The sequence below is a fragment of the Aulonocara sp. 'chitande type north' Nkhata Bay genome, linkage group LG12, assembly GCF_057382095.1.
Source record: "Aulonocara sp. 'chitande type north' Nkhata Bay isolate Kocher_YH1m ecotype deep benthic linkage group LG12, A_spYH_male_GT1.1, whole genome shotgun sequence".
In the NCBI taxonomy this organism is placed as follows: domain Eukaryota; kingdom Metazoa; phylum Chordata; class Actinopteri; order Cichliformes; family Cichlidae; genus Aulonocara; species Aulonocara sp. 'chitande type north' Nkhata Bay.
This window is the reverse complement of record NC_141355.1, coordinates 5,657,426-5,729,514: the sequence shown is the minus strand read 5'-3', so window position 1 is coordinate 5,729,514 and position 72,089 is coordinate 5,657,426. Positions and strand designations below refer to the sequence as shown.

At 42.8% G+C, this 72,089-nt stretch overlaps 1 protein-coding gene, 3 long non-coding RNA genes and 1 pseudogene across 4 annotated transcripts; 3 read left to right on the top strand and 2 right to left on the bottom strand.

Annotated features, from left to right (window-relative positions):
- Nucleotides 1–2,947: 2,947 nt before the first annotated feature.
- LOC147316787 (uncharacterized) lies at nt 2,948–4,913 on the bottom strand. Its single transcript, XR_015131736.1, has 2 exons — nt 4,637–4,913; nt 2,948–3,273 (listed from the first exon to the last, which is right to left on the bottom strand). It is a non-coding gene; the product is annotated as an uncharacterized LOC147316787 (long non-coding RNA).
- Nucleotides 4,914–13,456: 8,543 nt separating this feature from the next.
- Nucleotides 13,457–15,210, top strand: LOC147316786 (ribosomal biogenesis protein LAS1L-like; annotated as a pseudogene).
- Nucleotides 15,211–26,390: 11,180 nt separating this feature from the next.
- Nucleotides 26,391–30,229, top strand: LOC147316785 (fatty acid synthase-like). Its single transcript, XM_086313335.1, has 4 exons — nt 26,391–26,739; nt 26,870–26,968; nt 27,409–27,660; nt 27,788–30,229. The coding sequence occupies exons 1-4, from the start codon at nt 26,650–26,652 to the stop codon at nt 27,923–27,925; spliced, it is 579 nt and encodes a 192-aa protein (XP_086169461.1). The 5' UTR covers nt 26,391–26,649; the 3' UTR covers nt 27,926–30,229.
- Nucleotides 30,069–33,358, bottom strand: LOC147316784 (uncharacterized). Its single transcript, XR_015131735.1, has 2 exons — nt 31,755–33,358; nt 30,069–30,394 (listed from the first exon to the last, which is right to left on the bottom strand). It is a non-coding gene; the product is annotated as an uncharacterized LOC147316784 (long non-coding RNA).
- A 20,309-nt stretch (nt 33,359–53,667) lies between these two features.
- LOC147316783 (uncharacterized) lies at nt 53,668–54,223 on the top strand. Its single transcript, XR_015131734.1, has 2 exons — nt 53,668–53,978; nt 54,061–54,223. It is a non-coding gene; the product is annotated as an uncharacterized LOC147316783 (long non-coding RNA).
- Nucleotides 54,224–72,089: the final 17,866 nt, after the last annotated feature.

The following is a 72,089-nucleotide window of genomic DNA, read 5'->3' as shown; positions in this document are numbered from 1 at the left end:
AAAGTCAATTTTCTTGAAAAGGCCAATCCCGTAAATCCCGTAGAGCCAGTTAGAGAAGAAAAGGAAATACACATGATTAACGACCCAATGAACGCTGTTGTACATTTTACAGGAGAAAGGGGAAACGGGTCGTCATATGCGGTACCAGAGGAACAGGAACCAAAGGATAGACGAGTCCTGGTGGTGGACTATACTAGACTGAAGCCTCAAGATTTAATTGAGCGCGCCACTGGGTTCAGTGACAGTAATCTCTGGCTGGACTGGATGGCTCTAAATGCTAGGGAACAAGAGCTATCTAATTGTGTTGCTTGCGCCTCTGCTAGACCACGTCTGTTCACAAAGCCCGCTCCACTCCATCTGGAGGACAAGTGGGGCTATGATTGCATGTTGCGAATGACTAGGGGAGCGGTGAGTACTGGAGACTGCACTGTCTTGTCCAGTTTGTTTCCTCCAGTTGACAAGCGGACAAAGGCAGGACCATTTTTGCCGAAAAAAGATAATTATACGTGCTTTAAGTTCTCCACAGATAAAGTAATATATAACGTGGGAGAAATCGACCCAAGTTGGTGCGCTGTTACCCAGACGGGAAGAACCACAAACAATGTAAGTGATCCCACCACTTTGATTGGGACTTGGGCTAGAAGTGGACTTTACTATTATTGTGGGCATAAGACTCTTTTGGCTCGTGTTCCTCTGGGAAGTGTGGGGACGTGCGCGATGGTGAGGCTAGGAGCACCTCTTATGCTAATTGGAAATCAGGTAAAAAACATTCCACAGCACAACACATGCACATTGGCAGCTAGGCGGAAGAGACATATCCTGTCCAAAAGGGGGATTGAGGGAACACACGCTTATGACCCTAGGCTGAACTCGCCAACCTGGATTGACTCAATAGGGGTCCCCAGAGGAGTTCCAAGTGAATATAAACTCGTAGACCAAATAGCTGCTGGTTTTGAGAATCTTCCAATAATTTCTGCTCTCTTTCCAGTGACCCCGAACAAGAATGTAGATAGAATCAATTATGTTCACTATAATTTGCTGAGGCTCTCTAACCTTACCAGAGACGGGATGGAAGGGTTAGCGGAGCAGATGGGTCCGACCTCATTAGTGGGAGTCCAAAATAGAATGGCCCTTGATATGTTATTGGCGGAAAAAGGGGGGGTTTGTGCGATGTTCGGTGATCAGTGTTGTACTTTTATCCCGAATAACACTGCTCCAGATGGCTCGGTGACGCGAGCCTTGGAGGGGCTAAAGAGTCTCTCTAGAACCATGCATGACCACTCGGGAATTGACAACCCGCTGGAGAGCTGGATGACCTCAGTGTTCGGAAAGTGGAAGGGGTTTGCTCTGTCAATTATGTTTTCTCTATCTGTATTGGTGGGTATTTTGGTGACCTGTGGTTGTTGTCTCATTCCTTGTGCCCGAAGGTTGGTAGAGAAGGTGATTGTAAAGGCAGTGGACCCTGGGGCGGTGGCCCCTATGTCCATGATGCCGATGATGGATCTGGAAGTAGTCGAGTGGACTGAGGAGTGAACAACAACCTATGTATCGACCTCTGGTGTGCCAGAGGTCGATACATAGGTTGAACAAAAAGTATACATAGGTTGAACAAAAAGTATTTTACCAGCATAATATAATCTGCAGTATGATCATTGCTTTAACAATGTAACAGATAGCTTTAAGATGGCCTTAAGATGTTTATGATGATGTTAACTTTGTATTCCAGGTGCAGTTATAACTATTTTATACATATTGCATATCTGTGCTTATTTGAGTTGATGTTCAGGTTCATTAATGGTTTTGAGCTTCATCTAGTGAGAGTGTCTAGATGATCCATGCTGAGGGAAAACTAGAACATAGAAGGAATTGCAGTACATGCTTACACAACAGTTCATTTTAATATCTTTTATATGTTCATATTCTTGTATTAAGCTTTTAGTAGGGGTTCTTGATTAAAACATTTATTTAGTAGAGGACACATACATAGTCTCAGTTGTTACATATCAGAGTGGCTTCTGTCTCTCTGTCTGGTTAGAGGTTAGGAGCTAGTCGCGAGGTGAAACAGGGTGCAATTGTGGTTAGCACACAGACACGCACACACTTAGTTAGAGAATCATTTATAGGTGAAAGTTTAATCATGTTTTGCTGGGGTTGCAAAAAGAGCAGTTTGTCGCAGAACTGCTGCTGAGGTGTCAGGATGACAAGCGAGCATCCGGCAGTGACAGGAAGCACCTGTTATGAACATAGAAGACAATTGTTCTTTTAAACGGTGTCAAAAGTCATTGTGGTTTTGATTTGATCTATGTATAAAATGTATCTGTGACGTTGAAGGGGCGTCATTAAATTTAAGCCCTGACGGTATAAATATCTGTTTAATGCTTTGATTAAGTTGAAGATCAATTGCTGTTTCTAGTGATCTTCCCACGTGTGAATTAAAATCTTCGTTTGACTTCACCCGGCCGGACCAGTGTGGTTATTCTTCGAGCACCTCTTGTACCCTTCCTCAATTTTTGAACCTTAACAGTTTTCAAGCTGACAAGTAAATTATCCAGCGAGCTAAGTTGAGCTGACCGACGTGCAGTAAGGTTTTCATGCTCTTCACTAACAGCTGATCGCTGAGAATATATCAACAGTAATAATGTCCTGTAATTCCCACGGCTCTGTATGTCACACCTGCGTATGCTTCCCCATCACATTCATCACCTGTTCCTCTGGTGTCTCTGATTGGAGCACGCAGGTGTGTGGAGCAGAGTGCAATCACACACCTAATGCTGTTTTATTCAACCTGGATCTTGGAAGTTTTGATTAACATCAGTGTCAAACATGAACTAACTCTTTGTCCCCTTCAACATTACATGTTGTTTTTTGAAGTAACAGGTTCAGTGATCTTAAAAGGCTGCGGTAACGTGTCGCTGATAAAACACTGAGTCATTTTCAAATTATTCACTTTAGTTCAATTCAGCTTTATTGTTTTATGTGAAAGTCTCCATCCTGTGTCCTTCACTTATCTTTATCCCAGGTGTGAATTGTTCACAGGACTTAAAAGAAGGACGTGTCTGTGGAAAAGGCTCCGGCCAACCTAAACTCCTCCCTCATCAGGACACAGAAGAGCCGCTGAGGCAGCGCCTTGGAGTACGCTGCTGGTCGCGGCACACAGGTGCGCAACAAGATCTCCCGGCCTGCTGGAGGAGGGAAGTCTGGTACTCTGCTGCTTCCCCCAGTTTGCTTCTTGTCAGATCCCAAGTCCTCATCGACGGGCGCCAGAAGGGCAGCCTAAAAGGGCAAAGGTCAAATGTTAGCAAACAGCAACCGATTCTGAAGAAATGTGCTGTGTGATATTCAGAAGTACTGTAACCCCAGTCTCCCACAGAGACCTGATCCAGACTACAGCTCACAAACACAGCTCCTCTACTAACACCTCACTGCAGCTGCACGCTGCTGATCCTGTCTGTGATTAGAAATGATTTCAATAAAGTAAAACAGAGGCTCGTTTTCTATGAGCGTAAACAGGGATCTCTTTTTCAGTCTCAGTGTAACAAACGTGTTTACTGAATAAGTCTTTCAGTAAAAATGTTTTTGTTAATTCAGTAAAATCTGCAAAGATGACTTGTACTGTTGGCAGCAACAAACAGAGACAACAGAGTGTGGGACAGACAGGAAGTCAGGACACGTCTATGTGCTTCACAGTGGGACTAGAACATGAACATTTCTACACACACCACAGGCAGCAACTGTGCAAACCTCCACGTCACCAAAAACACCCTGCAGGTCCCATCAGAGCAACGGCAGAGAAAACAGATGAAAGGTCTGTTAGAGAGAAAAACGCTTCGCTGCTTTCTTACCTGTATGACACCAAAAGGGTTTTGTTTTTTTAATAATAAAGGCTTCATGTTTTACAGTTAAAGGTAAAGCTCATGCAAACATGCAGGCTTATTTGTCTGATCAATGCAAAAGTTCAAACATGTCTCTTTCAAGCCTCATTATCAGCTGAGATCATAGTAAAGACACAGACAGGATCCTGATCCATCTGTTCTTTATATAATTACTGTTTTTACTGTAATGTAGAATATCATGGACATAATACACAGACTGCAGCCTAAATACTGCTAAAAACAGCTCTTTTTATTTTTAAGGTTTCACGTATTAACCTTTTATTATAAAAGTCACCTGATCCTTAGCAGGTGTGTATACAGAAATACACCAGGTCATTATTTAAGCAAAGCGAAGCCAAACTGCTCCTGTGTGACAGATGAAGTCCACCTTTAAACAGCATTTAGATGCTGCTAATGAAACTCGATTAGTGGCAGCACTGGTCTGTGGGCTGGGGACACTGGTGCCACCAGTACAGCGCGCACTTTTCACAGCGCCACCATGTGGACCAAACTGTATTCTGGGTCAAACCTGATGTTTTATCATTTACACTGAACAAAAATATAAACGCAACACTTTTGCTTTTGCTCCTGTTTTCCATGAGCTGAACTCAGAGATATGAAACATTTTCTACAAACACAAAAGACCCGACACTCGCAAGCAATGTTCCCTCTAAGCTGCGCGCGTACACAATTGCGCACTGCTGGCACGGTCTCTGCACAGAAAATCTGCGTTGCGCGCACAAAAAAAAAAAAAAAAAATTCACCTGAATTGAAATTAAAATGAAAACTTTAACAATCCTGTTTTGCAGTGTTAGTCAGTGACTGGCTGCTCCCGTATAGGATTAGAACGAGGCCACCTTATCCCGTAGTCCAGCCAATCACGCGATTCACATTCGTATATACGCAGCTAATCAACGTCGCTGTCAGGCTCTGACGCGTCCTTATGCGCCGACACCGGTGTTTTAGCAAAGCGGCTGATGTGGAGTGAAGCCACGTTAATGACAACGTGTACAACCATTGGAGATGTGAGCAGGACCGACGGCACAACTGACGGGAAAAGTGTGGACTTTATACCAGTTTTTAAATTGTGTTGATCGGCCGCGTACAACCAGAGTTATGATAAAAATATCTGCAATGTTTGGTTTTCTTCCTGAATACTGTCGTTGTTTATATTTACTGCGGGAAGAAACGGTGAAAACGCCGTTTTATAAGGAAAACGCTCGAAAGCCTGTGAGCAAAACCAACACCCCACCACCCTTTCCTATTGGTGGAAAAATGTACCATGTGGACCAATCAAAAATTATATGGCAAGGGTTAGAAACGGGAGGAAGTTTTAGGAGTGACGGCGGTGCTTGGAGATTATGGAACGCCAGGACTGCCATAATGAATTAATTAAATACACCATTAAAAAATTAATTAAATGTGGCAATAATTAATTAAAATTGGAATTAATTAATTAAATAAATAGTTATGACACATGTAATTAATTAATTATTGACACATTTCATTAATTATTGACACATTTAACTAATTATTTAATGATATATTTATTTATTTCATTTTGGCAGTCTTGACGCCTGGCTCTCATCATGAAATAATTTTATCTGTCAGCCTCACCCATCAAACTCAGGGGGTGGGGTTAACGCTGATCGAGTCAAAACCATTGCTTTGGCCTGGTGGCCATTGTTTCTAGCACACAACAACCGGCATGTGGAAGCTAACAGAACTGAGCTTTGAAAAACCCTGTTTGTGTGTTACCAAATACCGTTTTAATATTTTTTTAGCCGAGAATGTAGTGGTTTAATCTTCATGTGTCTGGTCGGTTTGTCAAGATACAGCCTCTTTGCAAAAGTGTTTCGATGATTTCGGAGATGTCTGCCCAGTCTCACGGCAAAGCGTGGGATAGACCCGCTCGCCTCGCAAGCAATCCCACCGACAAAGCGCAGGCCCCGGTACACAGCTGTAGTAACCCCCGCTGACTTCTTTTACTGAGGTTATATTTATCGATGTTTTATTTCCTGATGTTCTTATGTGTCCTACGTGTTTCAGTCGCCAATTCTGAATTATAACTAACATTAAAAACATGTTTAAGGAGGAGAGAGAGCAAATAAATCTGTTTAACATCTGATCTTTGGGTTTTTGTTCAGTAATCAGCGTGACCTGTGTATAAACACATAAAAGAGATAACGTTGGTGTTTCCGTCATGTAGTAACTGCTGGCTTTAACTGTACAAAGGTTGTTCGACACTATGAAACACATACAGACTTCATGATGTTCGGCTAATATTTTTATAGTGAATATTAATCATGCTGACCTCGCTCTGTACACCACGCAGCGAGGTCAGCATATCCACGATATCCTCAGCTCCATGAGTTAACACAAAGTTTCCCAGCTGACTATCTAACTGCCAACTATTCCAGAGACGTGAAAATATACAGCATAAAGAAAAGTGTAAGAGACTCAGCAGCAGATTAGAATAACAGTTATACATTTAATAAATCACCAAATGAATCCAAGAAACGAGCAAACCTGTTCCGACAATTTGAATTTGTATTCCCTCAGCTGCAGACTCGCTGCTGTTTAAATGTTTGAAAAGGAAGATTAGATATAAAAAACGTCAAACATAGACTCAGTCTGCCTTCACATTTGATATGAGGCCAGCACGTATAGTGGCCTCAGCAGGCTATTACTGAAATACACGTGCTATATCATAAACTATGATATAAACAGGGAGGTCCTATTGACATGTTTAGTTTTAAAGGACACCTTCCTGCCTTTAGTCTCATTCATGAGCAGTATTAGTTTTCTTCTAACATCCAGAAGTCTGCACAATGTGTTTCATAGTTTGTAACAAGCCTTTGACAGGTAAACATAACATGACCGAAAAAGCAAAAAAAAAAGAAAAAAAAAAGAGAGAGAGTGTTGACATAAGAAGAGAAAATGCTCTCAATTATGGAGACAGACAAATGGTTCATTTATGTTTGATGTGTGTTTATTCCTCCCTAAATATCGTCGGTGAAGTTTGCCATGCACGTCAGATTTTCCTGCGCATTTTTATACCTCTGCCAACAGAGAGAGAAAAAAAATCACATTCTAACAGACAGCTGGTGCTTAGAATACAGTTGAATAACTATTAAAAAACAGATGATATTTAGATGATAGTTCAGTCTAACACATGTGCCAGTGAACCATTAAACGTCTGTGAAACTATGTAGTTATGAGAAACTTTAACCTCAGCCAAACCGATTTGCTCAGTTGTAAATAAAACAGCGAAGTAAACGTGACCCGACAGACAGAACCTGAGTGAATGAAGTCCAGCGTTTAACCACTGAGAGCTAAAACTCAGCTGAGGTTTCAAAGCTGTGTGCCGGTGATTGGACATCAGCCGCTGATAAAGCTGTTCGCCTATAAAGTGCTCTGTAAGGAAACGAGCTCCAGCAGCTCTGCGCTCGGGGAAAACACTATATTTACTTATCTTGTGCAGAAAAATGCGCTGACATTGCGTTATATCGAGCACCGGCTGCCCAGTTAAACTGTGACTATCACCAGGTAACTAGGCGTGTTTCTTGAATTAGCAGCAGGTGTTAAACAGCTGACAGATGAGGAGGAGGATGCATGCAGGTAAACTGAGGGTCTGTTGAGCTGATCGCTGGTTTCGTGAGAAAAATGTCAGCTCGTTCTTTATGTTACAGAAGCACAGAGACACAAGACCAGGCGGAAAGAGACGATCGTTCGGTGAAAATGAGAATCTGCGAATGCAACATGTGGAACACGGAGAGTGGAATATGTAAACAAACCGGTTAACGTAACCCCCTCGGTGCACTCTGCATGCTAACTGTTAGCAGAGCTAGTGAAATCTCTGAAAACATCTGAGCACTTTTGCAAACATGTTCTATGTTGACAACCTGACCAGACATACGGCGCGACATTCGCGGCTAAAACACTGTTAAAAGTGTAGCTGGTGACAGAAAAACGGGGCATTTTAAAACTACACCACCACCATTGCTGCCTGTGATTTGATCTGCATTCTGGGATACCTGGCTGCCCCAAGTCTACACAAGCAATCGATTATCTAGGATCGACCTGTTTTGACTTACTTTGCACGGCAACCAATCAAATGTTAGAGAAGCTGCATGGGCAGCGTTAACCCCGCCCCCTGAGTTTGATGGGTGAGGCTGACAGATAAAATTATTTCATGACGAGAGCCAGGCGCCGGGACTGCCAAAATGAAATAAATAAATATATCATTAAATAATTAATTAAATGTGTCAATAATTAATGAAATGTGTCAATAATTAATTAAAATGTGAAATACATAAATAATTAATTAAATGTGTCAATAATTAATTAATTACATGTGTCATAACTATTTATTTAATTAATTAATTCCAATTTTAATTAATTATTGCCACATTTAATTAATTATTTAATGGTGTATTTAATTAATTCATTATGGCAGTCCTGGCGTTCCATAGGAGATGTGAGAGATTTGCGACGTTTAGCGCAAATCTTATGTAGTGAGTGTGTAGTGTAGTCAGCAGTTTTGTTGTGTGTGTCAGAACAATGAGGCGACTGCTGAATGTTACAGGTGTTACAGCAGTGATACATCTGCTGTTGTCCTGCAGGTATCAGGCTGTTGTTCTCCTTCATCTCATAGTGGACACAAATTATTTTTTGGAGTGGCAAAAATAATTTGTGTGGCATCAGATTTGATGCAGAACAGCTGATTGTTCTGTAAATAGTTTGAAATGTTTAATTAAAAAACGCCTTGGCTACATTTTTAGGTAAACAGCTGCAAAAAACTTTGTTTGCATAACTCGGTTACTTTTTTGAAGAAGTAACTATATAATTAATTGCCCAACATTGGTCATTATATCCTGTATTTTGCAGACAGAGTTACAGACTCTCTCCCAGACCACAGACTCATAATACAAGTCAGAGCTTTATTAAAAAAAAAAGAAAGAAAGAAAGTTGTGTTTTCAAAATTAGAGTTATTTTTACTTCCAATAGTGTTAACATACTGCACAGGTCAGGAACAAGATTTTTTGTTACATTTTCATTGTAAGTGGGCTGAAGCAGTTAATTAAAAGTAGTCTAACATGCCACACCTGTGAGGTGTGGCATGTCAAGGTGCTGATTAGACAGCATGAATATTGCACAGGTGTGTCTGAGACTGCCCACAATAAAAGGCCACTCTGAAATATGCCGTACATGTGTAGCACAATGACACACATGTCGCAAAACCAGTCAGGATCCGGTTCAGCTCATGGAAACAAAAGTGTTGTGTTTATATTTGTGTTCAGTGTAACAAATACTGAGACGTCTAATAATGTTGTGTGTTGTTCATCTGAGGACGCTGCAGAGAACCAGATTATTTTTATTATCCTGTTTGTCTGTTATGTGAACCTTTAGAGGATGTACCTTATAAAGACTGAGTGTGTTTATCGCACTATGTTAAATGTAACTGTGAGCGACACGAGGCTTACTGCTCATGGTTACCTCATCAGTGGTGAAGTCAGCCAGCTTGATGCAAGAAAGAGGAAGAACAAAAGGATGAAAGAGCAACACACAGATGAAAAACAAAAACAGACTTTCTAACCGACAGAGCTGAAATCTGAACATGTCACCAGCTGCAGGAGGCAACGCTCTGAACCACGTCGTTCCTCCTCCAGATGGAGCTTTTACTGCCTATAGTCTCTTGACATACAATGGTTGGATTGTCCTATGATACTGTATCAGCTGAGCCTCAAATTCTTATGATCTCGAGCTTCTTCAGTCTCAGTGAATCCTTAGTTGGCTCAGATGCATCATCTGGTGTTTGAGTGTAACAAGGTGGTTGTAACACAAAAGGTGTGTATGTGTTTGTGTAAACAGGTGAGTGTGGTTTGTAGTGTCCAACTAAAGCAGCGTGTCTAACCAACCACATCTCCAGGGCTGAATCAGGTGACCACGAGCCATCGCTCCACAGCTGCTGAGGGAGCTACAACCCTCATTCAGCCTTTCATAGACATACGGCAATGAACTGTATGAACAATAAACTTTATTCATACACACAAATCCCTTTAGGGTTGTGTCAGCGAGGGCAAACGTGCCACATCAAATACATGGAGCTACAAGCTGTGGTGACCCACTGTCAGTAAGGGAGCTTTATTACACACACACAGCATCAAATCATAACAACAGTTACCTCAAGCTACTTCTATGTTATAAGGCAAAGACCCTGCAGTTACACAGGGAAACATTAGGTGACCGTCTGTGAGCGACAGTGGGAACCAAAGCCTCTAACAAACATCCATCGATAGATGAGGGGCAGACGGGCTGAATGCAGAGAGGTCTACTAACACATGTTGAGTGAAGAAGAAACACCCAGTGCATTATGGGGAACTTAGACCTATAACTTAGACCTGTGTGCGCCTTAGCATATGCTACTTCCGGCGCATAGCGCTTAGTTTCCGGTGTGATATTCGCTCCTTGTTCACGGTCGGGTTTTTCAACCAAATGGACGAATCAAGTGGCAATTTACATTTTTCGAGATGTCGAATGTATCTGTAGATGATGTTGATCGACTTGTCGATATTTCCCCCCCGCGCCTCAGAGCAAACGAGAGAAAGGATTCAGATTTTATACTTCTCAGTATCTGTAAACAGCGCTCCCTCGTTTATCGCGGGAGTTACGTTCTAAAAATAACCTGCGATTGGTGAAATCTGAAGTAGCCAACTTTATTTTTCACAGTTATTATCAATGTTTTAAGGCTGTAAAACCCGTCACTACACACTTTATACACTCAGACCGACATGAACATTTTCACACGTTTCTCTCCTGTTTAAGCTCTCAAAGCTCAAACCTTCGTAGACAAATAAGTCCAGTATTACAGAAACCAAAGATCAAACCGTGTTTTCAGGTCCATCACATGAGAACAGAGCAGCTGAGAGATAATTCAACATCAATGAATCATTAATGAATCAATGAATCAGCGATTCTGTACTGCACAGGAGAGACGGCACAGAGGAGATCAACAATAGTCTGAAGCCAATCAGGACGCAGAACACAAAGCGCTGTGCGCAAAAAAAAAAAAAGCATGCAAACTTGCACAAAAAAAATGTGCGAAACAGCGAGGCCGCGTTATAGCGACAGACCAGACCAGCTGCACAACACAGACACTTCAAACCTGAGGACAAATCTAAGAGAACAGAAAAAGGAAAGGAAACTTAGCTTAGAACCATGCAGCGCTACAGGAGACGGCAGCACTGCAGAGGTGAGGACCAGCACCTGTTTGAAAGAGACAAATGCACACAAACACACACAACAACGAACGAGAAACAAACACAGAGAGAGGAAAAAGTGGTTATACAGAACTTGAGGACATTACCTACATGTAACTATCTAAATAATTATAAGTTTGTTGTGTTTTCTTTAACAATGTCAGAAGGAGAGAGGCACTGAGGCACATATGTTTTGGGCAAAAACATTTTTGAATATTAAAATACGAACATTTGTAGCAAACAATTGACAAATTAGCCATTCCAATGCAAAACTTTCTCTGCCTGTTAAAAAAAGAAGATAATCTTCTCACAAACTGGTGTTTGATTTTGAAACAGGAAAAAAGTGGAGAAACAACTGAAAAGACTAATATTTGAATAAAACCTGAAAGCAAGTAAATACTTTCTATGCTGCCTTATGGTAAACTTTGGTAATATTGATAAAGAACAACACTGGCTGATGATGAAATACATTCAGCTGGCATGGTGACACTGCCAGTATAACCTGCAGGGCTGGACTGGGACAGAAAATCGGGCATTTTGACTACAGACCGACCCACCAGGTATTAAAGCCATAAAGCCTTTGAATGAAAACAAACCCTGTTGTGACAGTGATGTACAGTCTTTTTGGTATATGTATGATTTCTATACATTTTACGTCAGATAAAAACTTTGGTTGTAAGATTTAGATAATTATTTAATAAAAGCTAGATATTTTAAATGAGAATAGGAAAGAAAAGTATTTCTTTGTGCCCCCTTTCCCTGTTAATGCCCTACCTGGCCCCCTGGCAAAACTTTGCTAGACCCGCCCCTGCACAGTTACCAGCTGTCAGCTACATAAAAAAGGATCCTGGTGGGTGGTCTTCACGTTTCCCTCTCACCAGATATCCAAACCGACATCATGACCAGCAGCTTTACAGCTGTGGCTCCAGCAAACATCAGCTGATACTAGAAATTAATATTAAATAAATTCTAACAACAGCCGATCAAGCTTAAACGTGCTGCTGTTGTTTAGCGCGACATCTGCTGGTTTCGTCTTTCTGGCGCAAAGTGGGCGATAAACAAACAAGAGAGAAAAGCCGATCAGCTGATCATCGATCAGTTTCATGATTGAAGTAGCAACAGGAGAGGGAGGATGAGAGAAGAGGCAGCTGTGCAGCGTAAAGACAGAATAAATCCAGCTTTGTGTCTTTTTCCATTCTAGCTGAAGTTCGGGACAAACTGCGTCTCTTCTCAGCTCAATACGAAACGTGTAATATTTTCTCTGATTGAGGGACCATTCCATTTTTTTAAGGAGCCGTTGGCAACTCTACTAACTAACCTTATGAATAAAATAAAGTTCACTATCAGTAACATCATAGCAACCGAACAGCTGTATAAAAACTCCAAGCTGGCTAGAACGCAGTATGAGTTATTGCAACTGACAGTAAAAAGTCAGCACAACGAAAATAAACTCCACCTAAACTTAGTTCATATCTGACCCAGATAGACTGCAGGTCATAACTTCTTACCTGAAGTTCAGTTCACCTGACACTCGGACTGGCGGCTGCCTCGGGGCTCTCCTCCTGCCTCCCCTTCCCTCATCCACCTGCTGCCTCTGTGGAAGCCCCGCCATAGCCACCACCAAACAACGGAGTTATTTCTACACATCGACCTGCATCTGGCCAATCCACCACCTCTCATTGTTCATGCCGTTACAAAAAAAATAAAAAATAAGTCAAATAAGCCCGATGGCCAGTCCAGCTATGTTAACCTGCAACCAAATCTGCAGCTCCATACAGCAATGTTACGACTTAGATTACATCTTATAACTCATAACTCTTATGTTAGCTCCCCTCTGTAGCATACTGTCTGAAATATTCCACGGCTGCAATAATTCTTTAAGTGTTATTTTTTCCTTGGTATTCTAATTTCGCCGAAGTTTACTAAACTCAACAAACTTAATATTACTTACCGGGACATTTATTCTGTCCTCATTTTCTTTCACCGAAAAATTGTTTCCTGCAGTGACGTCTTTCGTGCTTGGCTCTCCTACCTTTGCTAACGTGATGCACATAGCGCAGAAGCCGATGCTGCATTCACTTACACTCGGATATCTGAGCGTCACCGTGAAAACATAATCGGACATTTGATATTTGATTGAATTTTATTGTTTTGCCTTTGGGGTGGCACCTGGGGTGGCCTGTGCCCCCCCAGGCCACCCCGCTGGACACGCCATTGACCATAGCCAAAGAAAGCTCGTTTATGACCAGCATCATGTAAATAAGCGCTCTGTAGAACCATCGCTCCATCCTCCAATCCAGCAGGTGGCGTCAGCGTGCCCGCAGGGTGAACGTCAGCCACAAACGAAGCCGAAGAAAACGTTAGCGTCATTTCCTGGTTGCTGTGCGACAAGCAACTGTAAAACTCGAAGCTCTGAACGCGGTCCTCTGTCATATAAATCTGCGAGTGGTCTCTGCGTGAGGCGAGCGGCTTTTCCCGGTGAGTGAGAGATTGAGCGTGAGGTCCGGAGCGCGCACAATGAATAAAAAGGGCTCTGAGAAAACACGCCATGTGGTAGCCTGGCTTAACAAAGCGGAGTGGGATCAGGTTCGGGACTACCTTTACTCGATGGACTCCTCTCTGCAGAGGTTTGCGTTAGAGAGGATATCGGCTTGGAGGGCCAGGTGCGCTGATAGTTTTCCCGTGGCCGTGGACTGCACAGCAGACCTCGTGCGCTGCCAGGTGCGGGACCGGTCCGGACAGCTTACCGGAGATGACTTGACCCTGATGTACGGGACGGCCCTGGTAAGATTTGTTAATCTTATCACGGATCGCCAGCAGGGGAGAAAGGCCCAGCCGCTGAGGCAACTGGCTGGAAACTTGAACATCCCCGAGTGGGTGGTGGATCTGAGGCACGAAATCATGCGTGGGACTCTTCCTTCTTTGAAATGGTGCCGAAAGGGATGTAAGGTGGCCCTGGAGTGGCTCCAGCAGGAGTTTTGGTCCAGACAGCTGGGAGGAGGCCCCGATGAGCAGCTCGTTGCCAGGCAGAAAGAAGTGGATGCCTGCAGAAACGCTCGGGAGCTGCTGATCTCTTTTCAGAAGGACCAGTACCAAGCTTTTGATGATGGGTCTCCTGAAGACAAGGGGAAGAGCTTGTGGCAGGCCCCCTTAGCAGACATGAGTTCGTTGCTGGGTGAGATCAAGCAGTTTGCACTGGGGTCCAGGGAGCTGTTGATTGATGTGCTGCTGGAAGACGGTTTTCTTGTTCCTACCATGGAGCAGCTGGAAGCATTAGGCTGTGCAACATCTGACAGTGCCAGTCCCACTGAGCCCAGAGTCCCACAAACCTTCCTGCGCTTTTGGCTGCCCCTGCTAAAGATGCTTAACTCTTCGTCTTTCATTCACCTCTTCCTGGAGAAGCTCTTTGTGGAACTGAAGCTGCTCAGCAAAGAGCCCAACGGTCACAGGTGTTTCTATATTTCTGCATGGATTTCAGAAGTCTTCCTCTGCAACAACAACAAATTTGAATATCATTTTGAGACAAGGTTGCAGAAGAAAGCCAGAATGAAGGACAGGATTTTCATCGACCGCATCAAGCTGAGGTGGCAGCAGCTTCTCTCTGCATGTCTGGATGCCCCCTGCATCAGCACACCTCACCTGATCCAGCTAGTCCTGGATGACATGGAGCATCCCCCCCCTCAGGAAACCAGAGAGAAGCTGTTCCAGCTCTGCTCCATCTACACACAGACAGAGCGCTCAGAGGCCAGCACACCTCTGCAGCAGCAGCAGCCCATATATACTGTGAGTATGCTGCTGGACCAGATGCAACACTCCTCACCGATGGACTCGGAGAGAAGTGAGGACCGCAAATGGGCAGACGTGCAGGCTGAAAGAGCACTTGCCCTCAGACACGTAGCAGCATCCCCGGGGCCTCGGCTCCAGCCCGGCCAGCTGAGGGCCTCCTCTGGAGCAACAGCGAGCTCAACAAACTGAAATGTGGACTGAAGCTTTTTTAAGTTACTTGTGTTATTTTTGTTACTTGTGTTATTTTTTGTTTTATGTTAAATGGTAAATGTTTTATGTTAAGCACAAGATTGTTGTTGTTGTTGTCATTCCAGCCTCCGCTGACTCTTGTTGTGCTAGAAGCAGTTTTGAAGCAAAAATACAATATTCAGAAGACAAAATGTTGTGGAATTTTAACCATGAGCACAGTGCAGGTTCAGCAGTTGTGATTGTTTCTGTCCAGTCGAGCTCGTTAACTAAACATGTTGGCAGAAGCAGAAATAAAACTTTCAGAAGACAAAATGTTCTGATTTAAAGAAGGACCAAAGGAAGGAAAGCATAGGTTTTGATTAAGTCTGATAAACTAGAATTATAAGGTATTGTTACATTAAAAGGAGCAAAATGAAATAAAAAGGCTATATCAAAAACAGGTTATAACATAGGAAATGTGAGGTTTTAAAATGAAGTTAGTGTCAGCGTTTTAAGAGAGTGGTAAAATGATGAGTAACGTTGAAGAATATATATAAATACAAGTCTATAAGTCAAGAACATAATTAGGATAAGGCTTTTGATTAAAGAGTCCCAACTATGATAAGTTAGGGAGATGCAGGAAAAGGTGTTTTGTTTCCTTTGCAGAAGATCTCGGCGACCACAGGGGGTGAGGATCCTGGAGGCCCGAGGCCGGATGGACCACAAGAGAGGGTCAGAGCGAGGACACAATGTATTGCGACCTCTGGTGTACCAATCGTCGTCATCGTCACCATTGCATTAATAATATAATCTGCAGCATTGATATTGCATTCAGAGGTTTAAACAGTGTGTGTCTTTCAGAAAGACTAAGTTGCAGAAAGTTTGCATTAATGAAAGCAGAGTCTAAGTTATTCTGAGGAGCAGGTTAGACGAGGCTATTTGATGAGCCTCTGGTCTGGTGGAAGGTCAGAAGTGCAACGGGTGAGATGAGAGAGCATTTGAGGACGACATATACACACACACTTAGTTAGAGAGAATCATTTATAGGTGAGAGGTTAGTTATGTTTACTCGCAACTGTGAAAGAGGAACAGTTTCTTGTTGTCTCGGCAAGAAAGAGGAAATACCTGGTGTGAATACGTATGAATGGACGGTGACTGGACGGACGAACTGAACTAAGGTTGGACCAACTGGACACTGAGGTAAAGACTGGACTAAGGCTAAGCACATGACTGATGACTGTTCTGTTTTAAGTTCATTTTCATGACATAGATTGGATCATGAGTGGGGAAAACTGAGCATTTTTAGTTTTGTACATTATTTTGACACATGAAATGTGTCAAAATAAAGGGGGGATTTAAGGTTTAAGTTGAAATGGGTTTAGGATCATTTTAGGACTTTTGGGGTGTTTGATGATTTAGATATGGTAAAACTGAGGCAGACATTGTTATTTTCATGTTTAAGTTGAAGGATTAAAATGAACTGAATCCTGGTTAGAAGATAAACTCTTTACACACATAAAGAGCATTTAGATTAAGTAAAGTTAATATAAAGGATAGAGCCCAGAACATGATATCTTGAACCAACTTTGAATAATTAAGGGAACATTAGATGAACACAGTAGATTAGTGAGGTGTACCAGAGAGAGGCTTTTTGTTTTCTATCCTTTACAGGAGAACATTCCAGTAACACAGCCACCACAGGGGTGGCAAGAATCTCCAGTTTCGCAAACAGGTCACATCTGGATTACACGCTGTGGACAGGGCGACCCCGGAGGCAAAGGTGGTGTGGCTGAAGGTGCTCAAACGCAAGTGGAAGGAGCCACGCTGGACTGGTCCATACGAGGTCGTTGCCAGGACAACTACAGCAGTCCAACTGAAAGGGAAGGGCGACACCTGGTATCACTGGTCGCAGTGTGCACCAGCACATGAGAGCTTGGTTGAGGAAGAGGCTTCAACCAACACAGGTGTCAACAAACAGAGGCAGAATAAACCCTCTCACCTGTGCAACAGGCCATTCAGTAGTCCACCTGGAAGGCTGAAGAAAGAAGAGCAGCAGCGGAGAAGGTCGTCACGCCATCAGAAAGGGGCAGTGATAAGTTAAAGGCTCCACAAAGAGGGGAGTTTCAGTCCAGAATCTAAAATCTATATAACAAGTCTAGAATACAAAGTTTATATAACATGATGCAAACAACCGAATCAGAGACACGTAATGGGAAGAAACGTATTAAAATGTTCCTTACAACTACATGTGTATTATATGCGATAATAGTAACCATGGCTCTGTTGTCTTTTGTCTGTATTTTGCAAGGCACTCCGGACCCCTTGTCTGAACACGGAGGCCAGTCCAGCCCAGCAGTTCCTGAGACTGTAGGTCCTAAAACAGGATCGCTAGAAAGACAAAAGCGCGAGGGGTCAGGTAAAGGTGATGAATGTCTCAGCAGAAATAATGGCATAGAGTTGAACTATGTTAAAGGGTCTACCAGCTCATTCATGTTAGATTTGTGTGACGTCATTAAATGTACAGGAGCCAGTAGTAGATGGAAAGTGTCAGACAACAGTGGGACCATTTATGCCAAAACAAGATAACTATGCATGTTTTAAGTTCTCTACTGATAATGAAAAGTACAAGGTGGGAGAGATCGATCCAACTTGGTGTGCCGTCACACTTCAGGGACGAACCACCAACAATGTAAGCGGCCCTAGCACGGTAATTGGAACCTGGGCAGGAAGTGGGCTCTATTATTATTGTGGGGAAAATACTCTGTTGGTTCATGTTCCTATAGGAAGCGTAGGGACATGTGCGATGGTGCGATTAGGAGCTCCACTCATGCTGATTGGGAATCAGGTAAAGGCTATTCCACAACGCAACACACGTACTCTAGCCGCCAGACGTCTTTTTTTTTTATTTTTTTTTTTATTTTTATTTTTTCATAAATGACATCAGAAACAGCAGTATGCGACATTACGTGATGGCAGAGCTTCAGTTCATCCTTTGTCATTTTTTTTTTTTTTTTTTTAATAAATAGGACAGGGAGAATGAATGAGAGAAAGAGGGGGAGAGAAAGAAAGAAAACCAAAGGGGAGAAGAGACGGTGAGAGGGGGGGGGAAGAGAGAGAAAAAAAAAAAAAAAAAGAACTCCTGGGTCACCTGTATGGAGAAAAAAAAAACAAACAAACAAAAAAAACAAACAGAGGAGACAGCAAACAACAAAGAGCAACATAATAATAGAGAAAACAAAGCACCATCACAATAAACTAGCTAGTCATAGATATCAATATTTACTAAATAATAAACGATATTGTGCAGCACGCAAGATAGACAGCGCACAGTGTGCTTTGAGGCAGCAGCCAAGAAAGCTTTAGTCCGCGTCTGTGAATACCCATGTGTGCATACCTGTGTGGATCAGCATGCTTGCATTCCAAAGGTTTCTCCATGTAATGATCTGCTAGGGAGTGTGGGGGGGCCACAGCCCCGTCCTCCAGGGTGTGAAGCGGGTATGGAGGAGATCAAAACTCCAGACATCCAGAGGCCCCCAGAACACAAGAGACCATGGAAGACCAACAGAGGGGCAGCCGCGCCACTGTTCCAGTAAGAGCTGAGGAGAGTCCCAGATGAGGGCTCGCCCAGCAGCCGCGGAGCAGAAGTCAGGGGGAGTTGCAGTGACGCGCCCGTGAGCTCCGCCGGCCGCCAGCTGTGCCTGAGTGACCGAGCCCCAGGCCGAGAGGCCGGGGGCACCCCACCTCCAAAGGGGCCCGAGCGAGCCCCAGGCCCCGACAAGCGGCCGCCAAGGAGTGAGCCGGTGTGTACCCGGACGCCCACCCCCAGACACAAAGAACCACCAACACACCGACACCTGAGGGAGTCCGCCACCGGCAGGGGAAGTGGTGGTGGGTGGAGATAGGCCTCCAAACCTTGGAGGGCCTGAGGTGTCCCCAGAGAGGTGGCGTCTGATACCCAACCTGACATATAGACACAGACATACAGGCACCCACAGACACAAACATCCATTCCCACCCTCATGCTCTCATATGCACTTACTCCACACTCAACCAACGTGGAGACAGACATAAAGAGACGCTGTATACACAATCACACTCCCCAAGCGTACTCTACAAACCGGGTCTAGGTACCCTTGCCCCTGGAGGGGGGAATTGCACCCAGACCCAGGTGGTGTTACCCTTTTCCCTGCGGTGGGGAGAGGCAGACCACCCCGACTCCGCAGCAGCAGGGAGGCCCCACACCCCAGACCGCAGTCGGACGGCCAACTCCTCCTACTAGCCCTCCCGCTCCAGCAGGCCGCAGAGAATGGGGGTGGGAGAAGACTCCAAACCTCCCTCCACCCGCTCATTGTAGTGTTGATGCATGTGTGTTCTAAGGTGTAATTAAAACCCAGGAGGGCATGGAGCTACCTGCCAGAGAGCAGCAGGTAAGCGCATAGTCCCTCCTGCTAGCCCTCAATGACTAAGTGTATTTAAAATTGAGAGGTGGGCAACGACGTCAGGGGTGAGGTATACACCCTGATGGTAATTTGGACTCCGTGATTGTGCCCACCCCCAAGATCCTATATGTATGTGTAATGAGAGTGTGAATAATGTGAATGTCTAAGTTGTGGGATAAAATTGAGGCAGAGGCAGCCAGAAGGGGACGGGGGGGGGTAGCCTCCTCTGCACCCTGGTGACATACCCCCACTCCAAGGCCCTGCATGTGTGGGTGGTTGTGGAGGAGCGGGAAGAGGGAGGCAGCTGGAGATGGGGAGGGAAGGAAGGGAGGGGCAGGTAACCCCTCCCTGGGGCCAGCTCCCCCGCTGACCCCAGTAGGCACTCCCACCCTCCGCGACCCGCCAGGGAAGGGGGGCCCAGGCCCATCAGACCGGGGCCCAGTGCAGTAGCGCCCTCCGGCTCCACAGAGCCCTGGACAGTCCACCCAACCCCACCACAGAGAAAACTGCACCCACCCCACCATCCACACATCTTCCAGACTACATAAGACGGTAAACGCCCAGGCTGAGATCTTCCTCCACCTCTCCTGTATCTCCCCCTCCTGCAGAGAGTTCCTGAAGAGAAGAAAGCTCCTGCAAGATGTGACCATCCCCCCCACCAGTTGAAGAGCCCCCCAGGCGGCTCGACGCACCGGCGGCACCCTGCTCCAGGGCCGGGCCCCCATGCACCCACCCGCCCACAACCCCGGCAGCACACCAACCAGGACCCAAGCCCCCGAGGCCCGGCCCGGGCCCCAGCCCAGAGACGGGGCCGCCAGACGTCTGAGACATGTTTTGGTCAAAAGAGGGACCCAAGGTACACATGCTTATGATCCTCGCCTGAACTCGCCTAGGGGAGTTCCAGACGAATATAAGCTGGTGAATCCGATAGCTGCAGGATTTGAGAGTATATTCCTTTGGGTAACACCTAATAAGAATGTTGACCGCATTAACTATGTTCATTACAATCTGCTGAGACTTTCTAACCTAACCAGGGACGCCATGATGGGGTTCGCAGAACAATTGGGTCCAAGTTCTCTGATGGGAGTTCAAAATAGGATGGCGCTTGACATGTTATTGGCAGAGAGGGGAGGTGTGTGCTCGATGTTTGGAGATATGTGCTGCACGTATATCCCCAATAATACTGCCCCAGGTGGCTCAGTAACCCGAGCTCTGCAGGGCCTGAAAACTTTGTCTAAAACCATGCATGAGCACTCAGGGGCCTGTTCTTCGTACCGCGCTAAGTGAGTTAGCTGGATGAGATTGTTGACGATTTCGCGTGATCCTGGATCGTTCGGTTCCCCGAAGCCCATCCGGGACTTGCTGTCATAGCAACAGAGCCGTAAGCGTAAACCTGCTGGGGAGCAGGTTTACTTTATGTAAACCTGCTCCCCAGCAGGTTTACATAAAGTAAACCTGCTGGGGAGCAGGTTTACTTTATGTAAACAGGATTAGATCGCGGCCACGCAGGTATGTCCGCGTCATTCATACGAAAGCAACAGCGATATTCCACCACTGTTTCACCATAAATAAATAACATCAATGTAACTAAAGATAATGCAGCACTTGATCCTTTTATTGATTTCACACAGATACATACAGGTCATTCCCTAAAAAAGGGAAATGTACTATTAACATTCTATTACATGTATGTGATTATTACAGATGTAATTCATATTTCAGAGTAGTAATTGTAAATTACTTCGTGTAATCAAGATGAGAGACCACGGCTATAAAAGCGAAGGTGGATTTGGGAAGTCTGTCGCAGTCATATCCTGTCCGTTTACGCGAGCAACCCATTGCGGAAGGTGCAAGATTGATAAGGAGAGTCCTCAGAATTCAGCGTATATTGCGGGACAGACAGGATCCTTTAGCTCAGCGCGACAGTGTGCTCATAGAGAGATATCGATTTTCCCGTGAGGGTATTATTCACTTAACCAACTTGTTGACGAGGGGGTGCAGGACCACCACCTGTCTTTTTTTGCTCTGCCCTTTTCTTGGTTGCTGTTATGAACAAACAAACAGAGTATTCCAGGGTCTCTTTCCAAGAGACGACAAGCAATATAAGTGATAAATATTACCATTCTGTAGAATATTCTTATATTTCACTTTTACTTGTTCCCATGTTCTAGTGGGTCCTGTTGTGGCTCTAATGTGAAAGGGGATATAATATAACATATTATAATATAATATAATGTGATGTACCCTTGTTTGCACGAATTGAACTTTTGTCCATCTGTCACCCTGTATTTTTGAACTGTATTGACGTAGGTGTGATATGTTATCCTATAAAACCAGAACCCAGTGTATTTTTGTCAGAGCAACCCATTCTGTATGCTGACGGTTGGTTGTTCTCCTGTGATAATAAAACTCATCGTTTGATTGCACTTTTCCGGAGCCTCCGTTGTTTTTTGTCTGGTCTGAAGTTGATCGATTTCGCAACAGTATGCACAAATATGACCCAAGATGGGACTTGCCAACCTGGATTGACTCAATAGGAGTTCCCAGGGGAGTTCCAGATGAGTATAAGTTAGTTAATCAGATAGCGGCCGGCTTTGAAAGTGTGTTTCTATGGATAACTCCGAATAAAAATGTCGATCGCATTAACTATGTCCATTATAATGTGTTGAGACTCTCTAATCTCACTAGGGACGCGGTAGAAGGCCTTGCGGAACAATTAGGCCCGACGTCGTTAATGGGAATCCAGAATCGAATGGCCCTGGACATGTTGTTGGCTGAGAAAGGTGGTGTCTGTGCCATGTTTGGGGACATGTGTTGCACGTTCATACCCAACAATACTGCACCAGACGGTACGGTTACTAGGGCGCTTGAGAGTCTGAAAATGTTATCTAAAACCATGCATGAGCAATCAGGTGTGAACACTGGACCGGGAGACTGGTTCACGTCTGTCTTTGGGCAATGGAAGAGTGTTGTTATGTCTGCCATGTTTTCTTTTGTTGTTTTTCTTGTCATATTGATGATTGGATGTTGTCTCATCCCTCTGGTCCGGCGGCTTTTAGTAAAGATGCTGGAGAGAGCCCTGAGCTCAGGCTCAGCAGGTTCAGCTGCGCCGGAGTCCATGATGCCTTTGAGGGAGATTGTAGGCTGGACGGAGGAGTGAGACAAATCCTGGTGTAAGTTGGGCTCGCAAGCGAGCCCAAGAGGAGGAGTTGTCAAGAAAAACATGTAATTTCACTGCCATTATTTCATTATTATTTCATTAGTCTGCATCACTTAGTATCAGTTGATCATCACCATTATCATGTATCATTTATCATTTAGTAAATCTGCTTAATCTTGTATTCCAGAGCACGCAGAATAAGACACATTCCTCTGTAATATTCTATTATGCAAAAACCACCAGCATCTCTGTGGCTCCAGGCGGCCCAAAGTAAAGTCAGATGAGGACAGCGACCTTTTGTTGGCCTGGACAGACAATCTCACAAACTGCACACTCGGACACACAATTGTTTAGACCAGATGTTTTCCCTCATCCATATCTGGGAACATAAAGCCTGAGAAAGTGTTAGGTTTCTGAGAAGCTGAGTTCTAGGAAATGTTCTGACGTCATATTAGGCTATAAAGCTTTCTGTAACGAGCAGAGAAGATCGAAGACCGGCTTCCCACACTGTATAACTGTGTGTGTTTAATAAATCACTTTTTGGACACTTCTGGGGACTCTGTCTGTGCTTATTTTTCCTTCCAAATAAAAAGAACCTTTACAAAAGAACTGTGCATTTCGTGTTGTTAAGACTGTTTCATCTGGGACCATTTTGCAATCTAACACAAGCTTAATTAAGGATTCTGTTTGTTTTATTCCTTCTAAGCCCAAATGAATTTCTTGTGAATCTGTCTACTGTGAGCCTGGTGATTTTGTTACTGATGCCTGACTGCCAACTGTATAAAACAAAAAACTACACACAATATTCGAAGCACATAGCGCACAGTCGTAAATTCACCCTAATTTTGGTATGATCTGAGCTCAGGCACTGGGTGACTGAGCATAGCACTTACGCATGTGAGCGAGGGGGGAGAAACTGCTGCAGGAGAAGCGTAGACAGGCAGACAGAGGAGAGCTTAAGTTTGACCAGGTACCAAAGCAAATCATTCATACTGTACAAATAATGTAAATATGACGGTGTATCACAAAAGATTGATATCAAACTGATCACTTGACCCATATTACGTTACTTGCTCTTGGAGTGAATCAACAAATGGGGAAATGAAAATCCGAACAACAACAATGATGTTTTTTTAGAGAGTCTTAGCTTACATGTGTGTTTATTTCATATTTTCAGTTGTTTCCCTCCACGGCTAAACAAAGCACTGTAATCGGTTTCAGTTATGTACTGATGAACACAACAATTGACATAAGTGGCTTCTTTCAAAGAAAAAACTCAGGTAGATTTTATTTTATATATTATGCTTTGTATGTTGTTCAGTATATTTCTATGCAAAACAAGAGGAATTTCAATACACAGCAGTATATTCACAGCTGAAACCAGATATTTACATACACTTTAGGGAAAAAACATAAAAACATTTTTTTTTTCTGTTAAACATCAATTTACAGTGAACTTGCAACTAGAAGATCACTGGCTGCTCTCTGCCCAGCATGGAGGTCACTGCAAACTCTCGGTACCTCAGCAGAGCTGGCAATATCATCAAGGACTACTCTCACCCCAGCAACCAACTGTTTGAACTATTACCGTCAGGCCGACGGTACAGGTCACATGAAACCAGGACAAACAGATTCAGGGATAGCTTCTTTCCCAGAGCTATCACCGTAGTAAATAAGAACAAAAACAATTGAACCTATTCCATACCGTCACTGTCATTATATTATGCTGCTATTCATACTGTCATTATATTAATGCTGCTATTCTGTATATATTGTACAAACTATTGTTTGAGTACTTACGATTGTTTTTTTGTACTTTTTATATTTTACATTTATATTTATTATTGAAACTTGCACCAAGGGAGTGGCACTCCAATTTCGTTGTACTCTGTACAATGACAATAAAGGCTATTCTAACTTGTTTTGTTTTAGATAAATAAATATTGAAATATCTTTTGAATTAGTTAAATGTCAGAATATATATAGAGAGAGAGCTGTCTATTATTTATCACTTTCATCAAATTTAGGAGTACATATACACTAAGTTTATTGTTAATTAAGAAGAAAACTGCAGATGATTGCATTCTGATCTTAAGCAGCCTCTGATAGGTTAGTAGAGTCGGATTTTTTAGTAGAGTCCTCTGTCCTCTGCTGGATGTGTTGGAGAACACTTTCAGCCCTCTGAGGACTGCATACCACTGCCTGAGCCAAGCCAATGTGCCACTAAGCTCCAGCCAGTGTCCACACTGCCAGAGGTCTCCACACATGCTGGTTCGGTGTCTGTCTCCGCTGAAGGGTCAGAGGAACCCGTTTGAGCTGTCTGTCTCGGCTGGAGGGCCCAAGGGGCCCATTCAGCCACCTGTCTATGCTGAAGGGTCAGAGACCTGTTCGGCCTCCTGTCTCCTTTATAGTCGAAAAAGATGTGCTCCTGGTGCACTGGCCATTGCTGCTACTCAAATCGAGCGTGGACCTGGACCTCCAGCAGGCCCCGGGGACCTACGTCACACCTTGCTCTTGTCTCCCTTACAGCTGAAAAAGGTCCATGCTTGTGCCCTGGCCCTTCTGAAATTCCCTCTCCATTTAGCCGAGGCAGTGAGTCGGCCTCCTGTCTCCCTTACGGTCGAAAAAGATGTGCTCCTGGGCGCACTGGCCCTGCTGCTACTCACATCGGGCATGGCCCTTGCCCTCCAGCAGGCCCCGGGGACCCACATCCTCCCCTGCTCTACTCCCCCACTAGCTTCTTCTCCTGCAGTTACCCTCCACCACATATCCAGCACATATCCAGCTAACCCTAACCCACTACAATTCGTCCTGATTGTAGCACAAGTGGAACCAATAAGCAGGATTCATTGGCAAGCAGACAACCAGTTCCAACTACTGGGAAGAACCAGTGCGATGCATTTTGTGGTACGCGTCGTGGTAGCTCCTGCTAGGATTTAGGACAGACCTGAGGCTGATGAGAAGGATCTGGGTGTTGCAGGGCCGTCCTGGCTGACACGGCGCTGCGTGAAGCTCTGGGATGCTGCCTCTGGACTGGCACACTGGGGTGGTGGTTCCCCTGTTTAAAGACCTAGACCTGAGCGTGTGCTCCAACTGTCACACTCCTCAGCCTCCTCTATGCCAGGGTGTGTCTGTCAGTCAGGCCTCTGATTCAGGAGGAAGCAGTTTGTGTCCTGGTCATGATCACTGGAGCAGCTTGTTATCCTCTCGACTGCAGGGTCTGTGGGAGTTTGCACAACCAGTCTACATGTGGTTTGTGAGGCTTCTACTTTTGTAGGATCTTCATCTTACAGTACAAAGAGCATTTGCTGCAGCTGTTGTTGTGTTTTGGCGCCTCATGGATAACTTTTCATGTCATTTGAGTTTCAGGCTTGTTGGTGTTGCTGAGCTGTGTGCATCGTCTGCGTGGGTTTGTCAGCATAATGGGGCTCATATTAAAATGACTTTACAGTCACAGAGAAAAACTTTAAAACACAAAATCAACACTTTGAACCATCGTGGAAACTACGTGTCCTTACTTGTCATCAAATGATGAGTGTGCGTCCTCACCAGGTGTCACAATCATGTGTATCAAAACGTGTGTAACTGTTAAACAGCAAAATGTGTTAAAGCTGAAAGTCTGACTGTTCAAAGGTGAAACTACAAACACTTGTACATATACAGCTCCCTCCATAATGGCCTGAGGAAAACCAAAGACCTGATGTGATTTCATGTTTTCTTTGTTTCACAGTTTAAAAGTTTGTGGTTCTGTTCTCAGACCTTTGTCACTCACATGTTGTGCATCAGCTGTTTATGTCACTGTGCAGCCAAACTAACTCCCCTCATGTGTTTCCTTTGCAGCTGCTCCTCTGGATAGCATTGAGTCCCTGGCTGCCTACTACGTGAGCTGCGTCAGGCAGGTGCAGCCGGACGGCCCGTACAGAGTCGCTGGATATTCTTCTGGTGCCTGTGTAGCATTTGAAATGTGCTCTCAGCTGCAGACCCAGAATCAGCCTGTGGAGTTCCTGTTTCTCTTTGATGGCTCACATTCATATGTGGCAGCGTACACACAGGTCAGAGAAACACTCGCGCATCTTTATTTCATGTATATGCTGTATAGCGTGTGTGATGTTGGTTTTGAAGGATGAGCTCTGGTCACATGATCTGCATGTGAACAGGTTTAACTGTGTTTTTGATTTGCAGAGCTACAGAGCCAAGCTAACACCCGGCAACGAGTCTGAGGCTGAGACTGAAGCCTTGTGTGCCTTCATCCAGCAGTTCACTGGCATTGAATACAACAAGGTATACTGTCTCTGACCCACAGGTTCACACACAAGTATTCCTTTATGTGGCATCAGCGTTAAAGGCCACACAACCTGAGCTTTTGCCTCACGGCGCCTGTAAGGTAAAGATGGTGACTGTAACACAGTCTGGAGCTGCTGTTCCAGCACAGTCTGTGTGTGGTGCAGGTTTGACTCAACAATGATGTGATGTTTGGAGCTGTTATGGAGACTAAAGTAAAACATGCGGTTAAATCAAACCTTCGTACAGTTTCTCACTGAAAGCTGACATTTGTAACTCCTGAATATCAAAACATCTTCATTTTGCATTTTCATATACATAAGATCTGTGATGTTCATTAATTATGTGTCACTTACTTTTCTGAAAACAACAATATCTCCGCGAGCACGCGGTAACGTTTGCTATGAACTTACAGTCGTCTCCATGGTTACATCCTACAGCTTTTGGAGACTCTGCTCCCGCTGTCAGACCTGAATGCACGCGTCAGTGTGGCCGTGGACCTAATCACCTCCGCTCACAAGGACATCGACCGAGACTCACTGCACTTTGCAGCCTCCGCCTTCTACTACAAGCTAAAGGCTGCTGATGCATATGTACCTACTGCAAAATACCACGGCAGCGTGAAGCTGCTGCGCGCCGAAACCAGCAGCGAATATGAGCAAAACCTGGGAGCTGACTATAAGCTCAGCGAGGTACCGATGCACATTTACATCAGTCTGTAGTACTTATCTTCACTGTGCGTGTGTGCGCTTGTGTGTGTTTCTATAAACTCTGTCTGAGCCTTCCAATGTTCAAACTGTGTACTGCGTCTTTCTTCAGGTCTGTGATGGCGAGGTGTCGGTCCACGTCATCAAGGGAGATCACCACACTTTCCTAGAAGGCGCGGGGGCGGAGTCTATCAAGAACATCATTCATAACTCGCTGGCTGAGCGAGCTGTCAAACCAAGGGAGGGTTAAACATCCACCGTCTCTTCACCCTAATTCCTCAGCTTTCCCCAAACTAGACTGTAAATGTGTCGTTATAGGAAGTGTTTGCACTGCTTATGTTTACACGCTACTGTTATCCTAATATCCCAAATGTTAATGGTTAGTGAACCAGTCGACATCCCATCATCTCACAGCTCCATCGATTCCAACTGCAAGTTTTGTTTTTTGTTGCCATATGTTGTTGTTTGCAGAAGTTCATCCCACAACAAAATAACGTGGTTAAAAAATTAATGTAACAAAGTAACAAACACTGACACATTGATTGAATCCTGAATTACATAACATCACTCAAATTGGTGTTTCTGCTCATGCAGACATCAGTAGACAGGCAAACGCGCTGCGACCAGCCTGATGAGCGACTGTGGAGGGAGGGCTGACCCTGCAGCCGTGTTTCTGCACACTAACTACTCGTAACACAAGTTGGAGGCATTTCTTTATTTTGTGATATTTGTTTACTTTTCAGTCATGTGACCACACAGTCATCAGTTACAGTGGCAACCAGCAAATGTTTACGTTGTCAATAAGTTAACAACAAATTAAGTGTTTCATAAACTGTGTTTTAACAATGACACTCGTGTTACTGTAATTTACAGACCAGTTATTTCACTAATTCAGAAGAAAAACTGCTTCTCTTCATGATGGACTGTGTCAAACACACGCTGTTGTTCTGACAGACGCCTGTGACAGAGGCGTCGCTAAGGACCAAATGTGTCTCTTCAGAGGTTAATCAGAGATGTGAATGATCACTGTAACAGTGAGATCATATTTACTGATGTAACCTCTGAGAAACTGTTTCCTTTTAAAGGCTTTGGTCCAGAGATCTAAAACCTCAGCAAATAATCCAAACCTGAGTACAACAGCTGGCCTGAGACCTGTGATTGGGTCAGTGAAGGAAGCTGCTGATTGGAGATGAATGTGCTGAGGAGTCACAGTACGATGGACGTGACAATAAAGGCCTCTGTGTTTTATTGTAACATTTCTGTTATGTTTTGTAGGACTAATAAGGGCCTCAACAGTCGCTCAGTGTTTTCCTTCATTGTAACGAGCCTGTCCCGTTGGATCTATGATTCCTGTGCTTTTGTTGTCGTTACTATTTCTGATCATTTATCTTGTAAATATAGTTTTTGGGTTTTGTTTTTTAGAGGATGGGTCAGTTTATCAGGGACTGAAACACAAATCCTGTTGGCCCAGAAAATTCTTAGTCGCTGTTGGCGCCACCCGACCGTTTAGTTCAGACCATTAAAGTAACGACTGGTTCTATATGACACTTTTCTACATGCAACAAAGGTGGTGATGGAAGGAGGAGAACAAACTTTTTTGTCTGTATTTAATAGCACAATGAAGACCAGACAGCAAAGCAGGGAGGGAGAAATAAAGGGCCTCAGGTCAGAGTTGAACCCGGCCGCAGCATTTACCCCATGACCAGGTGACGTGGTCACCCGCCCGACCCTTACGCACAGCAGTATTTCACTTCAGCTACCAGGAGTATGTGGGTCGAGCATGCAGACTGAACTTTAGCTGCATGTTAGAAAGCCGAGTTTATGAATGAAGGCTAGAACAAATGTCCCGGCTGAAGGAGGAGGGGCTGCAGAGGTGTATAAACACAGGTGGGCGGGGCAGGGCTAGTGTGCAGGATGACTCAGTGACCTACACTGACCCGTGTTGGTGAACATTTTGTTAAAGTTAAATGTTTTCAAGCTGACAAGTAAATTATCCAGCGAGCTAAGTTGAGCTGACCGACGTGCAGTAAGGTTTTCATGCTCTTCACTAACAGCTGATCGCTGAGAATATATCAACAGTAATAATGTCCTGTAATTCCCACGGCTCTGTATGTCACACCTGCGTATGCTTCCCCATCACATTCATCACCTGTTCCTCTGGTGTCTCTGATTGGAGCACGCAGGTGTGTGGAGCAGAGTGAAATCACACACCTAATGCTGTTTTATTCAACCTGGATCTTGGAAGTTTTGATTAACATCAGTGTCAAACATGAACTAACTCTTTGTCCCCTTCAACATTACATGTTGTTTTTTGAAGTAACAGGTTCAGTGATCTTAAAAGGCTGCGGTAACGTGTCGCTGATAAAACACTGAGTCATTTTCAAATTATTCACTTTAGTTCAATTCAGCTTTATTGTTTTATGTGAAAGTCTCCATCCTGTGTCCTTCACTTATCTTTATCCCAGGTGTGAATTGTTCACAGGACTTAAAAGAAGGACGTGTCTGTGGAAAAGGCTCCGGCCAACCTAAACTCCTCCCTCATCAGGACACAGAAGAGCCGCTGAGGCAGCGCCTTGGAGTACGCTGCTGGTCGCGGCACACAGGTGCGCAACAAGATCTCTCGGCCTGCTGGAGGAGGGAAGTCTGGTACTCTGCTGCTTCCCCCAGTTTGCTTCTTGTCAGATCCCAAGTCCTCATCGACGGGCGCCAGAAGGGCAGCCTAAAAGGGCAAAGGTCAAATGTTAGCAAACAGCAACCGATTCTGAAGAAATGTGCTGTGTGATATTCAGAAGTACTGTAACCCGAGTCTCCCACAGAGACCTGATCCAGACTACAGCTCACAAACACAGCTCCTCTACTAACACCTCACTGCAGCTGCACGCTGCTGATCCTGTCTGTGATTAGAAATGATTTCAATAAAGTAAAACAGAGGCTCGTTTTCTATGAGCGTAAACAGGGATCTCTTTTTCAGTCTCAGTGTAACAAACGTGTTTACTGAATAAGTCTTTCAGTAAAAATGTTTTTGTTAATTCAGTAAAATCTGCAAAGATGACTTGTACTGTTGGCAGCAACAAACAGAGACAACAGAGTGTGGGACAGACAGGAAGTCAGGACACGTCTATGTGCTTCACAGTGGGACTAGAACATGAACATTTCTACACACACCACAGGCAGCAACTGTGCAAACCTCCACGTCACCAAAAACACCCTGCAGGTCCCATCAGAGCAACGGCAGAGAAAACAGATGAAAGGTCTGTTAGAGAGAAAAACGCTTCGCTGCTTTCTTACCTGTATGACACCAAAAGGGTTTTGTTTTTTTAATAATAAAGGCTTCATGTTTTACAGTTAAAGGTAAAGCTCATGCAAACATGCAGGCTTATTTGTCTGATCAATGCAAAAGTTCAAACATGTCTCTTTCAAGCCTCATTATCAGCTGAGATCATAGTAAAGACACAGACAGGATCCTGATCCATCTGTTCTTTATATAATTACTGTTTTTACTGTAATGTAGAATATCATGGACATAATACACAGACTGCAGCCTAAATACTGCTAAAAACAGCTCTTTTTATTTTTAAGGTTTCACGTATTAACCTTTTATTATAAAAGTCACCTGATCCTTAGCAGGTGTGTATACAGAAATACACCAGGTCATTATTTAAGCAAAGCGAAGCCAAACTGCTCCTGTGTGACAGATGAAGTCCACCTTTAAACAGCATTTAGATGCTGCTAATGAAACTCGATTAGTGGCAGCACTGGTCTGTGGGCTGGGGACACTGGTGCCACCAGTACAGCGCGCACTTTTCACAGCGCCACCATGTGGACCAAACTGTATTCTGGGTCAAACCTGATGTTTTATCATTTACACTGAACAAAAATATAAACGCAACACTTTTGCTTTTGCTCCTGTTTTCCATGAGCTGAACTCAGAGATATGAAACATTTTCTACAAACACAAAAGACTCGACACTCGCAAGCAATGTTCCCTCTAAGCTGCGCGCGTACACAATTGCGCACTGCTGGCACGGTCTCTGCACAGAAAATCTGCGTTGCGCGCACAAAAAAAAAAAAAAATTCACCTGAATTGAAATTAAAATGAAAACTTTAACAATCCTGTTTTGCAGTGTTAGTCAGTGACTGGCTGCTCCCGTATAGGATTAGAACGAGGCCACCTTATCCCGTAGTCCAGCCAATCACGCGATTCACATTCGTATATACGCAGCTAATCAACGTCGCTGTCAGGCTCTGACGCGTCCTTATGCGCCGACACCGGTGTTTTAGCAAAGCGGCTGATGTGGAGTGAAGCCACGTTAATGACAACGTGTACAACCATTGGAGATGTGAGCAGGACCGACGGAACAACTGACGGGAAAAGTGTGGACTTTATACCAGTTTTTAAATTGTGTTGATCGGCCGCGTACAACCAGAGTTATGATAAAAATATCTGCAATGTTTGGTTTTCTTCCTGAATACTGTCGTTGTTTATATTTACTGCGGGAAGAAACGGTGAAAACGCCGTTTTATAAGGAAAACGCTCGAAAGCCTGTGAGCAAAAACAACACCCCACCACCCTTTCCTATTGGTGGAAAAATGTACCATGTGGACCAATCAAAAATTATATGGCAAGGGTTAGAAACGGGAGGAAGTTTTAGGAGTGACGGCGGTGCTTGGAGATGTGAGAGATTTGCGACGTTTAGCGCAAATCTTATGTAGTGAGTGTGTAGTGTAGTCAGCAGTTTTGTTGTGTGTGTCAGAACAATGAGGCGACTGCTGAATGTTACAGGTGTTACAGCAGTGATACATCTGCTGTTGTCCTGCAGGTATCAGGCTGTTGTTCTCCTTCATCTCATAGTGGACACAAATTATTTTTTGGAGTGGCACAAATAATTTGTGTGGCATCAGATTTGATGCAGAACAGCTGATTGTTCTGTAAATAGTTTGAAATGTTTAATTAAAAAACGCCTTGGCTACATTTTTAGGTAAACAGCTGCAAAAAACTTTGTTTGCATAACTCGGTTACTTTTTTGAAGAAGTAACTATATAATTAATTGCCCAACATTGGTCATTATATCCTGTATTTTGCAGACAGAGTTACAGACTCTCTCCCAGACCACAGACTCATAATACAAGTCAGAGCTTTATTAAAAAAAAAAGAAAGAAAGAAAGTTGTGTTTTCAAAATTAGAGTTATTTTTACTTCCAATAGTGTTAACATACTGCACAGGTCAGGAACAAGATTTTTTGTTACATTTTCATTGTAAGTGGGCTGAAGCAGTTAATTAAAAGTAGTCTAACATGCCACACCTGTGAGGTGTGGCATGTCAAGGTGCTGATTAGACAGCATGAATATTGCACAGGTGTGTCTGAGACTGCCCACAATAAAAGGCCACTCTGAAATATGCCGTACATGTGTAGCACAATGACACACATGTCGCAAAACCAGTCAGGATCCGGTTCAGCTCATGGAAACAAAAGTGTTGTGTTTATATTTGTGTTCAGTGTAACAAATACTGAGACGTCTAATAATGTTGTGTGTTGTTCATCTGAGGACGCTGCAGAGAACCAGATTATTTTTATTATCCTGTTTGTCTGTTATGTGAACCTTTAGAGGATGTACCTTATAAAGACTGAGTGTGTTTATCGCACTATGTTAAATGTAACTGTGAGCGACACGAGGCTTACTGCTCATGGTTACCTCATCAGTGGTGAAGTCAGCCAGCTTGATGCAAGAAAGAGGAAGAACAAAAGGATGAAAGAGCAACACACAGATGAAAAACAAAAACAGACTTTCTAACCGACAGAGCTGAAATCTGAACATGTCACCAGCTGCAGGAGGCAACGCTCTGAACCACGTCGTTCCTCCTCCAGATGGAGCTTTTACTGCCTATAGTCTCTTGACATACAATGGTTGGATTGTCCTATGATACTGTATCAGCTGAGCCTCAAATTCTTATGATCTCGAGCTTCAGTCTCAGTGAATCCTTAGTTGGCTCAGATGCATCATCTGGTGTTTGAGTGTAACAAGGTGGTTGTAACACAAAAGGTGTGTATGTGTTTGTGTAAACAGGTGAGTGTGGTTTGTAGTGTCCAACTAAAGCAGCGTGTCTAACCAACCACATCTCCAGGGCTGAATCAGGTGACCACGAGCCATCGCTCCACAGCTGCTGAGGGAGCTACAACCCTCATTCAGCCTTTCATAGACATACGGCAATGAACTGTATGAACAATAAACTTTATTCATACACACAAATCCCTTTAGGGTTGTGTCAGCGAGGGCAAACGTGCCACATCAAATACATGGAGCTACAAGCTGTGGTGACCCACTGTCAGTAAGGGAGCTTTATTACACACACACAGCATCAAATCATAACAACAGTTACCTCAAGCTACTTCTATGTTATAAGGCAAAGACCCTGCAGTTACACAGGGAAACATTAGGTGACCGTCTGTGAGCGACAGTGGGAACCAAAGCCTCTAACAAACATCCATCGATAGATGAGGGGCAGACGGGCTGAATGCAGAGAGGTCTACTAACACATGTTGAGTGAAGAAGAAACACCCAGTGCATTATGGGGAACTTAGACCTATAACTTAGACCTGTGTGCGCCTTAGCATATGCTACTTCCGGCGCATAGCGCTTAGTTTCCGGTGTGATATTCGCTCCTTGTTCACGGTCGGGTTTTTCAACCAAATGGACGAATCAAGTGGCAATTTACATTTTTCGAGATGTCAAATGTATCTGTAGATGATGTTGATCGACTTGTCGATATTGCCCCCCCGCGCCTCAGAGCAAACGAGAGAAAGGATTCAGATTTTATACTTCTCAGTATCTGTAAACAGCGCTCCCTCGTTTATGTTATAAATAATTATAAATTTGTTGTGTTTTCTTTAACAATGTCAGAAGGAGAGAGGCACTGAGGCACCGTCTTCCGCCCCCCGATGCTTCTGCTGCGCCTCCTCCTTCTGACAGGAACTGCCTACAGAACAAGCATGAATGATGCCTGAGTGGACACACACAACTCACAAGTTCCTGGCTCTGTCAGCTCCTCTGCAGAGGGTTTCCCTAAGAAGGTGGACCTAGCAGGGTCACCGGGGGACGGGGAGCTGTGCCTCACGGCCCTCACTTCGTCGGAGAAACCCTCATGCAGAGTTCAGAAACTTGTGTGTTGAGTATGTCGCTGTGAGCCTCCACCATTTAACTAGTGGGTGCAGCCTGAACTGTCTAGAGACAGACCAGACCAGCTGCACAACACAGACACTTCCAACCTGAGGACAAATCTAAGAGAACAGAAAAAGGAAAGGAAACTTAGCTTAGAACCATGCAGCGCTACAGGAGACGGCAGCACTGCAGAGGTGAGGACCGGCACCTGTTTGAAAGAGACAAATGCACACAAAATAAGTGTTTGTTGTAGAATGTGCAGCATGAAAGTAGCATGCATGTTTTGCATAGAACTGTTTTATGCATCTGCATTTCACAAAGAATGACAAATTGGTATACGGGACAACAAATAAAATCTAATGTATAGAAAAAAGATAATAGGATATGCCCATGACAATAAGAATGATAAAGGACTTCACAAAGTCAATTTATTGCTAAAGTGTGATCTTAGAAAATTGCTATTGTGCACCACACTAAACAGAACAAATTCTGTCAAAACTTACTTTTGCAAGATCCCACAAATGTTTTGCAAGATCTTGAGAGTTTTTTTCTTTGCATTTATCATGCTTCCATCAATACCTGTAAAGCTGTACAGAGTACTGCAGCTGGTTGTTAATGAATGCAACAAAGACCACCAGATCAAAGTACACCTAGCCACGAGTGTTTCCCCTTCCACTGAGCACTATCTTCATCTCGCAAAATACATGTTCAAATTTTTTTTCTTCAATGTGCCTTGCGAGGCTCCATAACATACCTATCAATCTGTGAGTATTTCTCAGAGGCTGCAGCAACTGCAGCTTTTGAGGAAGTTGCAACAGCACATTTGTGAATTCTCACGCGTAGCCCTACAGGAACACCCACAGTTACAAATACCATAGCGACCAACATCAGTGCTACTACTGCCCACAGTTCATGTAAAGGAAACATAACGGTGTCATACAATAAACTACAGAATCAGCATTGTTGTCTGTGAAGGTTCTCAGTCATTCAGGTCATCGTAGTCAAAGGAGCTTGTAAAGAAAAGCGTCTGGACTTCTTTAAGTTGCTTGAAGACGTTTCACCTCTCATCCGAGAAGCTTCTTCACTTCATCAGCATTGTTGCACAATTCAATCTTGTTACCCTTCTTTAAAGTCCACCACCTGTGCTGCAAGTGAAGTTGATGCATTAACACATTGAAAGTTGTGGCACTTCTCATTATTTGACGTGCACAGCTGCTCTGTGTGAGGGTCAAACATTTGTTTATTCAACACCTGTGAAGGTATCAGAAAAAATGCATAGATAGCAAGAGAAGCAAATTAAAGCACTGCACGTGCTTTACGTGCTATGACATGCTGCACGTCATAAAACCCAGTTTCTTGATTAACATTTTTAAGAGTTAAGTTGTAATACTTTTGTGCATTATTAAAACAAATCCTAAAATTCTGTATCACTGTGCTGTTACGAGAAGGTAGCTTGAATGTAGGTATCTGGCCCTGTGTAAATCTTGAGCATGAGTGATGTTGTGGGACAGTGCACCAACTACACAGGTACAACAGCCGGAGAACCAAGAACCAGGAACAGCTACTTGGCGATCCCGACACAGACTCCAGCTTTCCATATCTGCATCTGCAATGAATATTAATAGAGATAAAATACAATCTTTTATCCTGTCTTCCTTCTCTCAGCCCAACCGGTCGCAGCAGATTTGGTGCTATATAAATAAAATTGAATTGAATTGAATACAATTTGCGCTCTCAGAGTGCTTCTTGTTTGTTTTTGTTGTAATCTGACTGTGGATTTTGATGTTTTTAAAAGCATAATACAGCAAAAAAACAAACAAACAAACAAACAAAACCCAGAAGGCCTTTTAAATTTCTTTAAATATTGTTCTGCTTTAGTCAAATCAAAAGATTGTATATTATTAACTTGAAATTGAATTGTGATTTTAATTTTAGGAATAGAATTTTAAGAATATTAGTTTTTACTGTCTCCAAATGGACAGGTAAAAAGCAGCTTTGAATTGACAGACCTCAAATAATAATATATTTCTTGGATTCGAGGGGGCACCCAAACTCCACCTACACTACTGTGCTAGACAGCAATATCACAGAACAGTGAACTCTTGGCACACACAAAAAATCCCCAGTGTAATCAATCCTCCACAGCAATGAAACACTGGATTATTGGGTACAGACACTCTCTTGTAGCCAAAAGGTCAGAGGGTTAGTCCTTTCCAAAGCTATCAAAACATCATTTAGCAGGGCAGCGGCAAACAGTGTCTGAAAAGTGACTTTTCATAACCACTGTCATACTTATTAGATATTAAATTTACAATTGTTTTCTTCTCTGTATTGTTATCCATTCAGAACCAATACAATTATCCTGATAGATGCAGAAGGGAATGTGATCTTCACAGAGCGCACCATGCTTGACTGTGACACAACCAAATGGAGCACCAGTTCTTTCCAGTTCAAACTGCAGGAGTGAAGACACAATGGAGGAAACCTACTCTGTGCCTTTCTGCATCATCTCTCCTTCCGTTACCTTTTCCTCACCATCTCCTTCAGCTGAGCCTCATGTGACCGCAAAGACTCATCAGCACTTTTTTTATTCAGCTAGTCACTAGCTGCCTCGTTAACATCAGTTTCATATATTTCTTACTTTTGATTTAATTTAAAGATGTATGCTAATTTTTAAAAAAAAGTAAAGATGCCAAAGGACATTTAGAGTTTTGTAGAGGAAAATATTTTACCTACATGTCATGAACCTTCTCAAAAATTATAGCTTGAATGTAATTTGGTAAATATAAGATTGGTGTGATGCCATTTTCTGTCATGAACGCTAGACATTGTGGCCCTTTCACACACATGGCAAAAGACAGGAGATGATCTGTGTTAGGCACATTACATGCAGTACGTTATGACTGGTTCTGACATTAGTGGTTTTAAATACAGCTTGTCTGGGTGAAGTGTAGAAAAGCTCGTCTGCGGTGCATGAATACATGCTTTTTGGTGTCCGATGTAACCTTCCATCCATGATTTACATTTTATGCTCTATTTTCAGGCTGCAGGCTAAATTGGCATCCTATGACAAGTCCTAGGGTCACATATATTTTTCTAGAAGATTTAAGTTCACACGAGTCATCACCAGGATTACTGGCTACTTTGTAAGTTTCTGATTACCCTTTCATTGGTGTTTAGGTAATTTTGCGTCACAGCATCAAATGTTTCAATGCACTGTTAAATGCACTGGATCTTGAAAAAACAGCCTGAAAATAAATAAGTTTATCCAAACACCTCTCTTTTTGATTGTTGCATTATGATTACGGATACAAAATAACTGTCAGGAACCATGTGCTCACACACATATCAGTATAGGCCTAGGCAATGGCGTGTCCAGCGGGGTGGCCTGGGGGGGCACAGGCCACCCCCCCAACCAGACTGGCCACCCCAGGTGCCACCCCAAAGGCAAAACAATAAAATTCAATCAAATATCAAATGTCCGATTATGTTTTCACGGTGACGCTCAGATATCCGAGTGTAAGTGAATGCAGCATCGGCTTCTGAGCTATGTGCATCACGTTAGCAAAGGTAGGAGAGCCAAGCACGAAAGACGTCACTGCAGGAAACAATTTTTCGGTGAAAGAAAATGAGGACAGAATAAATGTCCCGGTAAGTAATATTAAGTTTGTTGAGTTTAGTAAACTTCGGCGAAATTAGAATACCAAGGAAAAAATAACACTTAAAGAATTATTGCAGCCGTGGAATATTTCAGACAGTATGCTACAGAGGGGAGCTAACATAAGAGTTATGAGTTATAAGATGTAATCTAAGTCGTAACATTGCTGTATGGAGCTGCAGATTTGGTTGCAGGTTAACATAGCTGGACTGGCCATCGGGCTTATTTGACTTATTTTTTATTTTTTTTGTAACGGCATGAACAATGAGAGGTGGTGGATTGGCCAGATGCAGGTCGATGTGTAGAAATAACTCCGTTGTTTGGTGGTGGCTATGGCGGGGCTTCCACAGAGGCAGCAGGTGGATGAGGGAAGGGGAGGCAGGAGGAGAGCCCCGAGGCAGCCGCCAGTCCGAGTGTCAGGTGAACTGAACTTCAGGTAAGAAGTTATGACCTGCAGTCTATCTGGGTCAGATATGAACTAAGTTTAGGTGGAGTTTATTTTCGTTGTGCTGACTTTTTACTGTCAGTTGCAATAACTCATACTGCGTTCTAGCCAGCTTGGAGTTTTTATACAGCTGTTCGGTTGCTATGATGTTACTGATAGTGAACTTTATTTTATTCATAAGGTTAGTTAGTAGAGTTGCCAACGGCTCCTTAAAAAAATGGAATGGTCCCTCAATCAGAGAAAATATTACACGTTTCGTATTGAGCTGAGAAGAGACGCAGTTTGTCCCGAACTTCAGCTAGAATGGAAAAAGACACAAAGCTGGATTTATTCTGTCTTTACGCTGCACAGCTGCCTCTTCTCTCATCCTCCCTCTCCTGTTGCTACTTCAATCATGAAACTGATCGATGATCAGCTGATCGGCTTTTCTCTCTTGTTTGTTTATCGCCCACTTTGCGCCAGAAAGACGAAACCAGCAGATGTCGCGCTAAACAACAGCAGCACGTTTAAGCTTGATCGGCTGTTGTTAGAATTTATTTAATATTAATTTCTAGTATCAGCTGATGTTTGCTGGAGCCACAGCTGTAAAGCTGCTGGTCATGATGTCGGTTTGGATATCTGGTGAGAGGGAAACGTGAAGACCACCCACCAGGATCCTTTTTTATGTAGCTGACAGCTGGTAACTGTGCAGGGGCGGGTCTAGCAAAGTTTTGCCAGGGGGCCAGGTAGGGCATTAACAGGGAAAGGGGGCACAAAGAAATACTTTTCTTTCCTATTCTCATTTAAAATATCTAGCTTTTATTAAATAATTATCTAAATCTTACAACCAAAGTTTTTATCTGACGTAAAATGTATAGAAATCATACATATACCAAAAAGACTGTACATCACTGTCACAACAGGGTTTGTTTTCATTCAAAGGCTTTATGGCTTTAATACCTGGTGGGTCGGTCTGTAGTCAAAATGCCCGATTTTCTGTCCCAGTCCAGCCCTGCAGGTTATACTGGCAGTGTCACCATGCCAGCTGAATGTATTTCATCATCAGCCAGTGTTGTTCTTTATCAATATTACCAAAGTTTACCATAAGGCAGCATAGAAAGTATTTACTTGCTTTCAGGTTTTATTCAAATATTAGTCTTTTCAGTTGTTTCTCCACTTTTTTCCTGTTTCAAAATCAAACACCAGTTTGTGAGAAGATTATCTTCTTTTTTTAACAGGCAGAGAAAGTTTTGCATTGGAATGGCTAATTTGTCAATTGTTTGCTACAAATGTTCGTATTTTAATATTCAAAAATGTTTTTGCCCAAAACATATGTGCAGTATATGTCAGTAAAAATACTATGCAAATATTGCTGTCCTTGAATGCTGAGTAAACACTGACAAAGCACTGATTGTATCTCTTGTACTTTATCAACGCAGTATCTAAAAACTTTGCACCGTAGTGGTTAAAATCTCATTCTAATAAGAGTTAAAAGTGCATTTGGTTATTAGGTTTATAGGATTATTGAATTATGGTTAAGGGTTGGTAGAATTTTTTTTTAAAAACATTATCTGCCAATTAAATCTGCCACCCTTCTCCAAATCTGTGCCCCTACCTGGCCCCCCCAACAAAAATTTTCTAGACACGCCACTGGGCCTAGGAAGCTGGCTCCGCTGCTTCCTGTATGACTCTAGGATTTACCCACATGCAGGTGACGTATGAGTAATGTATTTATTAATGTGAAGAAAGCTTTTTGTAACCAGATTGAACCCATGGTTAATTTGACTTCTGTTCCCTAAAAAAAGAGTTCAAACTTGATATGATTTGTGAGTAATATGTACATACGTATTTTGATCTTTTGTTAGTTTTTTCCATTTAAAATCTCCCTATGGTCATTTAACCAGTATCCCTGGTTTGCAGTGTTATGCCATTGTATGTACTTTAGCTGACCTGCAACTGTTTTCAAACAGTGACCCCTCCTGCCTGTGTGGAATATTGCACCCTTCAGGATGTACCTGAACATTTGGTGTATTTAAAGATTACCTTCTTATTTTTTTAACCAGCAGAATGGGCACTGGTATCTTCACATCAATGTTTTAAAGCAATACAGCATCTAAAGAGGTGTAGAGGAGTATAAATCTAGACAAGTACAAATAGAATACCAGTGGCACAGCATTAAAAAATAATGGGTTTTTTTTTATCTGATTAATTTCAGCTGTGAAACAAATTTGTGGTTGTAGTACCATCACTCCATGTTTATAGGCTGTATGTAAACATCTTTATAGTTTTCTTCATATACTGTGTGCTGTAAGCATCCACCAGTCCCAGAATTAGCACTCTCTGCTAAAGGCAGCAAGAGTCCACTCGACAAAGCCAAAGCATGTTTTGTAAGATTTTGCATCACTGATTAAATATATCTGAATTTATTGATTCATGCAGGAGGTGTGTAGCACATGCTCACTTTAATGTTATGTTATAATTTGGTTGCTCTTCCCATTTTTAAAAACATTATCCTTTTTTAATGCTTGTCGGCTACCCCTTGTAGTCAAAGTGTGCATAAAGGGATTTCACGCAATATCAGGAGTTTCAAAAATGTGAACCATCCCACTGGATGGCTTCACATTATGTGAAAATGGGGGAGGGGGGATTCCAGTTATTCAATGGGACGCCGTTTGTAAACTGAATGATGCTGGAATTAGTAGCAACATTTTTCCACATTTAGCTCAAAGCCTTATTAAAAACATGTTTTTTCAAGTCATTTTTCACAATATTCAAATTTCCAAAGAGGAACTGGAAAATGTTCTTTCCCTGAAAATGTCTTTTACTGAAGCTGCATCTATCCTCTCCATCTCAAGGCCTACTCTGTAAGACTATTATAACAAGTAAGTTATACAGTCGCTTACATTTAATGCTTCATTGAGCTGTATGTTTAAGTGTAGAAGAAAACCAAAGATCAAAGACGACACAGTTCAGTGCCAGTTAGCAAAGATGATGCATTTTGTCCTTTGGATGTATCATATTGCTGGTCTCTGTCAGCCTCTGTGGACCTTCACCACCATCTGCACCACACACGAGGGTTTGAGCCCATATTCAGATAGAGATGCAGAGTCGTTCACCAATAGCTTCCCAGCGACAGTCAGCCGGACTTCAGCCATAAGATATCCTACACACACAACAGAGGACAGAGATGAACCTCACAAAATATTTAAACATGTCAAAAACTATTATGTCAGGTTCCCTGAACACCACTGAAGATGCACACATTTTAAACACACTCCTGTGTCCAAAACTCCTTAGCAGTGACAACAAAGTTAATATTTCAAAATCATCCTCAGTGCACACCTTTTCCCCCACTGTGGTCAAGATGCTCTCAGCTGTTTGGTTCCTCCTGCTCAGGATTTCTTCAAAGGAAAAAAGGAAACAAAAAGCAGTTTTAAAAGTTTTTTGTTGGTGGTGTTTTTGACTTTCAAGCTCAATCAAAGCAGAAAAAGACTTCAAAACAAATTCAATTGAATGGATGGGTATAATCTTCCATTGAAAGCCAGCAAGAAATAACAGTTTTTTAGAGAGTTTTGGTCATCATACACATAACAGCAATCACTGCGTTTGCAATATAATCTGTGACTATTATGAAAGTAACATACATAACTTGAAAAGCTAAAATCAATCATAACATTAAGCTCACCTTGTTTTTGTGGAGAAGGTGATCAGGCTTTTTCTTCACGTCCTGAGACCAGGTGCACTGGATCATCACCAGCTTGTATCTTCATCCTTTTTCACTCAGTGAAGTCTTTCTCTTTGTTCCCTTTGCAACAGAAAACTACCGTGTGATCACAGGTGAAGTTAGGGATATTTTTCCTGTGCAGTTTTTATAGTGCTTCATTTGGTGAAGCTGTTGATCCACTTTGATCTCAAAGGATCTCGACGGTGGAAAAAAGTAATATTTCTCCTTACCATTAGGCTAAATATAGATATAACAATTTATAATATGTCAGCAGCATCCCCATAAGGGAGGTCTCCCTGTAGTGTCCCGAATGCAGATCCATTGTGATAAGAGAGAATGGATCAGATTTGAATGTCCTCTGTAAAGTGTGCACAGCAGTAAATGGACAGCCGTTTGAATTCTGCTTGCAGTGTTTGAGGGAATGGGAGAGTCCACGGCCTTGGAAAGACTGCTGTGAAAATCACTAAAAACACTACAAACCTGCCCAGATAACCTTTGGTTCATTGGAGGAAGTCCACGGATGTCCTTCTATCCGTCCCTGTCTCACCTCCTGGTTGAGTACAGCAAGTGGAATTGTAAATTTGTTGTTTGTCCTCGATGTAAGGTAAAGTTATGTTTTCTATGCCTGAAGAGCTATACTAAATGTATTTTTTTAAAGCGACTTCTGTGTACCATGCTCCAGCGGTGTAGCTGTATGGCAGAAGAAATAATGACAGAGACACAAAGCTTCCAAGTTTTACTTTTGATGTGGGAGTGCCTTATTTGTAATAATGTACCATGCTGTGTTTTTTAATTCCCTTTTTATAATTCTCTATCTCTCTAATTCTCTCCAAATCAAATATAATTAGTGTTGGGTTCTATTGATGAGAAATTTGCTACTAAATGTGATCTTTACAGCTGCATTATGTCTGAATCATAATGATAATAAACCTGAAAAATGTAATTCATTCATAAATGTGAAATATAGTTAATCATACATTATGTTATTACTCATTCCTTAAGATTTAGTTATTTTATGTTGACCTGTCATTGTCTGCTGCTTCTTTAGCATTAGCTTGATGGCATTAATCACTTGTGCTATTCAGGCATTTTTTCCGTGTTTTTTTTTGTTAGCTTTATGATGACTGCTATTTTTTCTTCTAAATTGTTTAAGGAAATCAATGTCTATTTTATTAAAACCTTGTTATGCTTAATAAACAGTTAGGGTGTAAAGCATGCATGTTACAAGCACGTAGATGCTTTTATTTACAGTTTGTCGTTGGTTTCTTCTGCTTGTGCAGTTTTCCAGCCACCTTCTTCCCGTGCAGCACACAGTCCCAACATGATCAGATGATGCAGAACAGCCGTGTGGGTCAGCATCCCCTGACACCACACCCTGAACCCACCAGCCAAAGCCCTCCCTGCAGCTGAGCCACAAACCACATATTATCTCATTTAGAAAAATGTTTTGAGTAACTGACAAAACACGTAGTTAAGATTAATTTTTAGGGGTTTTGTTGGTTTTATAAACAGTTTAGTTTGAAACACACTGAATAATTCATTAACTACATTTTAAAAATCTGAAAAGCACTGTGGCGGGGCAGGGCCGTGCAGAGAGGTTTAAAGGGACGGGTGCTCAAAGTTAAAAAGGGGCACATTGAACCAGGTTGAATAACAACAACACACATTCATCAAGAATCTAATATGGGAAGAGAAGGGCTGTGTTGATCTGAGACTGTAGACATTAAAAAGTCCATAGGAGAGATGGTAGCTGATTAAACAAGTGTCATGAGATAATAACAAAATGCAAAGATTGGTGACAGCGCTTGGAACCATAAGGCAACAAAAAACTGTGAGAAATAAATTAGGCTCTGCCTGTGAATCACTCTTTGCTTCTCTTCTTCCTTCCATCCCATCATTTCATATATCACTCTCCACTTGCTATGTGAGAACAAGGCACAACTTGTCTGTGAAGGTTCTCAGTCATCCCGGTCATCGTAGTCTTTGCAAGCTCCTTTGAAGGCACAACTTGCTATTGCAATAAACTATAATCTAATTATCCACACCTAACAACTCTTGCACTTAATCTATAATAAAATGATGACAGAAAAATGTTATAGCACTGCCTTTAGTAGCCTCACACAGCTCCTGCTGTTTCCTCCTCATGTCCTTACCAGGCATGTCTGGACAATGTTATATCATGAGTAATATTTTTAAAAAAAATCCATCTAAATAAAACACACACATGCACGCACACACAGTGACATTTTAGACCTTCTTCAGAATACTGTATATACTATGGGCATCACGGTGCTGATCCATAATCCTTACATTATTATTTATTACTAGAGCTACAATAATAACGCAATGAGGAGGGGGAAGTAATAAATATGAAATAATGTATTTATGATGATTCCATTTGTTTCACTATCCACTCTGTGCAGGGGCAAAGCTTATTACATTTTTAAACTGCAGAGATACAATCATTTTACTGCTGTAAAATCCAACTTTTGTCTTATTTAAAATATAAATCTAATATAATCTGCTTCTTAATGTATGTTCTTTAAAATACAGCGTGTGTTTTTAATATATTATAATTATAATAATTATTATGTGGACATGCATATTAGATCGTTTTTTAGTGAAATATAATCCCTCCAGAAAGGCAGGAAAAGCCCGGAAACTTACTTTAAAACTAAATATGTTCCCTAAAACGGTGACAGAGCTACAGATCCATGACAGCCTTACACAGGTAGCCAGCAGCTGTGACCAGCACTGCTTGTGCAGTTAATAAAAGGACAGGTAATGTTTGTCGCGCTGTTGCACACACAGCACGCTCGTTTGTTTCAGTTCGTCAGTTGCCACAAGACAACTTACCAACGTGTACGTAATAAGCTAATACTCCTGGGTGCTATACACTACAGTGCACGCTGTGCACCTACTTACTGGGTTTGTCGCATCAGTCTGTGTCTCTGAGTTAACTTGTGTTTCTCCTACAGCTACGGACCGCAACAAATGCGCGTGCTCTTTGTGAGCTCGTTCCCGGCTCGTAACCAGCGCGTTCTGCCGTCAAGGGCGATCATTGGTTAAATGTGATCATGTGACTGATGCAAGCCAGATCCTTTTATTTAGCAAAACTGTGATTAATAGTTAAATATTATTGTTGATGGGCACAGACAAGACTCCGCACGCACACACACACACATAAAAAAAATAATAATTTTTTTTTAAAAAGTTGCCTCAACAAAAGGGCACTTTGGGCACCCATCAGGAAAGGGGCGGGTGCTCAAGCCCCTCTAGCCCCCCCTCTGCACGTGCCTGTGGCGGGGTGTGGTTTGTGGCTGAGCAGCATCAGGGGAGGGGTGGAGCAGTGGGTGTGTGTGTGTGTGTGTGTGTGTGTCCATCCATCCCTAGGTGAAGCTGCACCCGATGAAGGAGAGGAAGAGCGCAAATAAGTGGGGCTAAAAACCACAGCACTTCTCAACGGTTTTTCAGATAGAATCAGATAGAAGCGCATTCTCCTTTATAAATATGTGTATCCCTTCGTTACCATGGGAACGAAGATAAAGGAAGTTGTAGAGTCAATGCGGACTTTGTGGACATTTGAAAAGGTCAGGAGTTAAGAGTGGGACACTTGGGGTTTTTTCTTCTTTTTTTCTTTTTCTTTTTGCCACAAGACCGGAAAAACGGCATGTGTCCCTAAGTTGCGGCTTCGGTACGTTGGGATCTACCTATCCGAAGAGGAAGACGCATAAAGGGAGTGACTTTTTTTTTTTTTAATTGGCAGATAATTTCAAATGCAGCGTTTCTATCAGCTCAACAAATGTCAGCACACACAAACTGTGTGTAGTGTGTAGCACAGTGCGTTGGTAGCCAAATCGCCGGCTGCGGTGTTTGACACGAAGAAACAAGAAATCAAGCTGAGACAAGAAGAAGGTTTAGAAAGACAAGACAGGAGAGGAAGAAGAGACGTTACATTTAAAGGTAAGGACTCCTCATTTAAAGATCACGTGTAAGTCCTCGTGTTTTTAAATCACATACTGGGTCTGTACAGGTAACATTATGTTTTTTACATAGTGTGAAACGTGCTACAAATCAAACTTAGGTAGACTGTGTTACTTAAAGGCTGCAGGAAAATACTCGGTTGTGTTTAAAAAGGTTAGTTTGCTGTACTGTGATGGATTTAAAGCAAATAAGGATCCTAACTGCAAAAGAAAATAATTTTCAAAAAGGTTGAAATATCTAAAGCAATGGCAGATTTAAAAAAAAACACACACACAATAAAAACAACAGACTGCAGGGAGGTTCTGTTCTGTGATGTCACAATCAAGCTGGTCTGAATAGAGATACAGTCCCGATCAAAAGTTTAAGACCTCTTGAAAAATTGCAACAAAAAAATAAAAAAGTCATATTTTGCATGGTTGGATCTTAACAAGGTTCCAAGTAGAGCTTCAACATGCAACAAGCAGAAATTGGACAAAAGCATTTTTTGAGCATCCAATTTATTGAAAACAAACAGAAAAATAAACAGAAATCAAAGTTCCAAACATGAACTCAGTAATGAATAGCTTCACAGCTATTGCTGATCACTTCAAAAAATTTGTTGCGGCTCTGTTATAGCATCACACAAACATCTCACATAAGCTCTATCTCTACAGTTTTATGTCGCACTCATAGCACACTATGCCCACATTTGTGGAGAGCAACCTTTGCATCATTTGTGGTAATGGGAAACAGTAAGGCATTTTGTACCAGGAGCTCGTTTTGCTTGTCGACCCCTAACAGTCAGCAGATAACATGTTAATCAGGTTATGTTATGACAATCCCTGCAGCACATCCATTTAAATGTCTTGGAGACGTGAGTGAAGTTGGCGGGGGGGCCAACTTCACTCACTCTTCAAATCCAACAAAAGTGGTATCAAACGTTTGTGCTGCGTTTGTGCTGCAAAAATTTTCGTTTGTGCTGCTATCATTTTAAAGATATTAATAAAAATTTCTAGAGGTCATCAGAGGTCAACCAGCCCCCTCATATTAATGGAATCAAACAAAATTGGTGTCAATCAGTTGTGCTATGTTTGTGCTGGTTTGTGCTGCTAAAGTTGTCGTTTGTGCTGCTTCTGTTTTCAAAGACATTAATGAAAATGTAAAGGTCAAATGTACTGTTTATAAGATTGGGGAAAACTGCAGTCAGCTGAGACTGAAGAAGTCACTTGGATGAGTGACGAAACGTTTCTCCCACTGAAAGTGTCCGGATGAACAGAATCAACCTTTTGGAATTTACTTACCCGGATGATTAAGCACGCATCAAGACGTTGTTTTATTAATATTTTTAAAATGATAGCGGCACAAACAACAATTTTAGGAGCACAAACCAGCACAAACATAGCACAACTGATTGACACCAATTTTGTTTGATTCCATTAATATGAGGGGGCTGGTTGACCTCTGATGACCTCTAGAAATTTTTATTAATATCTTTAAAATGATAGCAGCACAAACGAAGATTTTTGCAGCACAAACGTAGCACAAACGTTTGATACCACTTTTGTTGGATTTGAAGAAGGTGGGGGGGCCAACTTCACTCACATTTTGGAGACCGTTGATCAAACGTAAATATGTCCAGTCACTTTTGATTCAACCTGCTTAGCTTGATCTCACATTTGCCGTTTCCTCTATCTCTATCCCCTGTGTGTGTCTGTTTGTGTGCTTGTGTGTTTGTGAGTGTGTGTGTGTGTGCGTGCGATGATCTCACATTTGTCATTTCTTCTTTCTCTCTCCCCTTGTCTTGTGTGTGTGAGTGAGAGAGAGATTATCATCTAACATTTGCCATTTCCTCTAGCTCTTTCCCCTGTGTGTGGGTGCATGTGTAAAGGTAAGAAGCTTAGTAATGAAGTAAATGAATTCATTGACAGGTGAACAAACAAGGGCAACACGGTGGCACAGTGGTTAATATAGTTGCCCGCACAGCAAGAAGGTCCTGAGTTCAACTCCACTATCAGGCTGAGGTCTTTCTGTATGGATTTCTCATGTTCTCAAAGTGTTTGTGGGGGTTCACTCCACGTGCTCCGGCCTCTTTCCAAAATCCTAGTTTGTGGAGAAACTCTGAAATGCTCTTAAGTGTCTAGGGTTGTCTGTATCTGTGTTAGCCCTGTAACAGACTGGTGACCTGTCGAGGGTGCACCCTGCTTCTCGCCCTAAGATAGCTGGGATAGGCTCGAGCTGCCCTGTGACACTGGAAAAGAAACACAGCAGAGAATGGATGGGTGGCTGATCTAACGTAAACATTTCCAGTCACTTTCAGTTCAAGCTGCTTAGCATGATCTCACATTTGCCAATTTCTCTATCTCTTCCCCCTCTGTTGTGTGTGTGTGAGATATTCTCACTTTTGCCATTTCTTCTGTCCCTTTCAACTGATCTGTGAGTGTGTGTGTGTGTGTGTGTGTGTGTGTGTGTGTGTGTGTGTGTCCCACATATTGCATACTCTGCTTTTGTCCTCAAATCAGGTAGGAAGTGTCTGTGTGGTTGAGCTGGTCTGGTCTGTCTAGACTTTCACTAGATAGATCAGGCTGCACCCACCTGTGAAACAGGTGGAGGGTCACCAGGACATGCAGAACTCGCTGACAGACTCCTGGCCACCTCTTGCCTCCTTAGTAGAAAGGGGCCACTCCCAGAGGCAGAGGGCTGTGAGGCACCGCCCGCCGGGCCCTCTCCTTTGGGAAAACCCTCAACACTGGGCCGAACCTTGGAGTTCTGTATGTCCATTCAGGCACACTCCATGCTTGATCTGTGGGCAATTCCTCTCAGAAGTGGAGGTCACGGTGGAGGCGTCGGAGGGCGGAAGGCGTTCCCTCAGTGGCTCTCCTCTTCTGAGATTGTGTAAAAACAAAAGTTAATGTAGTGTAAGCAGCTTGAAAGAAAGTAACTGAACTTTTTTAAATTTCTGGGAGACGGTTGCTCACACGCGGGCGGCACAGTGGTTAGCACCGTTACCGCACAGGAAGAAGGTCTTGAGTTCAGCTCTACCGTCGCTCTGTGTGGAGTTTGCATGTTCTTCCTGTTTTTGCGTGGGTTCTTTCCTTGTAGTGCGGCTTCCTGCCACAGTCCAACGACCTGCAGTTAGTGGCAATAGGTAATCGAAGAGTGTAAATTGGCGATAGGTGCGAATGGTTTTCTGCGTCTATGTGTTAGCCCTGTAACAGACTGGTGACCTGTCGAGGGTGCACCCTGCTTCTCGCCCTAAGATAGCTGGGATAGGCTCGAGCTGCCCTGTGACACTGGAAAAGAAACACAGCAGAGAATGGATGGGTGGCTGATCTAACGTAAACATTTCCAGTCACTTTCAGTTCAAGCTGCTTAGCATGATCTCACATTTGCCAATTTCTCTATCTCTTCCCCCTCTGTTGTGTGTGTGTGAGATATTCTCACTTTTGCCATTTCTTCTGTCCCTTTCAACTGATGTGTGTGTGTGTGTGTGTGTGTGTGTGTGTGTGTGTGTGTGTGTGTGTGTGTGTGTGTGTCCCACATATTGCATACTCTGCTTTTGTCCTCAAATCAGGTAGGAAGTGTCTGTGTGGTTGAGCTGGTCTGGTCTGTCTAGACTTTCACTAGATAGATCAGGCTGCACCCACCTGTGAAACAGGTGGAGGGTCACCAGGACATGCAGAACTTGCTGACAGACTCCTGGCCACCTCTTGCCTCCTTAGTAGAAAGGGGCCACTCCCAGAGGCAGAGGGCTGTGAGGCACCGCCCGCCGGGCCCTCTCCTTTGGGAAAACCCTCAACACTGGGCCGAACCTTGGAGTTCTGTATGTCCATTCAGGCACACTCCATGCTTGATCTGTGGGCAATTCCTCTCAGAAGTGGAGGTCACGGTGGAGGCGTCGGAGGGCGGAAGGCGTTCCCTCAGTGGCTCTCCTCTTCTGAGATTGTGTAAAAACAAAAGTCAATGTAGTGTAAGCAGCTTGAAAGAAAGTAACTGAACTTTTTTAAATTTCTGGGAGACGGTTGCTCACACGCGGGCGGCACAGTGGTTAGCACCGTTACCGCACAGGAAGAAGGTCTTGAGTTCAGCTCTACCGTCGCTCTGTGTGGAGTTTGCATGTTCTTCCTGTTTTTGCGTGGGTTCTTTCCTAGTACTTCGGCTTCCTGCCACAGTCCAACGACCTGCAGTTAGTGGCAATAGGTAATCGAAGAGTGTAAATTGGCGATAGGTGCGAATGGTTTTCTGCGTCTATGTGTTAGCCCTGTAACAGACTGGTGACCTGTCGAGAGTGCACCCTGCTTCTCGCCCTAAGATAGCTGGGATAGGCTCGAGCTGCCCTGTGACACTGGAAAAGAAACACAGCAGAGAATGGATGGGTGGCTGATCTAACGTAAACATTTCCAGTCACTTTCAGTTCAAGCTGCTTAGCATGATCTCACATTTGCCAATTTCTCTATCTCTTCCCCCTCTGTTGTGTGTGTGTGATATATTCTCACTTTTGCCATTTCTTCTGTCCCTTTCAACTGATCTGTGTGTGTGTGTGTGTGTGTGTGTGTGTGTGTGTGTGTGTTTGTCCCACATATTGCATACTCTGCTTTTGTCCTCAAATCAGGTAGGAAGTGTCTGTGTGGTTGAGCTGGTCTGGTCTGTCTAGACTTTCACTAGATAGATCAGGCTGCACCCACCTGTGAAACAGGTGGAGGGTCACCAGGACATGCAGAACTCGCTGACAGACTCCTGGCCACCTCTTGCCTCCTTAGTAGAAAGGGGCCACTCCCAGAGGCAGAGGGCTGTGAGGCACCGCCCGCCGGGCCCTCTCCTTTGGGAAAACCCTCAACACTGGGCCGAACCTTGGAGTTCTGTATGTCCATTCAGGCACACTCCATGCTTGATCTGTGGGCAATTCCTCTCAGAAGTGGAGGTCACGGTGGAGGCGTCGGAGGGCGGAAGGCGTTCCCTCAGTGGCTCTCCTCTTCTGAGATTGTGTAAAAACATAAGTCAATGTAGTGTAAGCAGCTTGAAAGAAAGTAACTGAACTCATTTTAAATTTCTGGGAGACGGTTGCTCACACGCGGGCGGCACAGTGGTTAGCACCGTTACCGCACAGGAAGAAGGTCTTGAGTTCAGCTCTACCGTCGCTCTGTGTGGAGTTTGCATGTTCTTCCTGTTTTTGCGTGGGTTCTTTCCTTGTAGTGCGGCTTCCTGCCACAGTCCAACGACCTGCAGTTAGTGGCAATAGGTAATCGAAGAGTGTAAATTGGCGATAGGTGCGAATGGTTTTCTGCGTCTATGTGTTAGCCCTGTAACAGACTGGTGACCTGTCGAGGGTGCACCCTGCTTCTCGCCCTAAGATAGCTGGGATAGGCTCGAGCTGCCCTGTGACACTGGAAAAGAAACACAGCAGAGAATGGATGGGTGGCTGATCAAACGTAAACATTTCCAGTCACTTTCAGTTCAAGCTGCTTAGCATGATCTCACATTTGCCAATTTCTCTATCTCTTCCCCCTCTGTTGTGTGTGTGTGAGATATTCTCACTTTTGCCATTTCTTCTGTCCCTTTCAACTGATGTGTGTGTGTGTGTGTGTGTGTGTGTGTGTGTGTGTGTGTGTGTGTGTGTGTGTGTGTCCCACATATTGCATACTCTGCTTTTGTCCTCAAATCAGGTAGGAAGTGTCTGTGTGGTTGAGCTGGTCTGGTCTGTCTAGACTTTCACTAGATAGATCAGGCTGCACCCACCTGTGAAACAGGTGGAGGGTCACCAGGACATGCAGAACTTGCTGACAGACTCCTGGCCACCTCTTGCCTCCTTAGTAGAAAGGGGCCACTCCCAGAGGCAGAGGGCTGTGAGGCACCGCCCGCCGGGCCCTCTCCTTTGGGAAAACCCTCAACACTGGGCCGAACCTTGGAGTTCTGTATGTCCATTCAGGCACACTCCATGCTTGATCTGTGGGCAATTCCTCTCAGAAGTGGAGGTCACGGTGGAGGCGTCGGAGGGCGGAAGGCGTTCCCTCAGTGGCTCTCCTCTTCTGAGATTGTGTAAAAACAAAAGTCAATGTAGTGTAAGCAGCTTGAAAGAAAGTAACTGAACTTTTTTAAATTTCTGGGAGACGGTTGCTCACACGCGGGCGGCACAGTGGTTAGCACCGTTACCGCACAGGAAGAAGGTCTTGAGTTCAGCTCTACCGTCGCTCTGTGTGGAGTTTGCATGTTCTTCCTGATTTTGCGTGGGTTCTTTCCTTGTACTTCGGCTTCCTGCCACAGTCCAACGACCTGCAGTTAGTGGCAATAGGTAATCGAAGAGTGTAAATTGGCGATAGGTGCGAATGGTTTTCTGCGTCTATGTGTTAGCCCTGTAACAGACTGGTGACCTGTCGAGGGTGCACCCTGCTTCTCGCCCTAAGATAGCTGGGATAGGCTCGAGCTGCCCTGTGACACTGGAAAAGAAACACAGCAGAGAATGGATGGGTGGCTGATCTAACGTAAACATTTCCAGTCACTTTCAGTTCAAGCTGCTTAGCATGATCTCACATTTGCCAATTTCTCTATCTCTTCCCCCTCTGTTGTGTGTGTGTGATATATTCTCACTTTTGCCATTTCTTCTGTCCCTTTCAACTGATCTGTGTGTGTGTGTGTGTGTGTGTGTGTGTTTGTCCCACATATTGCATACTCTGCTTTTGTCCTCAAATCAGGTAGGAAGTGTCTGTGTGGTTGAGCTGGTCTGGTCTGTCTAGACTTTCACTAGATAGATCAGGCTGCACCCACCTGTGAAACAGGTGGAGGGTCACCAGGACATGCAGAACTCGCTGACAGACTCCTGGCCACCTCTTGCCTCCTTAGTAGAAAGGGGCCACTCCCAGAGGCAGAGGGCTGTGAGGCACCGCCCGCCGGGCCCTCTCCTTTGGGAAAACCCTCAACACTGGGCCGAACCTTGGAGTTCTGTATGTCCATTCAGGCACACTCCATGCTTGATCTGTGGGCAATTCCTCTCAGAAGTGGAGGTCACGGTGGAGGCGTTGGAGGGCGGAAGGCGTTCCCTCAGTGGCTCTCCTCTTCTGAGATTCTGTAAAAACAAAAGTCAATGTAGTGTAAGCAGCTTGAAAAGAAAGTAATTGAACTTGTTGAGATGGTTGATCAAACTGAAATATTACTGTCATGGTCCAGTTACGCTACATGTATATGTATTTGTTTTTGTTTCTCTCACTTTCTTTCTTGCTTCCCTGCTCACAACGCGATGCCTGGGTGGACCTAATCATGGGCTCCCGGTTGCTGTCCTCACACCTGCAAGCAATTTCTCACCTGAGGTTCATCATCCTGTTTACCAGCCACTTCTGAAGGCAGTTGCTTGGAGCCCTTTGTCGCTGGACTACTGTGTAACATTCGTTAGTGCAATTCTAGCTTTGGAAATATTTTGATTTCTCTTTGTGCTTTGCTTGGCATTTAACATTTTGTCCTTGTATATAGATTTTCCGTGCCCCGCCTTGAGACCCTGTTCGTGAGTGTGGCAGTTGCAGTGAGCCTGTGGAGCCCCCCACCCTCCATGGACCTCTGGATTCGCTGGACCCCTTCTCCCCACTTGTATATAGTGCACTCTGTGTCATGTAAATAAAAAAAATGTTTATTGTGATTCGTAGTCTGCGCTTGAGTCCTGCTCAGCCTTGACAATTTTTAGTCACTTTCGGTTCAAGCTGCTTAGATTCCCATGATCTCACATTTGCCATTTGTGTGTGTGTGTGTTTGTTTGTCCCACATATTGCATACTCTGCTTTTGTCCTCAAATCGGGTAGGAAGTGTCTGTGTGGTTGAGGTGGTCTGGTCTGTCTAGACTTTCACTAGATAGATCAGGCTGCACCCACCTGTGAAACAGGTGGAGGGTCACCAGGACATGCAGAACTCTTGCCTCCTTAGTAGAAAGGGCCACTGCCAGAGGCGGAGGGCAGTGAGGCATCCAACCCCCATCTCATCAATAGGGGGGTATGATCTGAAATAACAATAGATTGATAATTGCAAGTTTCAATAAGTGGAAGAGGACATTTATCAGTGACAAATGAATTTATCCAATAGAACATTTTGTGGACAGGAATATAGTCGGAGCATGCCCTGGATGAGAATCCTTATTAGAGCTTCTTTCTAGGTTAGAGAGCACACAGCTTGTACCTCCAGCTAAAATGAGATTGTGTGTTGTCATATCCAGAATTCACGAGAATTAATAGACAATTAAGGTTTCATCATCCCATTTGGGGGCGTAAATGTTGGCTTAAATCAGTTCATAAAGTTGTCCATAAAGTCCATAATGTTGGCCAACCACAGTAATACGGACCCATAATAAGGACCCATAGGATCAGATAAAATGGTTGATACAGGAAATGGGATGTTTTTACCCATAAGGATGGCCACCCCTCTGTCTTAGAGTTAAAGTTGGAATGGACTATTTGGCCAACCCAACCAGTCTTCAATCTATATCGGTCTGCTATACAAAGGTGAGTCCCCTGTGGAAAAGACATAGCAGATTTTTTCAGTTGTGTAAGCACCTTTTTGTGCTTAACAGGGTGATTCATAGACTTAATGATCCAACTTACAAAGTTGGCTGCATAACCCGTAAGCTTCGCCTGTATATTGACAGCAGCCATAGAGTTATCTAATCAAAGAGCAACAGTATGAACGTGTGTGTGTGTGTGATAGCCACTAACGTCTAATCACACTTATGTGAATTAACTTATATTTCAGCTATTTTACTTTAAATGTAAGTGATATTTTCTTTTGAAAATCCTCTAAATTAACTATAGACCTGGTAACTAGTCTGGGATATTTGTAGCTGATGCTCCATTTTTGTACCAGTAGGTGGCAGTGTGAGACCATGGTTTGGAATGTTGTTAGTAGTCAGAAGCATGCTCAGCACTGTTTTCTCATAATGTTACATGTACTCCCTGCCTTATCATTTCTTTCCTGCTTGCAGGCTAGTATTGTACCAGAAATAGAAAATAAAAGCAGTCACACCCGATATATTGCATAGATTAGTTATTAAGGTCAGAAACTGAAAGCACAGAAACATTGTTTAGTCTAGTAAATTCAACGTTCTGTAATGTTACTGATCGGCTCCACCTTTATAGTGTGTTGTTTTAGTTGTTTGTTTTCTGCCATAAAGTATTTACTTAAATTCAGTGCACATATCAAGATGGTAGTGATTACACCATTCTTTCGGAATCTTTCGAAATTCATGGATTATCTTTTTAGCATTCATTTTGAAGCGAGTTTCATAAGAAAATCGGCTTTGTCTATGACAGTGGAATATGTTCATTCTCTTTGTCTATCTGATAACGGAACACGTATTGAGAATATGTGAAATCCTATCTCGCTCTTGACGGAAGCAGTTGCATCTTTTCCCTCTCCCTTCCCTTATCTTTCCTGCTTGGCTTCTCATGTCCTTGTGTATTCTCGTGTAACTTTCTAACCCTCAGAGAGTCTCTCAGTCTTGTTCTCTAAGACCTAAAGAATTATGAATTTGATCAACTGGTCCCTTAACGAAATTGACACCCTATTTTTGATGAGAAGCCTGGGCTCGGGAGAGCCTGATTGTCCTGCAGAGCCCCTTGCTGCCGGATACTTGATGGTCGGTTGCGTCGTGTGTCTGGCGACACTCTCAATAGAGGACGTTGAACGAGATCTACCCATTTGGAACCATGATAACAGAGTTCTGGCTGATCGGAGCTGGCTTGAACCTGGCTTATCGAAAACAAAGAAAGCGGTCCCACAAGGCTGGCCGACGTGATTGACGATGGGCAGTCTCTGAGTACTCACACTGCGTTTATTGAACGCAATATGGATAAGATCTTAGAGAAGCTCACGGCTCTGCAATGGGAAATTGACAGATCAAGTGACCAGTGATGGACATTAGACCAACTGTGAAATTGCATGCAGTTGTTCACATTAACCCAAACAATCATCTCCTTCACTCATTTGGCTCCTGAACAAGAAATTCTCTCTGATCGTATCCTTCAAGGACACCTGCGTCGGATCAGGACTGTTGACTTTGCTTAACCAGGTAAAAGGACACTCTCTCTCAAGTTGAACAGGACACACACACGTACACTGACGCAGATGTACACTCACCCCTCTCCCCCCTCCAAACGCCTCCAATGGTTGCACCCACCCGATGCAGACGGCGATTGACCGGGCCAGCGTGGAATCATGCTGCTGTCTACACTGGCAACCTCTCACCCCATTTACCCATCCCTGTTGCTTGTCATGTGTTTTCATGGTGTTACAGTGTGAAGATTCATGTGCTTTTTGTGCTGAGGAATTTTTGTTTTCTGTTCTCATACTGATCCCCTACCAGGAGCTCAGTCTGAGTAGAGTTCTCTTTTTTCCTCCTCCACTCCCCTATTGTGTTGTACATTTCACTGTTTTTCTGTAAGCTCCCTGTTCTGACCTGTCTCCCCAATGTGATGTTTGTGTAATGTATGTATGGTCAGAAGGGGTCCAATTTTGCTGCAGGCAACTGCAAGTGACAAATAAAGCTTCATCATCATCATCATAATGTGAGCTATTTTTGGAAAAAGTAAATACACAGTTGTACTACTATAAAGTAACAAAAGACTGCATGAGCTTGAATTGGAATAAATAATGGAGCAACGACTAGCCACGTCTCCCTGGCTAGTAATTTCTTTCCTGGTTGCAGGAAAGTAATTTTGGAGTAATTTTTGACCAGGATATGTCCTTCAATGCACATATTAAACAAATATGTAGGACTGCTTTCTTCCATTTGTGCAATATCTCTGAAATGAGGAATATCCTGTCTCAACGTGACGCTAAAAACCTAGTTGTAACACATGATACTTTACCACTACAGAACGTAGAGGAAGTTAGGATCTTGGGTTTATGTTCTCTAGAAATCGACTAAGGAGCACGTGACACACAGCTAAAAGAACAGTTAACATTTATTTAAACAAAACCATAAATAGTCATTCAACAATTCACAATGAGAAAATTCCAATAGTCCATGTTTGTCAGCCTGTGTACTCAGTTCAGAGTTCTTTTCAGTCTTTTCTGTTCAGGTGTGTGAAGTGTGTGTGGATAGTGTTAATGTTAGTAGTACTACCCAGGCAGTGTATTGTTTTGAGATCTCATAAGCTTATCTGTCAGGAAGTAACGCGTCTGTCACTTCTAAGTAGGCTGCAAACCTTCCTCCATCGCAGCTGGGATCCTGAATCCTGGCTCGCTGCAGGTGAATTTACTGGTCTCACTCGCACAATTTCACACTCCAACAAAAAGACCAACCTGCACAGGGCAGTGAACACATTTTGCATTAATATTATAAAACAACTTAATCAACACTAGTGACCATACACCTCTCATTTTCGTAAATGACAACTTAATGCAATCGATAATAACAGAATTAAAGAACCTTAAAACGGTTTCCATAGGCACTTATTACACAAAATTAACTCACATCTCCTCTTTTGTGAACAGCAGTAACAATAATCCAGCGCTTACTGAATTGTGAGAATGCACCTCATCGATGCACGAGAGAAGTACAAAACGTGGTCGCAGTACTATTTATTCAAAGACTGGTCATATTTATTTCACTTCAGTTCATTTTTATTTCAAACATGTACATTCACCATCATTACATAATATCATTCAATTCTTTTGTTTGAAAAGGAGTAGGCAGAAGTATACACTTATTTGCCCCTACCCCCTCAAATTTTACATCTCATTCATTTAATTTTCTTTTAGTCTTAAATTAAACAAACAAACAAATGAAACAACAGCAAAACAAACAAAAAAATGACAATATCATTTCTTTCATATAAATAAAGACAGAATATGTAAATTAGATTCACAAATAATGAAACAAACAAACCAAAACATCACTTCAATTACGGTCCTGGGTTTACCCCGTTTTCTTCATTCTTATATTTGTTTAAGAGTTGTTTTTTATATTTTATTTTAAACTGGTTTATGTTAGGGGTGGGTGATATAAACGATAAACGATATAATTTTGGCCAACGATAGAGATTTTGACTATATCACTCTATCACGATGGCGCATGTTGATGATGTCATCAAACTGCGCCTGTTTTGGTTGAAAGCATCGCAGCGGCTACAACCATTATCATCTGCAAATTATGCTGGGCGACAGTCATAGCAAAGAGATGAAGCACTTTTGAAATATGGGGAAAGCCAAAAACTGCGCTTCCTCCACTTCCGTAACATTGATTCATTAATGTTGAATTCTCTCGCAGCTGTTCTATTCTCATGTTGTTGCAGTATATTAATAACTAACCTCGTATTGTGGATGAATAATCTTAGTTGTTCTCCTGACTGAAGTTTGGCCCGTGTATAGCATCCTGCTATGCGATTGCATTTGTCCCTGACCACCAGAATCCCTCACGTTAAGTTTTAATGAGTGATAAAAAAAAGTTGGCGTTCATCCTTCATCCTTCACTGTGCTAATGTTATGCTTAAATAGCTGTGTCGCTAGCAATCACGTAGCACAACATTATATACCAGGTAGTCCAACTTCAGTAACCCTACAAACGCCACTGCTGTTTAGTTTCCTGTTTTCATTTATGTTGGAAGTGGTAGCAGAGCTGTACGTTTGAATTAGTTTCAAAAATCTCTCAGTCAGAACATGGTATGTCATGTTTAGGTGTAAACTAGCGAGCTAACTTCCTGTTAACTTCTAACTCCGTTAAATGTAATAACTTCTGTTTTCATGGACGCATGGATGTTAAACTTAATTGTTACACCTGATAAAGCAGCAACGCTGATAATTTTATTAAAGATGAAAGAATTTAGACCGTTTTTAACTCTCAGTGTTCCTTTGACTTTGGGACCTGAAGCAGACGGAGTTTTGGACCCAGATTACTCCGCGAGGCTCCTCACTACGGCAGCTGTAATGCTCTGACAATCCATCAAGCAGTGCGGCTTAACAAAGTTGTACTAAAACATTTTTTAACAGATTTCTGCACGCCAAAATCGGTTCGAGGTCCGTAAGCACAACCAGAATTCATGCATAAGGCACACTCTCGATTTTTGAGAAAATTAAAGGATTTTAAGTGCCTTATAGTGCGGAAAATACGTTATACAGAAGAAAAGAATATATCGCGATATATATCGTTACTGCACATGCTTCAAATTATATCGCGATATGAATTTTAGGCCATATCGCCCAGCCCTAGTTTATGTTGTTACTTTCTTTTATTTGTTCTGTTCTGACTGTTCCGTAATTTAACTCCCGCTATTGAGATAGACATACTTTGTCGTTCTAGGACTTTGTATTTTTAAATTCCATTTTCCTCTTAAGTTATACCCCCCTTCTCTTTCTATAAACAATTTACAGATGTCTTTTGGAAGCATTTTATTTCTTGCTTTATATATTATTTGCGTTGTTTCAAACTTCACCAAGTCTTGGAATTTCATGCATTTTGATAAAGAGTGCATTTGTATGTTCCCTGTACCCTGCATTATTTATTATTCTAATGGCCCTTTTCTGCATTATAGTTATTGTTTGTGTATTACTTCTGCATGTGTTTCCCCAGACCTCTACACAATAGCTCATATATGGTAGTAGTGAAGCACAGTATAATATGTGAAGTGCTTTCTGATCCAAGATTTGCTTTGTTTTCCCCAGAACGGCAATGCCTCCTTTCCAATTTCCCCCTAACAATGATGGTGGTCAATGATCACACCAAGAAATTTTATTTCATTTACTCTTTCTAAATATACATTGTCAACACATATTTCTACTTCGATATTTTTCTTATGGTTTCCAAATAACATAAATTAGCTTTTATCTAGATTTAATGATAATTTATTTATATCAAACCACTTCTTTAATATCTTTAATCCCTGTGTGATCACCTCCAAAACCTGTGGCAATTCCACACCTGAACAAAATATATTTGTGTCATCTGCAAATATTACAAACTTTAGAATCTTCGATACTTGGCAAATATAATTTTTATACATAATAAACCTTCTGCCCCCCAGGCAGGAGGCTCAGGAGCATTAAATGCAAAACCACCAGACAGAGAAACAGCTTCATTCCAGAAACTGTGAGACTTCTCAGTCAATAATGGACAAGAACTGTTATTGTAGCACCTAATCACTACTGACATCGTCACTTTATCAATGCTAGACATCATGCCATTTGCTGCTAAAGTATTTATACCTACATTTCTATATCTATACTCCATACTGGTACTCAGGTTGTTGCACTCTATTTATTTTATTTGTATTATTTTAATACTTGCATTTATAATACTCAGGTTGCTGCACTTAATTTATTTGAAATACTTATTACTTGTTATTCTGTTTTCTTTTTATTCTGTTTCTTCGTTACTCTGTTTCTTTCGCTCCGGGACCACGTGCACGTAATTTTCGTTACACCTCATGTAAACATGTGATGCGAATGACAATAAAGAATCCATGAATTCTTTTGGACCTAATACTGATCTTTGAGGTATGTCACAAGCAACATCCATCAATTTAGATTCCTACTCATTTATTTGTACATATTGTTGCATATTCACTACATAGCTTTTTATCACTCCAAAACCACTCCCCTAAACCCATACTTTCCATTTTTTTTATTAGAATTTCATGACTGACAGTATCGAATAGGGCTGCCACAAACGTTTATTTTGATAGTCGACTAGTCACCGATTATTTTTGCGATTAGTCCACTAATCAGATCATGCAACACAGAGCTTACTGCACCAGCATGCATCTGCTCTAATATAACTATCATTAGCTTACAGCTTTAAGTGTATGTGCTAACTAAAAAATAAAGACAAGATGATAGTTTATTAAATTTTAATTAAATTTGCAGATTGTTTCGGTGAAGTTTAATAAACTCAGCCGTCTGCTCCTTGCTATCTAAAATATAACAGGGCACCGGAGTAAATTCTCAAGCATCTCACACTTCTGATGATCAGCTGTCTGCTTGACGTTTATTCAGCTGTGTAAAAACTATAACTTTAATCTCAGCCAAACCAATTTACTCAGGAACAAATAAAATACTGAAAAAAGCCAAACAATAACATTTTTAAGTTATCTAAGTGACTTGGATATCATGTTTAACCTGAGTAGCGAAAGACGGCGGTGGGTTTGAAAATGGTTTGCCAGGAGTCTGGTGTTCTCACCGGCTCTAGCGAGCCTTGAACCCCGGCTAGCTATCGAGCTAGTGGGTAACAGACGTCTCCGAAAATGTCGGGGCGCTTTTGAAAATATGTGGTGTCTTGATAAACTGAGCACATATTTGAAGTTTACACAGCTACATTCTCTCCTGAAATATGTTAAACATTTATTTTGTGACCCAGAAAGAATAATAAGAGTAATATTAAAACTAACTAGCTGCTGCCATTTTTGGAATCTTCTGTTTCAGTCCGTTATTACACTCTTAAATCCTACTACTTATTCCTGTGTCTTTTGGGATCTTACAAAGCTTCAAACGACGCGTCGACTATTAAATTAGTCTTCGACGATTTTGATAGTCGATGTAATCGTGACTAGTCGACTAATCGTGGCAGCCCTGGTATTGAACAGTTTTTTTAATTTAAAAAAACTCCAAGTGTGTACTTCTTATTATGTAGGCAATTCACATTTGTCCACAAAACTGTCAAATCTTTTTATAAATTTTTATAAACTTTTTATAAATAGTCACTGGTCTATAATTTGCAAAGTGATGCTTTTTACCTGTTTTGTAAATTGGAATAACTTGAACAACTTTCATTTTTTCAGGAAAAAAACCTTTTTGAAAAGACAAGTTGAAAACGTATTTTAACGGTTTTCCAATACCATAAATAATCAGCAACTCTCTTACTGTTACAACATCAATGTCATTCCAATCTGTACTGGTTTTGTTCTTAAGTCCTCTAACGATGTCATATATTTCATTCTCTTCCACTGCTCTTAGAAACACTGAGCTTCTATTCCTTTCAATATTTTCACCAGTGTTCCTTTCTATTCCATCGGCCTTTATTTCCTCTGCCAGTTTTGGCCCCATATTTACGAAGAATTCATTAAAACCATTTGCTTTCTCTTTCATTTTGTTAATGCTTTTTGTCCCTTCTATAAAGTACCCAGGGTAATCATTGTTCCTTGATTCATTTTTGATTGTACTGTTTATGACATTCCATATACCTTTTGTGTTTTCTTTATTGTGTTCTAACCTTTTAATAAAATATTATATATATATAAGATATAGGGTGTTCTTTTTTTCCTGGCATTTTGCAGTCCTTTAGTCATCCATGGTCTTCCTGCATAGTTGTGTTTCCTGTTGATTTCAATCACCTGGCAGTTTTTACCAAGTAATGTGTTACTAATGTGTGTTTAATGTGTTCTTAAAAATGCTTCATAAGGTTTATTAACTTCTTCGTGTTCATAAACATGAACATGAAGAAGTTTCTTGCTTTAAAAGTTAATTTTTAAGACAGTTAAATGTCTTCTCTGTTCGAATTCTTTTGTAAATAATCTTGTGTTCATTTCTGTTAATTTTATAATGGCAATTATAAGATGCAAAGACTGGTAAATGGTCACTTATATCATTGATTATCATTGATTGATTATCATCTCCTTACAGGAAATAAAACTTACTTCCTAGCTTTCAGAAAAAAACATCTCCGATTGGCTTAGAGTATCAAAGATAATACAGCACTTAAAAAACACATAGAATTTACACTACACTTAACTAACGATTAGCTTGCTATGCTAACGTAGTGAGTCAACTCACCGGAAATGAACAGGGATCATAAAAGAGGTACATCGGCATCAACCAAAAATGTCCGCATTTCCCAACAAGCGGAAGAGTAAAATCCATTTTTTTTTACAAGAAATAGGGAAAAATTCCTGGTGAGTTGCTCCGACCAGCATTTGTAGCCTTAACGTTGTTCTCCTTCGCGATAACGATTCAAGTTCACAAGCACTACACAATCTCAGAGTGCCACCTACTGACATTCTTTGGGAACTGCAGTTAATTTCATGATGCAATTTTAGGTGGGTTACATAGTTCATGCATTTATTACTTCTAGGCTGGACGACTGTAATTCATTATTATCAGGATGTCCTAAAACTCCCTGACAAGCCTTCAGTTAATCCAAAATGCTGCAGCAAGAGTACTGGCAGGGACTAGAAAGAGAGAGCAAATTTCTCCGATATTGGCTTCCCTCCATTGACTCCCTGTTAAATCCAGAATTGAATTCAAAATCCTGCTTTTTGCATACAAGGTCTTAAATAATAAGGCCCCATCTTATCTTAATGACCTTATAGTACCGAATCACCCCATTAGAACACTTCCCTCTCGCATTGCAAGCTTACTTTTTGTTCCTAGAGTATTTAAAAGTAGAATGGGAGGGAGAGTTCTTCAGTTTTCAGGCCCCTCTTCCATGGAACCAGCTTCCAGTTTGGATTTGGGAGACAGACACTATCTCTATTTTAAGATTAGTCTTAAAACTTTCCTTTCTGAAGCATATAGTTAGAGCTGGATCAGGTGACCCTGAATCCTCCCTTAGTTATGCTGCAATAGGTGTAGGCTGCTAAGGGATTCCCATGATGCACTGAGTGTTTCTTCTTCAGATTCACATGGACCAAATTCAAATTCAAATTTTTAATTGTCACGTACACAGTCATACACAGTACGATATGTAGTGAAATGCTTTGACAACTGCTCGTGACCTAAAGAAAACAAAAAAGGAAAAGGCTATGAATAAGATAGGAAATAAATATGAAAAATTAAAAAGGGTAAATTTAACTAGGAAGGAATAAAATATAAATTAAGGTTAAAAATGAAATAACTGTACAACACACTGGGAAAGAATAAGATAAAATATATAAATTAAATTGAAAATAAAATAACTGTACAACAAAATACACAATATAGAACTATATAAGAATGTATGAACAAAATACACAAGAAGTATAAATAAATATATACACAATAACAGCAGCAGTGATTTAAGTGATGAAGTGAAAACAATGTCCAGAATGTCCAGTGTGTGTGTAAGAACTATATGTGTGGGTCAGTACTGTGTGGTGGTGTGATTGAGAGACCGTATCGCCTGCGGGAAGAAGCTCCTCCTCAGTCTCTCTGTGTTGGTCTTCAGGGAGCGGAATCGCTTTCCTGACCTCAACAGAGAGAACAGTCCGTTGTTGGGATGGCTGAGGTCCTTCACGATCTTCCTGGCCTTGGTCCAGCACCGCCTGCTGTAGATTGAGTGCAGGTCAGGGAGCTTGGAGCGGATGGTGCGCTCAGCTGACCGCACAACCCTCTGTAGAGCTCGTCTGTCCTGCATGGTGCTGTTCCCGAACCAGGTTAAGATGTTTCCCGTCAGGATGCTCTCTATGGTGCACGAGTAAAAGTTCCTGAGCACCTTGGAGGGCAGTTGGAAGTCTCTCAAGCGTCTGAGGTGGTAGAGACGCTGACGGGCCTTTTTCACCACGGAGTTGATGTGACAGGACCATGACAGGTCCTGCGTGATGTGAACTCCGAGGTATTTGAAGCTGTCCACTCTCTCCACTGGGCACTCGTTGATGACGGGGGTCTGGTAGTTCCTCTCCTGCTTAGTGCTGAAGTCCACTATCAGCTCCTTTGTCTTACTGACGTTTAGAAGGAGGTTGTTCCTCTGGCACCAGTTCTCCAGATTCCTAATCTCCTTCAGGTAGGCCGTCTCGTTGTTATCAGAGATCAGGCCCACCACGACGGTGTCGTCAGCAAACTTGATGATGGTGGTGGAGCTGGTAGTGGCCACGCAGTCATATGTGTACAGAGAGTACAGCAGGGGGCTCAGAACACACCCCTGGGGGGCTCCAGTGCTGAGAGTGGTGGAGGCTGAGACATGTCCGCCCATCCTTACTGCCTGTGGTCTGCCAGTTAGGAAGTTGGAGATCCACTGACACATAGATGAGCTGAGTCCCAGATGCTCCAGCTTGGTGGTGAGTGTGGAGGGAATTATGGTGTTAAATGCAGAGCTGTAGTCTATGAAGAGCATTTTAACATAATTCCCCCTTCTAATGTCCAAGTGAGTGAGTGATGTGTGGAGGAGATGAGAGATGGCATCGTCTGTGGAACGATTTGGACGGTAAGCGAACTGTAGTGGGTCCAGTGTGTCTGGTGGTGAAGAAATGATGAAGTCTCTGACCAGGCGTTCAAAACACTTCATCACTACTGAGGTGAGGGCTACAGGGCGATAGTCACCAGATTGGACACCAGGGATCAGACATCAGTTATAACAGCATCTGTCACCAGATTGAAGAGGGTCTCAAAGAACAGTTTAATGATGCCGAAATTGTGATGTCTGTCATGATATAAAACCTGGTAATTTCAAAGACGTGCTAATGAACAATGATGAAATGACTGTAGAGGACAGTAGAAAGTAGAGCTCAAAGTGTCATGGTCTGGAGTCTGGTGACTCCATGTTCATGTTTTGTGTTTATTAATATTTAGAGTTTTCAGGTTTGTTGTTGTTTTTTCCAGTGTTTAGGTGTTCTCTGTGCTTCCTTTGTGTTTCTTGTGTTCATCTCATTTTACTTTGACGGTCCCGTGTCTCATGTCAGCGTGTCTAGTTTTGTTTTCCCTTGAATGTTATGTCTTATTACTCCCAGCGGTGCTCCTAGCCCTGGGTTTCTCTCTATCAGTGTCGCGTCGTCCCCTCACCACTCCTATGTGTATGCGTTTTTCCTTCCGAGTTCCCTAGCTCTGTTAGCATTTAGTTTCGAGTTTTGGTTTGTTTTTTGCAAGTGTTTTTTCATGGTGTTTTGCAAGTGCAATAAAGCAGCCTCCTTTGGTTAACACTTTGAGTTCGAGTCCTGCATTTGGGTCTACATCCTGCCTGCCACACAGCCGTATCATGACAGAACAATGTGACCAAACAATGGACCCAAAAGTGGCTGGATCATCCTGAGGAGAAGTATTGCTTGGTTTCCGGTCTCCCCTGGCTACTGAGTTCCCTTCATCCGCTTATACAGGATTTTCTCCTTAACACTTTGCATCTTCACTCACCAACTGCAACCAATCACCTGCCACCTCCGCCGGAGGATTTGCTGCCTGGCCTGCCGGAGGACTTGCTGCATGAACTGCTGGACGTAATGTTACCATTAGCAACTTTGACATAGAGGCATGTGGCTCAAGTCACTTCCATTAATATTTATGTGGCGGGGTGTGGTCAGTGGTGCAGCTGCGGCAAGGTGGACACACCTGAGTAGCATCAGTGATCATCTGTATTAAAAGGCTGTATTGGGTCTTGAGTGTTGTTGTTAGTAGTGTGTATGTTCGGCTGCAAGCTGAAAGGCTGCAGCCGTGTCTCTAAAAACACCAGCCACCAGCCAGGTGATAGTACCTGATACCTGGTACTTTTTTAGTACCTACTCCGTCAGGGTTCCAAGAGATTTGAGGTGATGCCCAACAGTGTGAGCATTCATCCATCCACCTATCATCCAGTAGAGTTAGAAGTCTCGCCTGTATGGGCAGTTAGCTGCCAGTGTCCATCCCAATTATCAGACTCAAGCACCCACCAACCATCTGGGACCAGCACCATTCTTTAGCAGCACAAAAACCCATCATAACATCATTCCAGTATTTTTTTTTAAAATTTATTTATTTGATTAGCATTCAAATCTCTCAATGAATACAGAATAAAGATCTACCACAAAGTAAGAATGCACGAGATGAGGCTAATCAAAAAGGTACTGGCTGAAGCACATGCTTATTATGCCAAGCCTTTTAACAAAAGATCATTTAGCATGCAGCTCATGTAGATAGAGCTCGAAGCAAAAGAGTAAAACAAAACAAACAAACAAAAGAACAAAACAAAACAAGTATAAACCTCATTCCTCCCTTGCATACCAGCCATCATACATAACTGCACAAAAGAGAATGTAAAACTCCTTCTATTCCAGCCCCACCAGTTAAACTCACAGAAAGATTGCAAGTGTCATGGATGCACCAGATATCCGTCGTGGGGATGTGGGGACTTTTGCGAATTTTGTGCTGCAGATTTGTGCTCTTGTTGGTATACTGAAGACCCTTGGTCTGGATGGTTAAGTGAAACTGATTTGCGGTTCTCACGTGTCATGACTCCTTAGTAAGGTGCCAGCTGAAATGAGGTTTGAGTTTTGGAGACACATGTGACTGGTTGAAGCTGAAAACATGGAAACATTTAGATACTTGGTAAGTTTATAGCAAAAGGACAGAGAGAGGACCATCCAGAAATCAGCACCTGAAAGAGTCAAAGCCAGTAACACGCACAGCCCTATACTGCACTATACTCCATGGCACAGAGAATCTGCTGGCAAAGCAGTCTATTGAGCTACTGAACTGCAAATCGTCTGCTCAGAGCAAGAAAGGCCCACTGAAAGCCTACTGTCCATACTGCAATACAGAGGACTAACATTCAAATCCTTTGATAAGGTTCAAATCATAGACTGGGTTAAGACAAACCAACATTGCTGGTGATGTGAAAGATCACATCTAGCAGTACAGTGCAACCTGAAGAAAGTGTGCACCATACATCAAGTCAAACATCTCGGGATCCTACAGGAGGTCAACATCAAGAGTGTGAAGGAAGGTACTTTCCTGGTGAGCTCTGCCACCGAAGTCCTCCAACTAGACAAACCTTCAGACCTCTCCTGTGTTCTGCTTAAAGTGATCAAAGTCCTACTGAAACATGGAGACATGACACTGGACACTTATGCTGTCTTGCATGATGGCTCTGACTGCACCATGCTACGTTCATCTTCAGCTTAGCAGCTAGGATTAACAGGCACTCCTGAGGACCTTTCCATGAGAACTAGCAAATATTTCATGCCTTCACTACTTAGCGTTTTGATTTAGCTCAACATTCATATCCAGCTACTTTCCTCAAGCAATCTACAGACTTCTCGAGTATTTACGCCTACAAACCTTCAGCCAAGTTTCGCAGCTGCACCTTATAAACCCTGCAGAACCTGTGCACTTTGAATCACTAGGGGGGACAGCTGCAAGGGTTGGACACTGCAAGACACAGCAAAGACTCTTGAGTCACAGCTAGAGCTGCAACTGTGCCTCCTGCAGCCCCCTATCTGTTGAGCTTCAGAGGCGTGTTGAAAAACAGTGGCAAGTTGACATTCTACCATAAAAAAGTGAAAAGGAGGTAACAATGTCCAAGGAGGATCAGAAAGCCCTTTAGATACTGTACCGGTATGCCAAACCCTTGTTGAGGAGAAAGGATATGCCATTTTTCCAAGCAACCCAAGAGGCAATATTGCCAAACTATAAGAGTATAGAGAAACATCTAAGCAATGGGTGCTGCAAACAATGCAGAAATTGAAAAACTGGTAAGCTGTGGTGTTGTAGCCAAACTGCAACCGGATGTTACCTCCCAAGAGCAAAGAGAGATGGTAAATACTTCATCACATGGCAAAAATAGAATGGTCTTGAACTGCTCCTTTCATTACAAGGAACTTAATTTGAACAAGACTCTATTGCCTGTCTTGAGTTCTTCCCCGGTTGGAGTGCGCTTCAAGGAGCACAGCATCAGTGATGTAGGGGCATGTTTCACCAGGTGTGCCTACTCTCCAAAGACAAACAATTCTTGAGGTTTCTTTGGTGCATAAACAGAGATGAGCCCCCATCCATACATGGATAGCAGGTCCTTCCATTTGGGAGTACCTGTAGACCATGTTGTGCATCTTTTGCTTTTCAACCTGCTATCAACATGTCGTCCTACACAGCAAACCCACAGAGGATGTAAGGTTTTTAATCCATCAGACAGTGATTCTATGTAGACAATTATCTGAAAAACTGTTTCATCAGTTAAAACTGGGGTGAAGCGCACCAAAGGGTTGGATTTAGTTGTGATCATGTGACCTGTGTGTTTTGAAAGGCATTCTTTTCTATAAGCTTCTGCAGCTTCATAAAGTTTCCGACTTGTGATTTCCATAAGGGAAATTTGGATGCAATCCAACAATAAAAACAAGGCAGACATTAAAAACTGAAGAAAAGAATTTATTGTACACAAAGCTGACAGTTTCAAAACAAAACATATCCAGTTTAAGTCCAGGTTATCTATTCCTATCAGTAAAACACATAAAACAACTAAAAAGTTCAAGGTCAAATTTATTTATATAGCACATTTCCATTGATTACTGTGGATATATTTCATGGAGCCTCTCGACAATGGTGAAGCCCAAACTTAAGAAGAACGATGCGAGCGATGTAGGCCTCGAAGCCTCTTCAGACTCTGGTCTGGTGCGCCCCCCCGCCTGCACTGGAAAAGGATGAATGCGAGCCGTCGAATAAAGCGTTACTAACCGCTATAACTAGCTTACGTTCAGAGATAAATTCCATCAAGTCTGAATTGTGCGCTACACTGGACACTCGCATATTAGAGATTTCTACCACCATAAGAGGCGAGATATCATCCTTGAACCAGAGCATCCAGGCCTCAATTTCGGACATAAAAAGCGATGTGGCCAGGCATGATAACACTTTAACTGAACTGCAGGCCTGTGCCTCAAACCACTCTGACACCATTGGCACTCTCAAGGCCACTGTGGAGCGTTTGTCTACAGAGTTAAAGAAGTTAGATGAGAAATGTGAAGATCTTGAGGCACGCTCCAGGAGGAATAATGTAAGAATCGTGGGAATACCAGAGGGCACAGAGGGAGTTTGTTTCGCAACTTTTGGCAGAGGCGCTATCTCTCGAGGAGAAGCTACTTATCGATCGAGCACATAGAGTGAATCGCCAACGTCCCAAACAAAGTGATCCTCCTCGGCCCATCATCTTGAGATTGCTCTACTACAGGGGTTGGCAACCCTGGGCACACGTGCCACAGCTGGCACGCGAAGGGTTAAATAATGGCACGACCATAGCTGGACTGGCCAGCGGGCATTTATTTGCCCGGTGGGCCGATGTGATATTTCATTTTTATGGGCCGATGATTTTTTTTTTTTTTGTAACGGTATAAACAATGAAAGGTGGTGGATTGGCCAGATGCTGGTCGTTGTGTAAAAATAACCCAGGATATACAGGAGGAGGAGAGACCCAAGGCGGTGAACTGAACTTCAGGTAAGAAGTTATGACCTGCAGTCTATCTGGGTCAGATATAAACCAAGTTTAGATGTTGTTTATTTTCGTTGTGCTGACTTTTTACAGTCAGTTACAATCAATAGCGGTTTTTGATACGGGCGACACAGGCGGTTGCCCGGGGCGGCATCGTGGTGGGGGGCGGCATCACAGGCATCGGCAAAAAAAAAAAAAAAAAAATGCTCGTACTCATGCTGCCCCGACGCCAGCCAGCGCATATTGGGAATGGTACAGGCACCGATCGGTTTTCTATCGCCCATTTGCTGGGAGTAAGGGCGCCCTCCGTTTGCGACGTGCGCCTGCTGCTTGCGGTGCAGAGAGGAGAGGGCGGGGCGGTGGGGGATTTTCTGACCGGCTGGAGCAGCATCTAATAACCATCTCGCAAAGTAAAACAAAATAAAAACAAACCAACAAACACAAAAACATCAGACATCATGATACAGATTTGTAATTTGCACCGATGTTTTTTCGAAATTCTATACACAAAAAGTGAGCGCGAGAGCCCTCGGTGCGCCTGCTCGCTGCTGAAGTCAAAGTAAACTTTGTCATCTCCGCTACATACAGTCCAGTATATAGAGAGACGAGACGGCGAGGCTCCAGTTACAGCAGTGCAAGTAAACAAACAATAAATATAAGAAGAGTAAGAAAATAAATATACACTTTAGGACTCGGGGTAAAGGGAGCAATAACAATTTAAAATTTACAGTTTGATGATTTAAAGTCTCACACACACCCATCGAAAGGGGAGGGGCCGGCTGCTTCCAAATAGAGCACATTTCATTTATAATGTTGTAAATCCAAGCCCATTATGTGTTCATGATTTGAATCCTGGGTTGTGTGAAATCTCAGAAATAAACCCTAGACAAAGTGAATCTGTGAACTAAGGTGCAGGTGTGTTAGGTTATGTTGTGGTGATCCTTGGGTTGGGGGATGGGTGTTCATACTGGAGTGCAAAATTAAAACCAATGGAAGATGGACAAGAAAAGTTCAAAGCTATCAGGTCCTCAGTTTAGAAAAAAGAGAAAACAAGAGGAGGAGAAACGAGCAAAAGATACAGGTAAGCAGATGTCTGATTGGACAATGGCAGGTCATCCTGAAACAATCAGAATCAGAATACTTTATTAATCCCTAAGGAAATTATGTGAGTTACAGTTGCTCCAAGAAGAAATGGTAAAAATAGTAACAGTAACAGACTAAACTCCAAACAATACATTATGTTACAGATTTTAATATTAATTAGTCATTGTCAATTGTTGATTTGTCCTGTTCTCATTGTATGACGAATTATGATGGCTGTTTGGTAGCCATTTGCATACTATGCATACTCTCTCTCTCTTCATATGTGTGTGTGTGTGTGTGTGTGTACAACAGTTTTATGTTAATGTACAATCCTTAATATGTTTTGTGTGTGGCAGAGGGAGTGTTTGCC

Coding starts and splice junctions, on each gene's coding strand:
- LOC147316785 (XM_086313335.1), top strand. CDS start 26,650: ATGTGCTCTCAGCTGCAGACCCAGAATCAGCCTGTGGAGTTCCTGTTT. Junction 26,740..26,869: donor ATGTGGCAGCGTACACACAG/GTCAGAGAAACA, acceptor TTTGATTTGCAG/AGCTACAGAGCCAAGCTAAC. Junction 27,661..27,787: donor CTGACTATAAGCTCAGCGAG/GTACCGATGCAC, acceptor GTCTTTCTTCAG/GTCTGTGATGGCGAGGTGTC.